The sequence below is a fragment of the Anser brachyrhynchus genome, assembly GCF_964034855.1.
Source record: "Anser brachyrhynchus genome assembly, chromosome: 2".
Taxonomy (NCBI): Eukaryota; Metazoa; Chordata; class Aves; order Anseriformes; family Anatidae; genus Anser; species Anser brachyrhynchus.
In genome coordinates, this window is record NC_137695.1 from 2,032,906 (window position 1) to 2,104,994 (window position 72,089).

The following is a 72,089-nucleotide window of genomic DNA, read 5'->3' on the forward strand; positions in this document are numbered from 1 at the left end:
AGGGCACAAAATACTAATGAACTGGATAAAGGCAATAGAGCTGTTGAGATTTATTTGTTGTAGGGTTGTGAGTGGAAACCCAAGCAGCTAATTTTCATGCCTGTGTGATTGAGAGGGTGGGATTACTACTGATTCTTAGAGGGAATCCCAGTGTCCTGGCAGACCCTGAAAGACCTTCCAGTCCCAAGGCAGGAACAATTACATCTATGCTCTTCCTGACAGCAGTTTGCTTAAACTCACCTTAAAGCTTTCCAGCAGGCAAAAGTTTTCCATAACACAGATTCCAGGATACAGCATTCATCCTGACACAGAGTTTCTCCCAACATTTAAGCAAAATGATTAACCGCCCTGCAGTTTAAGCTCCTAATTATCACAGACTTTGAGAACAGGGTAATTTTATATGCACTAAAGTATTTTTTCTCACGCTTGGAGTTAACAAGTTCTTGCCTTGTCTTCCCCTCTCCACCACCTCATTCTTCTTTAGCCTGAAAAACAGCAGTTCATTTACGCTGCCCTCATAGGTAGTATTATCCAGATCTGCAATGCAAGGCAGCATCTGGGGAAAGCCTCCCCTTCCTCTCCTCACACAAACAGCAAACTTACTTCTGTGTCTCTGCCTGTTTGTCTACACGATTTAATGGGTTTCCAATTGAGTGAGATGGGTGGGCTACATGGCATGGGGCCAACACCAATTCACAAGCGTGGCAGCTCACCCCTTACCAAATAGTATTCATCAAATGAGGATTTACACAACTATAAGCCTCTTCCTCTTCCTCCCTCCCTTTAAATCAACTTCTGAGCCAGTGTAGTAACGAGTCAGGGGGTCATGTGGTTCCTATTAACCTGGGATCTGAGCAACACCCATCACTTCATCTAACACCTTGTGAGTGGTGGCCAGGGATCTGATGTTTTGTGAAACCATGCTCCCCACAGCTGATGAACTGGAAGGGAAAATCTAGTAGACTCTGTTTTATGAGAATGGGGAGAACAATACTGTCATCAGACGGCACTTAATATTTCCCTCTAGGCAGTCCAGATGTAAGCGAGGGTGACGTGTTGCTTTGTTTCAGCCTGCATTGTACTGTTGTGAATATGACTGTTCTTGCTGCAACTGTCATTCAACATGACATGAGTGGGGAAAAAAAAAAGGAAAAAAAAAAAAAGGAAAAAAAAAGGAAAAAAAAAAACACCTCTATGAGACTTGGACAATTAATGTGGCAGGTGCTCTTTCTGACTAGTTTATCTTTCTTAAAACATTTTTATTTTTTCTGTAGTTTTCCTATGCTGAGTGGCTATGTACAGGGAAAGGTCCCAAGCAAACTGATACTGAGTTTGCAGACAGATTTTGAACGTATATTATAATGACTGTTATTAATACTTTTATATTGACTATATACATAATAAGATTGTTTGTGCAATATGCACAAATTCATGTACATATATATTCATAAATGCAAATGTTTCCTTGACAGATTCATTGAAATATATTTTTCACTTCCTTTTATGTGTGTATGTATTTACACGGTAACTTACACATGTTCATAGGCCTGTGTGTGGCAATACAAGCACACAAATGTATATATTTCAGCTCCAGATAAGTCAGTTTAACAATTCAGACAACAAGAAAATGTGCTTTGATATCAGAACCCCAGAACATTCTTACGGAACCACTTTGGGTTTTGGAAATACTTTTAAATGGTCAAGCATATCTCTGGCTTATTGACATCAACAAGAATGAATTGGAGGCATTCTTTCCAGGAACCATCTTCTTCTGTTACGTCCTTGTGGTGTGCTGTAAAACCAAGATGTGACTGGCTTGGGCTCCTGGGGATCACGTCTCTTATCCCATGAGCTGGAGCCCAAGTTCTGCTTGTGTGCTCCATCTCAGCATATGTAGGCTTTGATGTGCACTCAAACACTCCTTTGAGATCTTGACAGGGATACCCAACACGTCTTCAGCTGCTGTCAAGTGCTTTTCCCTGGCAATACATTCCTGTTTTCTAGGGCAAAAGGGATTGCCTTTCTATGTGCTGGGGGCAGGATTTGCCATGGGCAGCACTCATGGACCATTACTCATGAGTTGCTTCTGAAATAGAATGATATCTGCTGTGAGAATCAGACACAGAGAGGGACATATCTCACTGTCCCCTTGGGGTAGCTCAAGTTCAACTTCATATTGCACACACCATCTCCCCGTGACATTTTTTGGTCTTCTTCTGTACAATATAATCTGTCATGGTTTCAGCTGGGATAGAGTTTTGTTCTGTTTTGTTTTTCCTTTGTAGAGACTTATATGATGCTGTGTTTTGGATTTTTGATGAAAATAGCAGTGATAACACACTGATGTTTAGTTGTTGCAGAGAAGTGCTTACACAGAGTCAAGGACTTTTGTACTTCTTACACTGCCCTGCCAGCGGGGAGTGCATGGGAAGTTGGGTGGGGACGCAGCCAGGACAGCTGGTCAGGACTGACCAAAGGGATGTCCTGTACCATGTGGCATCATGCTCAGCAATAAAATTGGGGTAAAGAAGGAGGAAGGGGGGGACATCTGAAGTCATGGTGTTTGTCTGCCCAAGAAACTATTACACATCATGAGAAATGGAACACCTGCCTGCTGATGGGAAGTAATAAATTAATTCCTTGTTTTGCTTTGCTTGTATGCATGACTTTTGCTATAACTAGTAAGATGTCTGTATATTAACTGTCTTTATCTCTTTCATGCTTTTACTTTCCCATTTCTCTCCCCCATCCCACTTGGGGAGAGTAAGTGAGTAGCTGGGTGGTCCTTAGCAGCCTGCTGGGGTTAAAGCACAAGAGCATCTCTGGAGGAACTCTTGGAACTGAAAATGGGCAGGATCAGTCTGTCATCTATTTCCTCTCCTTTTATTTGTTGATATCAACAATTTCTACAAAGATCTGGGATGTTCTCTGTGGGGGTGGGCTTTTTTGTTTTAATTTTCAGATTTTGCCTGCTTCATAGATACGCTTCAGATAGGTTGTGTCTTAGGGGGAAGTTTTGGCAATTAAATACATCCTACACAAACAGTGTAATCCCACAAGCACCAAGTTCCCTTGGCATCTCTTTAAACAGAAAATTAAAGGATTAAGAAGAGCTAAGACCACAACACCAATTGTGTTTCTCATGTGTCTTCTAACAAACCAGTCATAGGATGATTGCAACATCCAATCCACCTACATTTGTCTTCCCACTACAAAGAAGTCTCATTTTGGTCTCTTGGGCAAAGTCAGATGGGTGGGCTTGGCAGATGCCTGGTAGGTCAGCACACTCAAGACACTTTGGAGAAGTGTATGAGGATTTTGGTGAAAGGGGAAAAGAGTCCTTTGGATGTACTGCCCATGTGGAAGGGTATTCATCATTAGACCTTCTCTGTGATCAGCAGAGAACAGCGTCAAAGGAAAAAAAAAAATCAGTCTGAACACTTCAGAGGCCAGTGATATGTACTGGCCTACCCAGTGAAAAATGCATATTAAATAGAACTGACTCTTGACACAGAGATTTCCAGATCCCAAAATCTGTGCCTTGGTTATCTCAGATGAGATTCAGTGAATGTTAGCAGAGAATCAGCTGGCCAACCATAGAGCTTGTTCAGTCTTTAGTCATTAGATATCTGCACAAATCTTATTCCAGCTTCTTTAGTCTGTATGTGGGAAATCTCTTGGTGAAATCAAAAAACTGGTGGAAAAAGAAAGAATAGTACAAGGAATTTTATTTATTTATTTTTTATTTATTTATTGATTTATTTATTATAATGAAAGTTCAAACAGATGTCAAGACCTATGCTTGCTGGACACCTTTTTAAAAAAATGTCTCAAGCTCCTTAAGAAACATGCCAGATGATTAACAAAGTTAAAAATAAGAGGTTAAGATGACAACTAAGGCAGAGAATGAAACGTAACTAGAAATACACCCAAGGGCAAGTCCTGGGTATGAATGCTTGGGTGTTTAGCATGGGATCATATTCCTTGTTCACGGGCTGAGATGTGTCTACATATCACACAGATCTGAAACTCCACGTGCTCTGCACATACTCGAGCACCAACTCGGCTGCCAGATTTCAGCTCTCCTTTCACACCTCCGTGGCTTCAGCAGGCAAGCAGTGCCTTCTGGAGGGTCCCCAGGGCTTTGAGAGCTCAGAGCAGTGCTTGCCCTTGAGTCCTTCAGCCCAGGACATTCCTGGCATTCCTCTGCCAGCCGTCACCGTGTGGCTATTGTTCCCAAGCTGTCGATTCAGATTGGGTTACGGCCCTTCGTGGGGTGGGTTGAATTTCACAACCAGGCCAGAAATTCCACTGCATAAAAACCGAAGCCGAGTATTTTGGGAAGTGGCATTAATGTTACATGTGTGACATCACAAAAAAGGACTCCATGTTCCCTTTTGATACCCCATCTACTTAGTAAAACAAACGGAAAAAGAGCATCAACACCAATGAAATTACCCACTGTAAAAATGCGAAAGATTTCATGAGTATGTCCCCATCACATAGATGCTGTGCCTTCTGCAGCAGCTGTATTCAGCTCCCAGGATTTATATTAAATCATGGAAACTCCTCAAGAAATATATTTCTTAGTTCTATCACAGATTCTCTGTTTTGCCCTGGTCAAATCATCCATCCTTACACACACACATACACACACAAAACAAAACAAAACAAAAACAAACAAGCAAACAAACAAAAAACACTCCTTGTCCCCCTTCTTGTGCATGTCTATTCTGAATTTTTATATTTTTATTTCTATATTTTATTTAATATTTCTATGCACTTCTGTTCTCCATGTCTGTAACTAACAGTCTGGGACTAGTTTATGCTAGGACTTCAAGACCTGAGACTAAAATGATAGGTCACAGGTCCCGTGACTGAAATGGTAATGAAAAATGATAAATTATTTTAATCAACACTGCTAAAATTTCCTTTTTTTTTTTTTTTTTTTTTTTTTGTTGTGGTCCAGAATTTAAGTTATTCTGGCAATGAAAAAGAAAAAGAGAAATGAGTGAGAGGGCTGATCACATGTCTTTAGGGTGCATTTTAAGTTGATAGTGCCCCTCTCCAAGCAGGATTTGGCCTATGGGAACTAGAAATGAGATAAACCAGGTATGTTTGTCTTTCATGTTGCACAGAAAGTTCCAACAGAGGCCTGGCTTTTTGAAATCTGTTTCTTGTGATGTGAGATTTCCATCTCCATCTCCTATCACATCAAGAAATAAGAAAAGCTCAGAGCTTCCCAAAGTTATGCTTATTGCTATCATTTTGTATGTCCAGGAAACTTCCCCAATGGACTCTGGGCTGGGGCACTGGCAATGAGTGGGGTAGAGAGAGTGCCCCAGAAAATCATGCATATCACTTCTGCAGTCACTCTGAGAGAACTGGAACAGAGCTTTTAGAGTCTCACACTCAGTCTGGAAGCCTTGCAAATCCCAGAGGTTTTGAACATACAGCAATACTGCAGCAGTTACTGCAACTTCACAGCCTGAACTATAATTTTATTTGGCTGGAGCTCATTTCTTATAACTGGATATCCTGATTAGCCTTTGAGGTTTCTTGTCTAGCAATTGGAGAGGGAAGATTCAAGGAGCTTTTGATTAGTGATAAAGACAAATTTTCAAGAGTACGTGGTGGCTTGCCCTTTTTCCATTGTAGTCTTTCTATTAGTTCCTGAAGAGGAACCTAATGGAAAATAATACTAATGAGTGTGTGTATTTAGGGGGAAGGAGGAAAAGGTCACTTGTAGATCCTGTGCAGAAGCCAACTTTGCTTTCATAACAACCTGCTGCCATTTTGTATTTTCCTTCAAACAAGGAAACACTCAATTTCAGGCCCTGACTAGATTTTTCAAGTTGAAAACCAGAGACTCAGTTACATGCAGTGGATAGCAGAGGCCAGATTCTGTTGATGTCCTCTTCTCAGATGTTGTTGTGAATTAATTATTATTATTATTATTTTTTCCTTCCATGTAACACTTGAATCTTTGGGGTCATTCTCCTAGTACAGAGCTAGATCTCTGTGAAATCATTTCAGCTTGCTAGAGGAGAATAGCTTCTACTTAATGGTCCCTGGGACTGTTTTCCAGCTAATGTCACAGAAAGCAGCACAGCCAGGGAGAAAGGAAGAAATCCACCTTTGTCCACCCCTTGCACTGCAGCTGTCTCTGGTAGTGGTTTAGTAACAACTTGAAACACTCAGCTTTGAAATTTACAGCAGCCACATTGCAGTACAAGTGGGGACAGTCAAAGGCAGTAAAAATAGTCGCAGTGCCATATGAGCTGCTGATCTCATCCTGTACCAAAAAAGAGAGAGCAAAAGATCAGAAAGGATGAGAGTAAAATGCCACAGCCCCACTGAAATCAGCTGCATGTATCTGATTTTCCTTATAATGGATTTTGTAAAGTTGAAAAAAAAAAATATAATGTTGAAATAGTTGTGGTGGAAGAGACTTCTGGATAAATTGATTTGCATCTACCTCTTCTGCCTTCAGCATCCACTCTAGGATTTTAGGGCAAGGTCTATTGTCTCCTAAGTAAACAGTGATAGCAGTATAGGTGGAAACCTGTTCTCAACCTGTCAGTCTCTGAGGCTAATCATTTTACTTTGTCCTTGAGAGGAACATCAGTAGACTTGCTTGTAGCCCATAATTATTCAAACAAGAACAGTTTTCAGAATATTTATGGGCTGTTTAGCCCCAGAGACAAGTGCAGAAAAATCTATGATGGATGGAGGCTGGGGGTAGGTATTTTTTCCCTTTAGAAATTAAGGAATGCATTATTTTTATACCTTTCCCAAAATAAAATTGAAAATTGCAATATCCCCCTAGGCAAGAAATGGGCTGTTAGAGTATGGAAATGTGGAATTTCTTCACTTTAAACATCTGAAAACTAAGGCTCCATTCTGAACTCATTAAACTTCCTTTGCCAATATGTATATAGAGAGACAATTCCAGAAGGACACTCACATTACGTGTTTTATAGACCAAAAGTTGGAAAGAATCATTGTCTGGGAGTACTTCTTCGTCTTGATGAAGAAAAGGCATAGCTCATTGCTCATTTAAAAGGTAGGAATTTCACTGATGCTGAAGTTAAATAACATCACTGTCCCACAATGTTTCTAATAAGAACTTAACGATCTTCTGAAGATAACTATAGCTTAAAGAAGTGGGCTATCATGAAGCCAGTAAAATGACTGTTTAATAGTCCTTTTAAATAACAATTAACACTTTTTTCCTTTCAACAAAGAGCTGAAGGATTCTGTTGATTTTTGCAGCCTTTTACTGGCTTTTCAGTAAGACTTTCAAAGTTTGCTGAAGGTGTAATGCACAAAGCTTTTTCTTTCTGCTCCATGTCTTGTGGTACTCAAATAGGATACACTATATACTGATTAACCATCAAATCTCACAACTCTTCAGGAGCAAGACCACATTCCTATTGAGTTTTGTGTTACTAGTGTTGCTTGGTATCTTCAGTGTTACATAGATATAGTTTTTATAGTTTTTCTTTTCATTTTCTTTCCTTTGTGTTTTTTTTTCTTTTTTTCCTCTTTTTTTTTTTTTTGTTTGTCTTTTTAATGATGAACAGCAAACATGTGTTCTCCCGATCCCAATAGTCAAAAAGTAAATGACGGCTACTGCCAGACAATCTACTATTCTGGTCCATATCCACAGCTGGTATAAATCAGCATAGTTCCCTTGAAGTCAGTGGAACTCACTGATTTATAGCAGCTGAAGAGTTGGTCCAAGGGCAGGCCTTTGCTTGTCTCTCAAGCTGATGTTCCTATAGGGACCAGCAGTAATATAGGTCAGATGATTCACCCTAGAATTATGAGAGCAACAGCAGAAATCACAGGGGAAAAAAAATAATTTAATCACTTTTATCTTCATTTCCATACTCTATCACCTTTACTCTCATCAGCTTCCCATCAGGTAAACATCTTCTCAATTAGCCCATCAGATCCTTCTCTCTCCACACAAACACAACGCATTCTGCTCTTCACTCCAGCATCTTCTTATCTTGCTTTAATCTCCCAGGTCTTAAAGCATAGGTGGAAAAACTGACCAGCTCTACAATTGACCAAAAATAGGAAGAGAAAAGGACACTTCTTGGAAATTCCCTGTCCATTTTTTTTTCTTTTAATTATTATTATTAACTATCTTTAAAATGTTATTGTTATTTGAAAATATCTGAATTTTTATTTATAACTTGTATATACTAAAGTACAGAGGTTGAGTAGCGTATGAGCAGATGTGGTTTAGAGTTTTCTTTCTTTGTCCAAGAACTGGCAACATATCTGTTGTGCTGGGGACTGAAGAAGCAGAAAAATAAATTGTTTTCTGGTCTCAAATATTCTAAAAACACTTTTCCTCTGTTCTCTGGGGATGCCACTCAAGCCGTGGCTGTCTTACAACTCTAAGGACAGCATTCCATATTGGGAAAAGTTGCACAACAGATTTTGGTTCGAGTGAGAACATCATTGACGTGCTCTCAACCTCTTACTTAAAGATGTCTGGAGGGCTTCCATTACTGGTTGTTTTTCAAGACAGAATTGAAGATTAAACCCAAAGATTTATTTTATTTTTATTTTTAGTGGGGGAAAATAACAACCGGGAGGGGGGAAGGAAGATTTAATTTTGTTGACAAGATAAATATCTGAAAGCCCTCTTTGGCCCTAAATAGTTCAGTTCAAACATTCCACAAGAATATTTTATGAAAATTGTTAACTTTTCTCAGGTTTTAGTTTTCCTCAGAAGGAGACAATTTGCACTGTCTGTACAATCTCCTCTGCTTCATTTGAGGGGGAGTGTGGCAAATTGCAGTAAATGTATTCAGACCTAAGGGACAGACGTATCAAGGACAAGTGAATCATAAGGTGATGTGGCAGCATTCCCAAATTTAAATGATTTGTATTTTGAACAGAATATTTCATTTTCACTTATATTCTTTTTTTTTTTTCTCTTGTTCTTAAATCTTTTTATTTATTTATTTATTTATTTATTTATTCTATGGGAAATTTTTTGATGAGCTCTGCTCTCTTTGAAGAAGATCCCAGCCCATTTCTCAGGAGAAACTTATCATATCTTGACAATCAAGACAATTTCAGAAAATTCACAGCTAGCCCAGCCTCTTATGTAGAACTCCATGGCAACTTTAAAACAGCTTTTTGGCACTGAGATTTGCCACTAACATCTGTTGTGAGCATGACTGAAAAATTGTAAAGCACATTCCACCCCTCTTCCCTTCAAAACCTATTAATAGGAAGAGGAATTTTTGGTCAATTTTTTTTTTTTCTTTTTTTTTCTTCCAGCTGCTGGGACTCTTGGGATCCCTCATGGAAGAGATAAATGGACTATTTAGGGCAGGATTAGTTGCAATGATCTGGCTGTTTACAGAAGGATTTACAGGGCATTGGAGTGTCTTTAATTTATGAAATTGATCCAAAACACCCACCCAGCAGTGGTTTGCCAGGCCTACAGGTACTTAAAACTCACAACACCTCCCTGCTTTGCCTTATCAATGTATATTTAAGAGCATCTGCATATGCAGAAATCACATAGATGAGGCTATCACCTTCCATTTACACTACACTGTGATGAAAAAACAAAGCAAAAAGATACCATGAGGTGTGAGAAATATGATTGGTTAGGGTATCTGGGTCATTGATAGGCTTACATGAATAAACAAAACAAAAGCTAGGATGGCAAGTACCACGGGTCTACAAGAAGAACAGACAGACAGGGTAATGAATGAAAATCTAAAATAATTAATTGGGAATTCTTTGCATTGCCAGAAACTTGCCCTCCAAAAGAAATCTCACAATTTACAAGAAGTGGCAAAAGATGCTCCAACAGTTTTGATTTTGACAGAAGTGCAAAATGCTTTTATTTATTTATTTATTTATTTTTTTCTGAGCAGTGTTGAGCCATCTATATCATGAATATAATTTATAATGATTATATGCAAAACATATTCAGGTAATCTTTTTATGACTGTATGACTACTGAATTTTACAACCTTTGTCTGAGAATCAGACTGTAGTGTTGTTTTCAGCCACTTTTCTGGGCCTTTTCTACTAATATTCCTAATATGTTTTTCATAGAGAACAGCTGAAGGGGAAAAAATCTGCAAAACAAACAAACAAGCAAAAAACAAGAAATGCCAAACAAACAAATAAAATCCAACCTAACAAACCACGGCTGATGTGTGGAATTCAGAAGAGAAAGTGAAATATGACCTTCCTTGTTAATATAGTTTCTTCTTATCTTGCAGAGGTGGAGGTGACAAGATCCCGAGCTGCTGTTGAACTGCTGCTGACATCTTAATTGCCTGATATTTTCCAGTGCCTTTTATTTTTTATTTATTTTTATTTTTGGTTCAGGAGTAAGACCTGGTGGCTTTTTCACATGTTGGATAAAACACACCTGTGAGCTTAAGCTGGTGCCTGCTCAGATGCTCTTCTGGTGCTTCTGGTGCTTCTGGTGCTTCTGGTGGTTGTGTGCTCTAGGGGCACACGCTAACTTGCATTGCAGTTCTGCTGCTTTGAATTAGCAGAACGCAGAATTTCCTGGGGTTGTGCTGCCTTCTGCAAGGACAATCAAGAAATCTGTAGGGGGGGAACAGGGTGAAGTTACTCCCTGGTGTTTCCTTGGATAGAAAGCTCTTACTCTCCTTCAGCCATGTTTGAAGTCACTGCAGAAATAAATGCAACAAAACCTTTTACAGAATCACAGAGTGGTTGAGGTTGGAACCTCTGCAGAACATCTAGTCCAACCTCCTTGCTCAAACCAGGTCCCCTAGAGGGCATTAATGTGTCCAGATGGCTCCTGGGAAGGAGACCCCACAACCTCTCTGGGCAACCTGTCCCCGTGCTCTGTCACCCTCCCAGTAAAGAAATGCCCCAGTGCCCCCTCATGTTTAGCTGTGCTTCAGTTTGTGCCCATTGCCTCTTGTTCTATCCCTGGTCACCACTTAAATGCAAGTAGCTGGCATCGTTTGAGATGCCTCAGTCTACACTGTCCACTCCAAGAGTGTGGGTGTCCTGTAGTTCAAAAAGTCACAGGGGATGGGATTAATTTGCCTACAGCCTTCATAGGGGTTTCTGCAGCCTTTTCTGATATCCTACTCTAACTGAGATGTGTATGGGACTGGCAGGTATACAGTTTGGTGAAAACCCCATGGGAGACAGATGTCCCTGCAATGGCAGCTGAAGGCTGGGTGGGATCAGCTGGTGCATCTCTGTTGCATCTCCAATGCAAACGAATCCCACCCTATGATCCAGGCACTGAATGTAGATTTCTACCTTAGGGAATCTGAAACACTCCCCTGGCTGCGCTGATTTTTAGGAGATCAATAGGTGATAAATTGCTGTCAGAAAATCCTTCCCCAGGTGACCATGCAAACACGTGGATTAGGACTGCTGGGGTCTGTCAGGGTGGGGCCGTGGCTATGGTGAAATGAAGAGAATTGGCAGGACTACAGTCTGGCAGAGGACACAGACAGAGCTCTGGACAGCTTATTGTGGAGAGACATCCCTTCTTTATTACCAGCTCTACAGAGGGGACCAGAATCGAATTCGCTGGAAGGTGACAGGCTGTGGGGGAAAATGTTCTCCAGGCTGTCTCTGAAACACTAGAACACCTCTCCAGTTTGCTCATGAGGGCCTTGTCAACAGTCATTGTGCCTGGAAGTGCGCTCTGTGGTGTTCAGACCCAAAGACCAGCCCTTCTTCGGCCTCCCCGGCATTCTCCAAATGTTCTTGGTGAACCTGTGGTGGAGACAACAGCTCCGTGGGGTGGCAACGTTCTGTGTAGGACTCATGTCACACTACAAAGCTGCTTGTGTGCTGCCAGTAATGGATGTGCCACGATTTGGGAGCTGCTGGGCAGGATAAAGCCCATGCACTCTTCCAGCAGAGCCACCAGAGGACCAAGGAATGCAGTGCTGGGACAGGAAGGTCTCAAAGGGGTCTGAGTGAGAGATTACCAGGATGACATAGCGACTTGGTAAAAGAGAGACAATTATGATTCAACTCATATTTACTTGAAAGACCAGCAGAGAGCCCCTTTTCAAATACATTGCATTTTGGAAGGCAGTTGTCTTGTTTGAGGGGGGAGAAAAAAAATCTGTGCAATGAATGTGAAATGAATTCTCTGAGAGTGATATTCTGATTTAGAAAAATGACATAAGCAAACACAAATCTGAAAACTGTTAACTCCAGCTGGCTCTGAAAGGGTTATTTAAGTAAGGCTGGGGTTAGGAAAGCTTTGAAGAGATATCCGTATCTTAGTTATTTTAATGGGAATTTGGCATTGAAGTCCCTAAAGTAGTTTGGAAAGTCTCAGCCATGAGGCTGTACTTACAGACACCCAGTGTTATTTATCCCAGACTGTGTGTGCATGTGTGTGTGCCTATCCCTGCTTGTTACATGCGTTTTGCTATAAGCAATACCGATTCTTTGCACCTTGCCTGGAAAAGACCATTGTGTGATCTGGGACATGAACTCTTCCCTGCAGCTGTTATGATGATGGTCGACTTCCCATACTGCTGCATCCTCATATCTAAATATATAAGCCAGGGCTTGCCTTTTGATGGACCATAGCACAACAAAGGCCAGGGGTGCCAACCAGCCTGAAAAAGAGTGATAATCTGCAGCAGGTGAGCTGAGAAGGCGTCAGCACAGCCCTGGGGAGGCCAAAACCCATCACTGGGAGCGGGACCGTAACCTAACCTCCCCCTTGCACACGCACACGCGTGCAAACGCACACCAAAAATACTTGAGCCAGTGCCATCCTCAGCCCTAAAATCCTCCAACTCTTTCCATATAAGTGCTAATTCATAACAATGCCCTATCGGAGGGCTCTAAAATAGCCGGGTAAATGTCTTGTCCTTTTATAGCAGCGGCCCTATTGTAAGCTCTGGCATGTGACAGGTCTGGGAGTGATACAATGTGTGACTGCAGGAGACTGGACAGAGATAAAGACCTGTGTGCACTGGTGATTTATCCTGCAGCAGCCACCCCTTTCCTGTCTGTCTCCTTCTCTCCCTTCCTAAAGCAGCCCGCCAGCAAGCCAGCATGCCCCCAAAGAAGCCTGAACCTAAGAAGGCCGAACCTAAGAAGGAAGAGCCTAAACCAGCACCTAAACCAGCAGAACCAGAACCCAAAAAAGAAGTTGAATTTAACCCAGCTTCTATCAAAGTATGTATCTTTTAACCTGGTAGGGGAGGAAGCAGCCAGGGCTGGTGGGGCTTGGGTTGTTGGTGGTTCTGGTCGTACATTCAGCGCTGTGAGACGACATTCTCCCAAAGTAGCTCTTGGGTTTGGGCAGAAAGAGGACAGTAAATGTGATTGCCACAGGTAGAGAAAGGGTTGAAGCAAATTCACCGAGGGCTCTGCTAAACAGAGAACCCAAAGCTGAATTGTGTTTGGTGTGAGGATGTCCAGACCTGTTTTTCCCTTCTAATACCCAAAGTAGCAAATTTCATTGCTTGCAACTTTTCACTGACCTTAATGGGGAACCTAATGTTCCTCTGCAGGGAATATTATGGGTAGGTGCCAAGAAAGCTTGACTGTACTCAGGGCTGGCCATTGATTAGCCACTGGCCAAGGCCACTTGGAGCGGGCTCAGAGCATTCATTGGATTCATTGCTGCCTTCCTGCAGCACATCACTTTGGTAGACATCCCCAGCCCGGGACTTCCTTGTTGGGTGTATGTGTGTGTTTTGGAAGTCAGAGAGAAACTCAGGCAAAAAAATACAGATTTCCCAAATGATTTGCTACTTGTAGGGCCTGTCCCAAGGATTCCCCCAAAGGACATGAACCTTCTGCTCCCTCTCCTTTACAGCAGTCTCTGCTGGAAAGAGCCACTGCTGATCTCAGCAGGGCTTCCCAAGCTCTTGCTAATGTAGTGGCAAGATTACGTTTGCAAGGGCATTTCTGAAACAGGTTTTTGACAGTATTTAGGCCACTACTGTAGTCCATGGAAATCAGCCTCTGGGCTGCCTGCCTAACATTACTTTGCCTTTTCAGTGACTTACCCCTTTGACAGGGAACTGCCAAAATGTAGGAAACTTCCCAGGTTTTGAAGTTGTGAAGTAGGTAATTCTGTTGAAATGAGGCTGGGTATCTGTTTCCCTTTCAGATGTTTTTAACCATGATAATTGTCTCTTCAGCAGGTAAGTCAGGGTCACTTTTTTGTGTAAAAAAAAGAGGTTTCCCTCAAAGAATGACAAAGAAAATATGTAACATGTTCCTGTGGAAATAACCATGAAATGGACTATCAAAAAGTGACATCTTGATTTATAACAATGAAATAAGCAAATAAAGATGTAAAAATAACTAGTTCTCCATTGCTCCTTCTGCAGTACACACATTCACAGGGAGTATCAGAAACCCCTGCATGTGTTTTTGGGAATGGCTTTTCCATACTGTTTGCACAGTAAATACCATGTGGCAGATAGACTCTGTGAGGCATGGGAATATTTCTTTGCAAAGCAAAAGAAATGCTTTAAGTTGGAGAAATTAGGGGGAGCTCTGCACCATCTCACAGGTTTCTTTCTCATGCCAGGTGATGACTGCATGTAAATGAGGATTGGTTTGTTGATTAGTTTAAAGCAGCCAGATTAATTCCTTTTTCCTACAAGAAATAGGGTAACAAACAAGGGAGTCCTGCTGATCATCTATGCTTATGGTAAGCCAGAAGAGATGAGACAAGACTAGGCAATGCCAAAGAAAGCAAAGCACAGAGCTCCACTGCCATGCATGGGACCAGCTCAGTGCTGAGGTGAGGGACAAATGTCTCTGGGACCCTGTACTGGGGTCACTCTGTCTCAACATACCTGCTCAGGACCCCACAACAGGTCTCATGGGTGGCTCGTGAATCAGGCTGTAGAAACCATTTGCTTCTTCCACATGGACATGACTCTTGCAGCTGGGGATTTCTAACAAAGGAAGCACTGGGGGGAATGGGGGAGTTGTTCTGCCTTCAATCATAAGAACCTTGTAAACCTTTCAGTTTAAATATTTATAAATATTTAAATAAAAATCAGAAAGAAGAAGTCTCACTACCAGGAATTCAGTTTTGGGCAAGTTTTTGAAGTCATGACATCAGCATCTGTGGGCTGTGAGCAGGACTTTCACTATGACCTTGGACAAGTTGTACATGGTGGTATGCAGATCTTTGTTACTGTCCCTGTACTTAACATTCCTGCACTGTAAAAGGAGGAGGGGGCAACTGCAATAACTTCTCTTAGAGGGCATTGACACCTTCAGCTGGGATACCATTACTTTATGGCAATATTCAGATAGGATACTATGACATTGTGGTATGAAGGGCAGCTAAGTCCGGTAAAGAGTGGAGCTGTAATAAATTAAAAAAAAAAAAAAAGATAATAAAAAAGATCACTCACAAAAAAATAGACATTCATCTTTGTAGTCACAACAATTTAAAAATCATCAAATACATTTTCATCCAAATAGGATTTGAAATCAATCCATGTCTGTGTTTTTTTTTTTTTTTTTAAACTACTCATTCTACACATTTATCCATCCAAATTATTATTTTTCCCTCCAGTACAATTTGAAACTATGGACTCTCCTAATGGTTTCTAAAGTACTAAAAAATATGTATTGAGTTTCTAAAAAATAAGTAAATTCAGTGCTCCCTTGATAATATCTCTTCATCTTTGTGGAGAGTATGCCATTACCTAGAATATACAAACTCAGACCAGGGAACACATTAGCAGATTCATGGTCTGGGGCTGGGGTACTTTTCTTTCCCAAAACTCATAGAAAGGGGAGATGATATTCTCTAGAAAAATTTTCTTGGGAATTTTTCAATTAAATGTTTTTTCATCAAAAATGCTTTCGTTAAAATTGAAGCTCTTTGCTCACAGGGGCTGGGTCTGGCAAATATACTACTTCCTGTTCCATAAACCTAGCTCTGGTGGAGCTCAGGCCATCTGGTGTAGATCAGAATACCTCCCTAGATCATTGTACAACATTTGAAAAAAAAATGATTTAATGAGATTTGAAATTCTCCAAACATCCCGGTTCTGCATTCCAGGGTGTAACTGGTTGTTTTTAATGCAGAAGACAATCTATAGCTAAAAAGCATCATGAAAACAAACTTACATCAAAACAAAATGTTAAAAGTGATCAAAACCTGTGTTTGATGGGAAGGTCTCGATCATCAATATTTTTTCTGAGACCTTATTATGCAATTTTATTTTGGGGGGTTTTAAACCTTTTTTCAATTTGATTTTAGAGAGTAAAAAGTCTCAAAACTATGATATTTCCATGGAAGGAGAAAATACTTCTCATTTAATTTTACACAACTTTTACAGTACACTGTCATGACAATGGTCCATCGGCTTGATTTTACACTCCAGAATCATATAAGATTCTCCTGTCTTTTCTTTTGCTGGTTCTTGGTCAAGATCAGGGTCTGTATTGGAATCTGAATTAACCTAGATGTGGGGTACCATTAAGTAAGTAGAATTATTCTAAAGTTTTATTGTAAAGATTTTAATTTAGTACTTGATTCGATACTTAATTTTTTTAAAGTAGATGGGATGTGATGGAATGTTGCTTGAAACTCACAAAAAATTGGTTTCGTTTGTTTGCTTATTTGTTTGTTTGTTTTCCATTTGTTTGTTTTTCTGTAAGAGTTTGGCTGAATTTGTGAGAATGCTTTTTTAAGAAAGTGTTTCACTAGAACAGCCCCCGAGCTTCACTTTGGAGAACAGATTGTCCCTGGGAGATTCTGTAGCAAGAGGATTGTTGTTTCCATATAGGTATCCTTCATTCCCAACTGAGTGCTGTCTAGGGGGGCACATGTTGCCAGAAATAAATTCTTCTCTCCTGAAAACAATTAGGCTGACACAAAACAGGAAAAATCTTTTAATGCAATGAACACAAAAAATTGGAAAGACCATTGCAAAGTAGGTCACTGACCCTAAATGTCATCTATAACCATCAGAGAAAAACTCTCTAAAGGGTTGTTTTTTGCCTTTATGCTCAGCACCTATCTCGGTATGGATTGAATCAGCTTTGGGAGATGCTGATCCATTAAGGAGGGAGATGAGACAGGTAGCTGGGTGCCAACATTTCAGCAACCAAAGTTAGCTGAGGTGACGTGTTCCCAAAGTCCTGGGCACAAAAAGGTCACACAGAGACAGCTGGCCTCTGTGAGGACCTGGAAGGAGCACAGCTTGCTATACAGAGTTAACATTAATAGCCACATTGTCCTGTGCCATTACTTGATATGCTTATTGCAGCAGCATGCAATTATATGGGTGCCTGGGGAAAAAACAGTCAGAGCTTATTTTTGTGGAGCACTGGTCTTGGAGCCTTGTGAAACCTGGTCTCCTCGAGAAGCCCTGCAGGCTTCCGAACATCTGTAGGAACAGTCAAAAAAAAAAAAAAGTTTCTTTTTCTGCAAGAAAAGATGTAAGGGCATCTGGGATGGGAGCAGCCACAAGGGAAATAAGCTGGCAAATAGCATTTCAACAACAAGTGCCCTTCTAGGTGGGATTGTCAGAGCAGTTTGTGTACATGGCTGAAGACTTCATTTTGGGCTGAAATGACTGCAATGATTATATTCCAGAATAAGTTTGAACACAGGAGAAATTTATGAGTTAACAGTGAACACATGTGTGAGAAGGGCTTAGAGATGGGGGAATTAAAAAAGCAAGAGTTACTTTGTGGTTAAAAAGGATTTTGTTTGTGGGGTAAATATGTTGTATTGATGTGCATGAGAAAGAAAACAAATGACTCTCTTTAAAACGTGGCTGTATTAAAGAAACTCACTTTATGGGAGTAATAATTATGGAATATCTGAATGTGAGTTCAAGTGACGGCAGTGCTGCATGTGACACCTTTGTGTTTGTGGAGAGGCAAGCCTGTGAGACTCAGGTTTTGTAGGCATGTTTTTGGGGCATTTGTGTGTGCAATCAGCATTTGTGGTACATGTGCCCTGGTTTTCTGAATTTTTGTAGTTTAAGAGTGGTTTTGAGTGTAGCTCTGGAGGAAGAAGGATATTTTATGTGTAAATAAGAGTCCCCAAATTCTGTATGAGGCTCAGCAGCAGGTAAACTCGTGGCTGACTAGTGGCAGGAGTGCAGGGTGCTTTGCAACACAGATCCTTGGAAAGCATGATACAACAGGGCTTGCAAAGGAAAGTGGTGTTTGTTTTTTTTTTCTTTCATTTTTTTCTTGCCAGAAAAAGCCATTTGTTGGGCCCAAGGTAAGACAGGCATGATTCAAATGTCAGCGTATTGATGAACCCCTTCCCTCTGGTGCAGAGAAAACAGGAGGAGAGGGAATTATGGGCATTTTTGAAGCCATTCATAAATTTGCCTCACCCTGGATTTACACCAGGAAAGAAGATTTATGTCAAGAGTGCATCAGATAGAAGGTGGCACAGAGTTGTCCCTGAGCCACCCATGCAGCACAGCAATCACTGTGGAGCCCATTTCTCATAGTCTCTGAGGAATTGATGCCCTGAGACATAATGAAGGCATCCAACTAATAAGGACCCGTCTGATTCAGAAGAAAGTCTGTCTGGATATCCCATGTAGCGTACCTGTACCATGTCCAGATTGTAAGGCGAAATAATGTTATGTTTTAGTAAGACATGGGGAAGATGCAGGTCTTGGTCACTTTGAAACCTTTCGGGATGTCTGAAGATCGCATTGGGAATTTGGCCAAGTTTTTCTGGAGAAAGAAGTGGGAACTCTTTCCACGGGCATGCCTGAGACTCCAAGATCAGGCATCGAGTCAGCTGTACATGGCCACCACATGGGCTCTACCTCCCAACACCCTCTCATCTTTCTCACTCTCCAACCTATTTTTCCCCTCAGTTTCATTCCTCACAGGTGTTACATATTCCCATTGTCATCACCACTGTTATTATTGGCCTGCAGTGCATCTCAGTAGAACTACTTTTAGAGAGCAATTTCCCTCCCGTGCTCGCATATTTGAAGGTTTCTGAAGTGGGCAGACACCTGCCAGGCTAAACTTAGCCCATGCTGGGCCTCTTTCTCTCCCAGTGGTTTCTTCTGAGCCTTTCAAGCACAGGGAAATTTGAGCAGTGAGCCTCGGGGAGGCCCCAGGCCAAAATGACTGAAAGTTCAGCAAAGACAAAAGACCCCATTGCAGACTCCTGGGAGTCAGTGGGAAGTTTTTACTTTTGATTTTTTTATGGGATTTTCCTCTGACTCACTGTTCTTGCTGTGGACCAGTGCTCTGGCAAGGTGTGAGAACTTTTGCAAGATTATTGTGATTTATTTTTAATTTAGTGTGCTGGAAATGCCTCTTAGGCATGTGCTCTAAAACTGCATTGATCTGGCAGATATCTTCAGATGCAGAGAGACAAACTCCTTTTTAGCATAACAATGGCACAAACTTCCCTAACTCTAGAATAATATTTCACATGCCTCTTATTTTAAATAGCAGATATTTTTCTTAGGATAGAATGAGTCTTTATTTGAAAATTGAAGAAGTCCAGCCTGACTTCTAGTGAGGGAACCTGGACTTTTAGCATAGATGAGATATCTCTCAGCTGGTTACAGTGAAGAAAAAAGAGCTCCAGCCTGAAGGCTTTGGCTGCATAAGTTTGAGTTACTATCTTAAACACAGGGGCTTAATAAACAATTCATGTAAGTGCAGAGAGTCACTGGAAAATGTGATTGAGTCGTTAAAAACTTTCCATGACTGACTAACAGGTACCCTCATTTCCCTCTTGTGCAAGAATGCTAAGGAACCAAAGTGCCCAGATATCTTTTTGATGGGCACAAGAATGAGAAAAGAATAAATGAGAGGAACTTCTACTCAAACCCCAGCTGGGCAGGGTGTTCTGCCCTGCTCAGCCTATACCAAATGGAAATATGAGAGTGAGTGAGGAAGGCCAAAGGTTCCCACATGATCTTTTAGCATTTAATGTCACTGAGTGTATCCAGTTGTATAGCTATCTACTTTAGTTATATAGTTAGCTAATTTATAGAGCTTAGGGCCATTTAATAATCTGATTTGACATCCTGTATACAGAGTTTGATCTGGATGAGCTCTGCTGAGCCCAAAGATTTTGGTTAGGGGAAAGCATTTTGAGTCCAATAAGAAAGAAAGAAAGTTAAAAAAGTGGATTCATCTGCTGTATTTCAGGGATCTACAAGTTAAATATACAAGACTGAGCTAGTTTCTTTAGTCTCCCACTAAAACTGCTAAAGAGAAACAGGCACTTTCAGAAGTCCATTCATTACACCCTAAAATGAGCATTTTAGGTAGATCAAATAAGGTGGTGGTAAAGAGAGCCTTGGGAGGGTAGGGACACTTGAGCCATGTTCGGGTGGCAGCTGAGGAGTCCTGCCATCTTGTCTTTGTGCTCTGCCTCACGAGAGCTGCAAACTTTTGGGCTTATCACTAGGCCACTGCCAGAACTGGGCTGGGCTTGGACACAAGCCAGTAAAATTGTGTGGCATATATAGAACCATATAGCTCAACAGATTTGGTTTTCTACTGGTTTGGGAACTTTTCCATGGTATAGACTTTGGCTGCTGAATGTTCACTGTTCTGCCTGAAGCTCTGCTCTAAAAGGAATGATGGACCAACTCCAAAATCCTGGCTCTGGGCTGCCCAGGAAAGAGAACGAGATCCTCAGGATCCTGAATTCTCTTTACCATGTCTGAAAGAAAATCCCACATCCTCCCAATCCATCATCCCCATGAAGCTGTGGGGAATCCAATTTCAGTACTGTTAGTTCTTCTTAGGAAAGATCTGAGCTGAGGACTTCAGCTCATGTTGGGCAGCAGTTCCTGCAGGTGGGAGCTGGAAGGGGATCATCCTCCTGGAGGGGGTTTCCTCTGCTCTGGGACAGCTGAGGTCCATGGTATGGGACTTTCCCTCTATAATTGGTACTTTCAGCCATTCTACCTTGCTCCTGCTGCATAGCAGGAGGCTCAGAAGTGTGCCATTGGTGACGCACGAGGAGCTGAAGCTCAGCCAGAGGTTGCTGTCAGGACTGTCAGCAGCCTTTGTTCCCTCTCCAGAACCTCCTCAGCTTTGAGGGTCTGTTAGATGGAGCTACTTCAAGCCTTTTCTCAAGAGTCGGTGGCTGAGACACCCTGCTGTGCACACAAAGTCAGGTGCTGTTCGTGCTTATAATGCCCCCGTAGCAATTTGTTTAAGCGCTCCTGGATGGACCCCAGCGTAGTTAAAATGCCATGCTGCCATAGCACACTTCTAAAGGCAGCTCTGCTCTTCTATTCTCTCCTTTATTTATCACAGTCTATGTCACTCTGGAAGCATGGGACATTCCCAGCCAGACTTGCCATTGTGGGGCAGCTTTTAATAACACAGAGAGCACCTTTCTCCCTCCTGTCCCTCCCTTTGGAGCAGCTGGCCCAGGCTGACATGAATTTGGCAGCTTGCTTTGCAGAAATGCAGCAGTGCCTGAAAGGCAAAGGGGGTATTTCAACATTAGGAAACAATTTGTGGACTTGACCTGATGAAATGTTGCATTGGATGGCGGGATGGGGGATGACTCAAGTCCCTGGGGCTGGGGGCATCCCCAAGGGGAAATGCAGGCTAGGGTGCAGAACCGTGCAATGACAGGTTTTGAAGGACTGTGATGGGAAAACAAGGGAAAGGGAATCAGATCAGGTGGAAGAAGAGAATGCGAGACCAGCAAGTGGAGAGGGAAGGTGATCTGGAGGAGAGAGCCTTGGTTCACCCTCCATCTTTCCTGCAGACCATGGCAGATCATGGCTCACCCATCCAATACCTGCTTGTGGCTTGGTTCCCCTGGAGAGAAACAGAGGATGATAATCACATTTTGTTTCTTTTGGTTGTTCAGCCTGTAAACAGGAGATGTTCCTCACCAGCTGCTAGCAAAATGCTGTCTCGAACTAGAAGGGTGAAGAAATAGACCTTGAGGAAGCATGCATTCGTACACAGCAAAAGGGTTTCTTTGTGGTGTATTCCACTCATTCTTAGGGCCAAAACCAAACAGCTCTGGAAATTGAAGTTGCTTTCCAGATGGATTTTCTGGGCCAGTGAAAGTCTGGCTATCTCTGTGTATCTCTCTTGTTCGCAGAGCTGGGTGATGTTTCTCGTAAAAATGTTTTTCGGGGAGATTTGGCAAGTGCAGTTTGGTGGCACTGGAGTGTTTTGCAAACACACAGATTTTTGCAAAGGGTTTTCAAAAGAATCTGAAAAGGATCAAGAAAATTACCAGTTTCAGCTTTTTTAGCTAATCCTCTGTTTAGATTCTTTTGATCTGAAGCAGCTACTAATTTTAGAGGGTTCTTTCTTTGTATATATATAAAAAAATACCCAGAAATGTTTAATGGTTGAAATTACTACAATTTGGGCAAAAGGGAACATTTTGACCAATCTGGAATATTTTTTTCTCCCTCATTTCCAACTAAAACTGTCATCAAGTAAAACACAAAACCAAAAGCTGTTTTCATTCTTAATGAAATAGAATTTTTCCCTGAAAAATTGGAAATTGCTCAGTGGCACCCTAAAATACATAGTAGTATGATTTAAAAAAAAAGTAAAAATAATGGTTCTGGGCAGTTTCCTCTTCCAAGTCTTTGTTGTACAGCTGCCAAACAATAATTTTTCTGCAATGTCTGTGGCAGAGGGATGTACAAATCCAAACCTGTAAACAGCTTGGCCTTATCTAAGGGATATTCAGATGAAAACCTGTCAAGTTTCATATACTCTTTTTAAAATTTGAAGTAAATCAGAGTTGCAGCATTACTGATTCTCCGGGCCTTAGCAGTAAAACGTGCAGCTTTCTGAGTCTGTATCTGGATCACTGAGAGCCAGGAGCACGATAGGATTTTCTGAACATGGCTTTCTTGTGTCTCATGAAAAGAAGATGATTTTTGTAGAGGGTGTTAACCACCACTGACTATAAGTAAGCTTTTCTGCAAATGTGGCTAGAGGTGTTTTTTTCACCTCCCTCCACGTTTCCCCTTGTGCCCCTGCATATTTCACATCTCCCTGTCTGTGCACCCCTCATGTCTGTGCACCCCTCATCTCCCTGAAGCATTTTCCAGCCTTTAGGCATGGAAATGCCCCTCAGAACTGCCAAGAGTACGTTTGAAAGGCTTTGTACTGCCCTCAGCAGGGTGGTTTAAATGCAGTTATTATTTTTCTGGTTCGTTTTGTCTTTTCAGTCATTATCTCAGACCAACTAGGACACGGGAGCTGTTTATTTCTGCTTTGCCACCAAATGTACTTTGCAGCTTCTCGAAAGGATGGGTTGGGAGAATAATAAATAAGCCCTGTTTGGACAGCTTCTGGGGTTTTCAAGTGTTTCTGCAGCAGGTCCTGACCTAGAAAGCCCTCGTGGCAATGCATCCTGCCACAGAAATTTATCTTCTGAGATCTCAGCCAGGGTGTTTGTCTGTTTCTCCAGCACGTGGCGTGGATAAGAGCTCTGTGGGCTTGTTTGCATGTCTATAGCTGTGCAGGTCTTGTGCTCTGGGTGTTTGCCCATGGTGGGAACAGGGTGAGAGCCACCCTACCCAGCAGCCTGGCCATCGTCCCTCCCGACGGTGCCTCCCAGCTTTGCCTTTTTCTCTCTGGTCCTTTTCCTCTCTCAAATCTGCCCCTGGATAGCAGGGAGTTATTAAAAGCACACTCTGGATACGGAGCAGCTCTGTAATAAGATCTGCATTTCTCACATAACTGCTAAACCTCAATCAATATGGTTTTAATCGCCATTTGTGTAACGTGCAATAACTATTAAATTTAAATTAAATGCACAGCTCAGAGCATGCAGAAGGCCCTGGCCAAAGTGCTAACTTTTCCCAAGTTGCTGGAAAGCTGGACTGTAGAGACAGATTATTTATTTCTCTCGTAAACCAGCTAAATCTTAACTTGGAGAAGGGAGAAAAATGTTAAGAGTAGCTGGGGTGGAGGCAGGGAGGAGAGTAGCTCTTAACAAAAACTTTGGTTTTCTCCTAACTTTTGTGAGAATGTTAGCATTCAGGCAGCAGTGCCCAGGTGGACTTTGCCCTGGTGTCTGTACTGATAGGATGGAAAACACCATTAGTGACAAAAAACCATCATTCCCTGAAAGACGTGGAGCCTCACAAGTCATGAGCTGGGCTGAGGACGTGACTAAGTGCCAGGTGATGAGTTGCTGCCTTCCCTCTTGGTCCTGTGCCTGTCCCTTCCCAGGGGCAGGCTGGTTACTGCACTCTGGTCCCAAAGTGTCGTGGAGTCCCTGCCACGCTGGCCAAGGGCAATGTGTCTCTAAAGATGCCTACAAAAAGAGCCTCAGCCAAACACCCCCAGTGTGGGTGGCTGAAATGCAGCTCCCCAGTTGAAGAGCCCTTAAAAATCACTGTGCGCGCCCCAGTGGTGCCCCTGGGAGCAGTTGCCTTGGATAAAGACCTATCCTTGCACCTCTATGCTCCAGCAGCTAACGGAGATAGTGATAATTACAGCTCTGAGATGGATTTTTGTGAAGGGCTTGGAGGAGTTAGGAGAGTGCAGGTGATGTAAATACCTAAAAGCTGATACAGAGCTCTTCCCAGCAGCAGTAGGACAAGGCAGAGTTTATCTACACTGATTTTCTGGCAGAGGCATGCACTGGGTGCCTGATCTGGACTAGCCTGAAGTGGGGAGCCCAGTTAGCACCAAGACCAGAAGCATGGGAAGTGCTGCTTCTCCATTCAAGTGGCTTCAGCTCAAGCCAGCGCCCACCTCGCTGCACAGGCACTGGCACTTTAGGTCCCAAAGCACCCCAGCCCCCTCCAAAAGCTGTAGTGGCTCTGAATGGCTTCAAACTATGGGGCTTTCTGATGTCAGATTAGTAGCAAGCTCCTCCACCTCCATCCTCTTTCCTCCCACAGCCCCTGGACTAGTTTGTTTGCTTAGACTTCGCTGTAAGGTTTCCAAGTAGCAAAAGGATTGGTTAAAGCTCAGGTATTATTAAAAACAGCAATAACAAAGCAATGTCAAAGCATATTTCCTAACAATATTTCATTTTATATATATATGTATAAAATTATCATATGCTGGCAGTAGAAAGAAGTGGAAAGAAATATGGGAAAGGAAATAGATGTAATATTAGTAGAGGGGCAATGCCAATATAATTGCCAGCATTTTTATTTTTTTTTTTTACTCTTAAGCAAATTTCCTTCTTGAGCTTAATTTCATATTACATTGTATGCATTCATCTCACATGGCATTGTTCCCTCCCCTGTCCTATCTGCAATCTGAATCCTAAAAAATAGCAGCCGGGGAGAAGAGGGACTCAACTAAATTTAAATTGAAAGCATCATGCACTGCTCAGGGTATGTGGTCAGCGCGCAGCCCAGCTCCCTTTGATGAGATAACTGCTTCCCAGAACCCCTGCCCTAGCCAGGGAACGGTGCGTTATTGCCACTAATAACAGGCTTTGAAAGGGTTTCGGTGGCTTTTGCTTGTGAATGCTGTTCCCATTATGGACTGATTCCTCGCAGGGGTCAATCTGCATAGCCCCCTCCAGCCACCCACGCCCCGTGCTGATTTATCCCAGATCAATACCTGGGTTCTACTTTTTGAAAAATCTATGTTGGCTTCTACTGAGAGCTTGGGCATTTTTATTTTTTTTTATTTTTTTATTTTATTTTATTTTATTTTATTTTATTTTATTTTATTTTATTTATTTTATTTTTCAGCACAGCTGAAAAAAAGTTTGCCAAGGGACATCCTTGCCTCTGGATTTATGGTGCTCCCTTATAAATGATCACCCCTCACTTCTGTTTTTTTCTGGTGGCTTGGGTGTTAATGTGTGTGCCTGGTTGTGAAAGTGAGTTGTGCTTACTTTATATGCATGCAGTGTGTATGTACATATATATATGCTATATGCATGTGTGAATAGGCATGTATACATGAAATAAATGTGTGTGTGCATATAGAAGCCTATGTATAGTCGTATGTACATATAAATTGATATGCACGTATATGCAAACATGTATGTAGAAGAGCAAATCTTTACATCCATTTATGTCCCTGTACAATTCATATTCTTTATCCAAATGCCCGGTGCACATGTAAGCACACACTATACCTAGGCAAGGTGCCTGCATGGCCAGTTTGGAGACCACTGCCCCCTCCCCAGCCCTCCAACAGGTGCAGGAGAGCCAAACCCTGGGGCCTGATCCATCCTGTGAAAGCTGTTTGCTCCGGCAAACTAATACATCCAAAGCCGAGAATAGAAACAGCAACAATCCATCAATTGTGTTTTCTGGGAAGCAGCAGAACATCCCAGCCACTGGGCAGACATGGGTGAAATATCTCCTGCAAGAAGCCTGTTCCTGTGAACAACCTTAGAAAAACAAACTGGTTTATGAGCCACCCAGCCTTAACAAAACAGAACCGGGGAGCAAGGAGATAAAAACAGGCTCAGAGAGAACCCAGCTGTGGTTAAGAGCAGCCTGACAATAACCACTGAATGCTTGAAAAAAAATAAATAATGAAGACAGAAAATGTTGGTAAGGAAATAACGTTTTACTGTTTGTGGCTGGTGCTGACTGGTAGGTAACAGTCATAGCCTGGCAGGGGGTAAAAGTGTTGTTTCTCTTTGATTTAATGATTGCAGAAAGAAACTGCCCCAAATGCCCCCCCAACCTGTCTGTAAATGAAATGTCATCGCATGCCATGCTGCTTGGTGACAGCACTTTATAAACACTGCCTCTTGCGCACGGGCTTGACTCTGCCTCCAACGTCATTGGGTGTGGGGACAATGGGCAGGAGGTGGCTGCAATGTGTCCCAAAGGGCACCTGGGTCCGAGGCTGGGGAACCTACACAGGTCTCGTGGGTCTCAAGTGAAACTCCGCTGCAAAGCCCCAAGAAAACAGCCATGGGTCAGAGCACTTGTTAATACGATCAGAACTTGGACCTTGACACTGCTGCAAGTGGACCAAAAAAAAAAAAAGAAAAGCAAAACAAAACTCTTGAAACATCAGCTCCAATTGTGGTTGTAGGAAACTTCAGACTTGGCCTCTTTCTGCGTAAGTTAATAAAACTCTAAATCAAGCAAAGGACCCCAGCAGACTGCAGTGAATTGAAAAGAAAACAACTTGTGGTGATGAGAGGGAGAAGGGAAGGGTTTCTCCCTCTTCCTTTTTTCAATCAGAATTTGAAATTTCGATAGAAGGTCAGGCTTCAAAATTTCCATCCTCTTGACCGGCCCCCAGCTGGGGCTCAGCTTTTCAGACTGGAGCTCCCTGGCGATGCTGGGGTCGGGCAGGAACATCCAGTACGGCTGCGGTTGCACCACGAGATCAGAGCACGCCATGATTTTTTTTTCATCTCACAATGAATAATGTCCTGTTTCAGAAAATAATTAAAAAAAAACAAAAACCAAAAAACAATTCCCCCCACCCCCAGCATGAAGCCAAGTGGATCCCACTGACAGATTAGTTTGCGCTCATGGATTTGCTAGGGGGAAGTTTGGGCCCGTTTGAAACCGGGGCTGAGTTACAGTGTGATTATTTTGGGAGCGGTATGCGCGCTGCGCCTGCCAGCTTCGAGAAACAAAAGCCGAACTCTCCCTGCTGCCAGTGTGTTATCGCAATGAGTGTCTGGCAGAGGTGGCTTAATCCTATTTTTTTCAGGACAGTTGCAGCGCAAGGAGTGCGATATTTTAAAGGGGTCCAGCTGCCGTTTGACTTTGCAGGAGATGCGAGTGCATGGGGATGGACTGCATTTGCTGGGGGCTGGTGCCATCCCATCCCCGGGGTGGTGATGGCTGCAGTGCCAATGGCAGGGGAGAAAATGACACCATGGGGACAGTGTTGGGGCTGAGCGATGTTGCTGTATGAGCTGGAGCATTAGTACAAGTGTGGTATGGTGGTGTCAAGCTATGTCGGGGAAACAGCTTAACATTTGCTACCCAAGACACTAAGGCTTTTCTACGTGTGCCACTGGGTTGCCAAACCCTGCCAGACAAGACCTTGGAGGAAGAAAAACCTGGTAGATGGCTGTGGTGGCCAATGCTGCTGGTGGAGGAATTTTGCCAAGGCATTTTGTGTCCGGGGGGACCTTGCTGAGTAAGAGGAAGGGTTTCAGCTTCCACCTCCAAGCCCGACTCCTGGGCTTCCAGGAGACTTTGCCTTGCAGGCGCCTTTCCGCTACATCTTGCCTGAGACTCATCAAGCTCCTTTCATTTAGGCCAACAGGACCTCTCCCATGGCCTCATCCACTACAAGCATGACTGGTGTGTCAATCAGCAACCCAGAAGGGTTACACAACCGTGTCATCCGAGAGGAAAACTGGTTCAGCAAAGGGTGGTTGTTTTCAGGCTTGGTGGGGGAATTAAAATATTAGAAGAAAACAGCTTGGATTTTCAGGAGGAGGTTTCAGTGACACAAGAAAAACCCACAAAAATTCTCGTTTGGCAACTCAAAATGGGTTTGTTCAGCCTGAAAAGATTGTTTTGGTAGGGCTTGGAGTAATCTGGTGTGGGGGACTGGGATTCTTTAAGTCAATTTTACATGAAATATGCCACTTCAATATAAAAATATTTGAATTAAAAAAGAAAAGGAAAAGAAAAACCTGCCAGTATTTACATGAGAAAAGCATTTGATTTGGAAATGAAAGCCAAAGAAAAAGGCTTTTATCTCAAAATAATAAGAGTAGTAATAATAATAATGCCTCTTTTTTTTTTTTCTCTCACTTTTTTTTTTCTTACTTAAGCTGTTTACCAAATTAAATACAGAAGTTTTTGACTCTTCCTGGACATTTTTCTAACCTATTATATCCACCAAATATGTTGTCTGTTGACTACTTTTACCTGCCCTCTTTGAGACCTTCCATCTCAAGGTGCTCTTACTGCAAGGAGTACAAATGCAGTGCTGACCCAGAATTAAGTGTGGAATGGGAGAGTCTACCTGTCTCCATGCCTGTTGGATTGGGAGATGGGCCTATTTCCTCATTGCCAAGGAGGTTTGAGGGTCTGAAGCCCCCAGGAATTGTTGCAATGATGTCCACAGGCTGCATCCTTGGGGCTTTTCCCCATCAGAGACCCAACCCAAGAGCTACTGTCTACTGCAAGCAGACAGCTCAGGGAAAGTCTGACCTCCCTTACATCCCAGGCTCCCCTCCAGGATTTAACAGAGGGTATTTTTTAGCTTTTATAATTTCTTATACAGTTGAGAACATCTGAACAAACATCTGCTGGTGAGGCTGGTGAAGGGGGGGGCTGCAGAGAAGGCAGGAGGCCAGCTGTCAGTAAATGGTTGGAGAATCCAAAACCGTGGAGCTACAGGGAGAACAGTCAGTCTACAAAATGTTTTATATTTCTGATGCTGCCGGTTGCCAGAAGCCGTCTCTGTTCTCCAGAGCGTCTGTGTCATTCTCTTGTCGAGGCTCTGGAATTTCCCCTTGTGCTCTGGAAAACTGTGGCAACACATTCCCCATCAAAAAAAAAAAAAACTATCAATTTATAGGCTGCTGCCAGATTTGGTAGAGAACAGTGACTGGAAAGTGCCCTGCTCATTAAACCCCAGAAGGTATTTACAAGAAACAAAGAAGTGAGGAGGCTATGATGTCCTGAGAGGGGACTGCCACCCAGAGCTCTGGCTCGGGCTGAGGACACAGGGCGTCAACACCAAAGGTAAGGTTGCTCTGAGTCACTGCATGCTTGGACAGGCTTCCTGCAAGGGACAAAGCTGAACCCGTGCCCTGCAGACGTATCAGGCTGTGGTTCCTCACTCAGCAGGGATTCAGAGCACCACACTCTGGCAGAGTAGATTTAGTGTGAGCCATAGAAGTTCAGAGTTGTGCTGTAAATCCTTCCTCATGGAGGAACCACGTGGGTTCCCCAAATCCACCTCTCAGCATGACTGCACCGCTGATCTCTTGTCTCTCCGTAATTCTTCACCTCCCACCACTTTTAGTGCCATGCACCTGCCTCAGCTTCCCTTCACCAACTCTGTCACAATGGGGGAGCGTCTCATGGAGTGACTCTGAGACCCAAGCAGTGCTTCCTAATCACAAACCAGACACTGCTCCTCACAGAAGGCTTCTATATCCACTTCCTGAGGGAATCAAAAGCCATGGCAGACTTCATCTACATTTATTTCAGACTAAAATAGGGACCTTGAATGCATAAAGTCTGCTGACGGTATAGTAGAAAAACTGGTGGTATAATGCTTTATTTTTTCAGCTCTTAGGAAACCCAGATAAAAGAAAGATTCGAGGTAACCATATTCTGTCAGATAAAAGTGTGTGAAGGAGACAAATGTGGTTTTGTACTTCCTTATGTGGCAGCATCCTCTGCATGACCTTGATTAAGACTTTCCCTCATTTACCTGATCTTGAAGTACATAATATATATTTTCATTGAAAGTCTTTACCTATTCAGCTACATATAAAGGTTAATTTCTGTCTTAACTTCATTCTCATTATCAGTGTAGTTAGATATTGTAAAATGCCAACTGTTCAGTTCTTGAACTCCAAAAAAATATATTTTCTGCCATTCAAAAACAAAACAAAAACAAACAAAGGAAAAAAAAAAACACCTTTATTTTCAGGTCAACCTGAAGCAATTTTTCTTCTGAAAACATTGGGGACCAGCCATAAAACTGAAAACAGAGAGTATTTGTAGAGTTTTATGTTTGGGTTTCTATCCTGCAAAACTTTCAGTGTTAACTCTCCCCCACAGAGACCAAGTGGATCTGGTACTGTCCAGGGTCACAGCTCATGTCCTGGTCAAGTGTCCATGCTGTGTGATGCCTTCTCACCCATCAGACCATAAGCTGAAAAGAAACAACTAGAAAAGTCCTTGGGAAGCCTGTGAACTAAATGTAGATGTACCAAAAGAGTTTCAGAAGCCAGAGATGATGAGAAATCAGGAGTGGCTACAAAGAAAAACAAGGGAATGAGACTTGACTGTGTGTCAAGGTTTGTCCACGGACAGTGGAGGAGTTTATGTACGTCGTAATTGCCCTATGCATAAGTGACGGGAGAGAGTACAATGGAGATGATGTGTATTAATAGGTTTAAAAGGTCTTAGTGGAAAAAAACCCACATACTTATGAAATACAAATGCAATCTCAACACAATGATACTGATCTTGATGGCCTTCTGGGCCTCTTTCCATCTGCTGCATTTCTGCTTCCTAAATCGGCCTTCCAAAAGCACAATAATAATAATAAAAATAAATAAATAAATAAATAAGACACTTTTCCTTCTCCAAAAGTAGCCCTGCCACACCTAAGTACAAACCTTTCTGTTTGTATTGGGATTCCTCAGACTGCCATGAAACAAGAAGAACATTGCCTTATTTTTCTGGAGGGGCTCTTTTCTTGCATTGTCTAAATACCTCTCCCCAGATAACCTCTTGGATGCTGGTTAGCAATGGTTTTATTAATAGGACTTCTTTCAAACTTAGCTATTACTGGCTTGTCGTCCACAGAGTTATGTGTTTGATTGAGATACTGTGGGTTCATAAAAAAGTCCCCGAGATAAGAAGCTGTGAATGACGTTCATGGCGCCGAGGGGTGCACTTATCCTTCCTGTTCTCTCTGGGACAAAAACAGCTTAATGTCATTGTTTAGGCAAAGGGGACAGGAGCATTAAGGCCATAGCTGATGCCACTGGTGACCAGGTAATGAAGCCAAGATTGCTAAAACGTCAGGGAAGCTGGCATACCAATTGGTATGAAAAGGATTTAATTCAGCTGCCCGGTGTCTGCATGGAACATGGAGCACAGTCCCCAAATCAGGGCAGGGGACAAGAGGAAAGAGGCCAGCAGTCAGCAGCTCCGTCTCTCCTAGGGATTTGTACCAAGTAACACCACCGTTATCCTTGGTGGCGTGGGTGCTTGGCATTCATTTAGAATGTCCTTGCCCTAAAACCACAGTGGCCAACAGAAAAAAAATGACAGAGGAAACCTAACTCTTCTGTAGTGTCAGCATTTTAAAAACAAGCAAACAAACAAGCAGTCAAACCCCCAAGCGCAGTCATCCTAGCTTACATCCAAGGAGCTGGAAAATGTGAAGCCTATCTGGGAAAGCGAAGTTACACTTAGCCTGTGAGTGTCTTTTGCAGCCTCCAGCTTTGGGTGAAGAGGGATATGCTGTTGTCTGAGCTGCTGTGAAACTGGGTATGTGCCTGGGGACATGGGTGGGTCTGGGCATCAGAGCTACTGGTGGGGGCTTTCACCCCATAGCAAGCCTGCTGCAATAGACCAGCAGAAGCAGGGCTGCCTCTGAGCAGGGATATGGGGCCACTGTCTGTGGCTGCAATGCACTGGGGGGTCCTTTGTCCACTGATTGCCTTAATGTGACCCCATTTTTACAGCCTGTCTTCTGGATCCCTCTTGTCTGGGGTCTCTGGGGCAGTGGTCTTGCATGGATAGCTATGCTTTTGCTCTTACTGCATGGAGATGGCTTTAGTCTTGTGTGCTCCACGCCATTCTGAGGGAGAGGAGAGGGAAAGCCAAACCATCTTCAATCTAAATATAGCCCGAGTTCATTCCATCCGTTCTCAATGATACCTTGTGGCTGGCTAAATGATGACTTGCCTTTCCCTTCAACTCCATGGTGGTATGTGCTGAGAGGGGAGAAAATAGCAGCAGCCACCACCCACACATCTCTGCAGCTTTCCTGAGAGGAAGCCATGCCTGGGTGGTAGGTCTGGTCAAACTCTTTGCCACTGCCCTGTCAGCTGTCACGCATGGTCCTCCAGCTCTGGGTGGTGTTTTGCTAGGGACTGTGATTAGAGGTGAGGCATGCTCAGCCTTTCAGCTCAACCTTTCCCTTTGATCCAGCCATGGGAATTTTCAGGCATCTTTTTTTTTTTTTTTTTTTTTTTTTCACTCTGGCAGTTTCTCCTGGCCTGCAGCCTGCCAAAGGCCCAGCTCATGCTTTCTGGGTGGGATTCACCAGATCAGGAAAGGACATCTCCATCTGTGCTCTTTTTGTCCTCATTATAGAACTGATTGATCCGCTCAGAGAAAATGACGGCATGATTTGTCTCCTCCCCAAGCACACACCTAAGCCAAGTCTGATCACGCCCTAGAAGTGCCCATTCCTCTCTGCTGGTATAAATGGAACGTAAGATGGCTGATACTTCTGTCTAACTACATCTAAGTGCAACTGAGATTAATTCTTCCCCAGGAACAATCCATCACAGTGATTTAAATATGAATTGCCATCAGCTCTGGCCTTGTTTTACCCACAAGGGCTATTGATGCCTAAATAAACTCAATATGCAATTAGATTCAGTCAAATTCTCAAAGATTTATATAATTAGACACAGTGATTGTAAGGCCGTCTGCTGACAACGCACATGTATAAATGTGTTCCCAAATGGACATTTATTTCTAATTAAAATGAGGCGTGTGGATTTGGGATAGGACCTCATCTAGGTGATTATAATCTTCATGAAAAAAATTGTTTGGATCCATCTGTGTGTTAGAAAAGGAAAGACCATCACTGTTCTTTTGGGGACTCCTTACTAGTGTTTCCTAAATGCTTCCTTTCAGACAGCCTCCTGGCTGCTTCTTAGGCAACTATGTTATTAATTGGATTTTGTTCAAGGTAAATTATGACTGAGAATTGCAAACAAAGTGATAATCTCCTGAATGAGCTAGTTCAGATAAGGACTGAAGAGGGCAGGCAGAAAAGCAGTGGTCTGGTTTTCAACAATTGCAGGATTAGTCGTGAGTCTTGTCTTCCAAGACCACCAGATGTTTTCTTGTTTTTCTTCTCTTGAACCAAAATATGCTCAGAAACACCGTGGTACGGAGAGATAGGCAGCGCTGGGAGGGAATATGTGTAGGTCCAAGGGATTAGAGCTGTTTCAGTGCTTAAATGAGTTACCTAAGTAAATGTCTTCTGCCATTTTCTGCCAAGACAGGTGAAACCAGTAAATCCCTCTGCACCAAATACCCTGTCTTCAAGAGTGGCCATCCCCAGATACTCCAGCAGCAGATGCAGGATACCCTGCAAGAGGGTCAGGGACCTTCTCAGCCACCAGTCGTAACAGAAAATCAGAGCTGCCTGGAAGGAGAGCCCTAACTGTGTTACTCACTGGGCAATGATATACATGGATAGAGTGAGTTTGGGGCTGTCTGCAGCTGCCCTGTAGACGCTCATTTTGTCCTATCCTATGAGTGCTAGAGCTCCTTGTGTGGCTCAGGGTATCTGGAGACAGAAAACCACCTGGGAGCTGTCCACAGAGACCCTGGTGGAAGAAAGAAATCATAGAATAATAGAATCATAGAGTATCCTGAGTTGGAATTGGTGTTGTCATGCCATGTCACGGATGTCCTGGCAGCAGGGTTAGGGAGCTACAGCAGTTCCACCCTTTAAGAGCGAGAAATCCCAACTAGGTGATGAAGGGTTGTGTCACATTGCATTTCACCTTGAGTGAAGAATGCAGTTTGCTTTTAAGAGTCTCACTATGATGTTGGCTGCTTTGCTGGCAAAGAATAAAATATGGTATTAAACAGTGAGAGGTGGACAGCTTCAAAAAGAAAAGTAGACCCAAAATATATTTACATGTGTATATTTCCATGCAAATTTGTGCATATCAGAATACGGTTTCTCTTCATTTATTTATTCACCATGAAGTCATTCTGTCAATCTTCCTGCTTTACAGGAATGTACCCATCAGCAGAGATGCCAATTATGTTGGTATTCCCCAAAAGACAGGTGTAGCTGACTCTTTGTAGGCAGAAAAAACTATTTACTGGGGTGAGTGGAGCTTTTCTTTTAGAGCATCAATCTCCCTAATTCTCTGACAAACGCATTTGGAAGGACGTAAAAACTGCACCAGTTATATAAATATATATAAATATATAATATAACAAATATAAATATATAATATAAATACTATATAAAAAAAGACCACACCCACAATCAAGGAATTGGGTAGAAAGGATGCATCCAAGGGCACCATCCTTCCCGTTAGGGTGCTAATGTCTGGATTTTCTTTTTTCTTTCCAACCATCCTATGCAATTTCTTGTAATTATATGTGGTAAACTGTGCCTTGTCACATCTGTCAGCAGAAGACTGGTTATAGCAATGGACTACTAATCCAACATGATTTGACTACGTGGGTTTGAATCCCACCATTGTTGTAGACCCTCGTGCTTTGTCTCAAAACAATCCTAATAGAAGCCTGTGAGCCAGACTGCAATATGGCATGAATTCTCATTGATGACTTATGCCTGCTCATTCAGAAACTTGAATGTCACATTCTGTCAGCATGCTTTCTTCTTTTGTATTTGAGCTCAGTAACACCTCATGGGCCTATTGGGGTGTTTCTAGAGTTCAGAGCTGCAGAAGGGCAGTGACATGTAAAAAGAGGGAGCAGAGCATCTCTAAAAGTTAGGGAACAGGAGGAAATATGTGATGGTGAGAATACAAGAGGCAGATGGCGGAATCAGAGAAAGACGCTGAGAGCTGTCCATATTAGAGCATGCTTTAAGAAAAGGTACAAGAACAAGGAAAAACTCCCCCCAAACCCTTTCCTAAACTCAAACTGTGACTTCCTGAACTAAGTATTTCTGTGCATTTGGTACTCCTTGAATGGCTTTCTCTTCCAAGAAGTGGTCCTGTGACCCTCTACACACATGTAGACCATGAGCACCTACAGTGTCCCATGACTAGATTTTCACAGTTAAACTGCAAGAGCAAAGAACCACTTCCCTCACTTTACTTTGAGCCTGACTTTGTCCAGTTTCTCTCGATACCCCTAGTTCTTCTACTGAGAAAGACGATGGATAGCATATCCCCATGTGAAGAGGTGAAACCCTTTTAGGTAAGTGGCCTGGGATTTACCGCAGTGCTGCTGTGATCATCTCTGGAGAGGGCATCAGTGGTAGGGGAGTAAGTAGGGATAGGGGAAAGAGGTTACAGAAGAAACACAGGAGAAGCAGAAGAATGGAAAAAAGGTATCTGCAGCTGTTTAGTGCTAAAGGTGGGGCTGATTCGTAAGGGAAAATGAAGGAGGAAAGAAGAAATATCTACAGGTTCTATAAAATTATTTTATTGGATTTATGCAAAAGTCCCTTTCAAGCATCCATACAGAGATATTAAGCAAGGGCTCTCCTTATTTGCTTCATTTTTCTGTTTTCATCTGGCTGTTATTTTTTGTCTCTTCCAGGTTGAATTCACCCCTGATCAGATCGAAGGTGAGAAAGATTTGCTTCTCTTCCATGCAGAGTAAATGCCATCATTGGGAGGTGCTGGCAAGCACTGGGTATATCCATGGGTGTGGGTATTGGAGATCCCTTGAGACAGCTGTGCTTTAACTCATGGTTCTGCTCCTGTTCTGTCCCTCCTCCAAATCCTCTATTACGTTGGTCAAAGGAAAAGGAGGAAAGTCATGCACCATGCAAATTAGGCACTTATTTCATTAAAGGAAACATCAGCTCCTCTGACAACAAGGCAAACACAAAAATGAAATAAACAATTCACCCCTCCAAACCTCAGTCCAAAGATATGCTTTTTAGTTAAGAAAACCCACCAATAAAATATAAGTACTTTCAAGAGAAAGTCTCCTGACCATGCTTTTGAGAACTTTTCCCTGTATTCAATCAGAATGTAATTTGTTACAGTTTTGTGACAGCTCTCCAGAAACCATCAAATAATGACAGTGATGATGGTTTTTCTTTCAAAGGAAAATATCAGCATTACTTTCTGAGCCCTTTGTCCCAGCCCAAGAAAATGATACTGAAACCTCATGCATGAAGTCCTGGGAACACTATTTGCTGCAGCTGTCCTCTTTTCCCTCAACTACCAGTCTGCTTCTTACTTAAAGAATAATTGATAGATGGAGTCAAACATCTGGCAGAGTTTTGCTTTGGTCTCTAAACCCTTGGAAGAGCTTGGTAGAGCCTATAAAAGATGGTATCAGAAAATGAATTAATTAGAACAGATGAAAAAAATCACAGACTATCCAGTCAGTTTGATTCAGAGAAAGGAGATATAGAAGGAAGCATTTTATGAACTGGAACCAAATGTCTTAATGCCTCAGAGGCTGAGGCTTTGCTACAAACTTCCAATATTATCTTCGAATTTTCAAGCCCCTCTTCACAACTTTAGTTAGTGTCTTCTAACGACGGGACAAAAATAACTCATGATTAGAGGCAACTGCTAGTTTTTGGGAAACTTCCCCTTTTCCAGTCCCAAAATCATGGGAGAATGACAGGAGAGGCCCAGTTCTGAGCCACAGACCTTTGAGTTATTCCAGCATCACAGAACAGCTGGATTGCTGATCAGGTAATGCCTTGGGGATTGGACAGGACCCTCCTAGTGTCTATGCTTTATTTCTCTTCCCCTGAGGAGAATAAGCTCTAGAGGCTCTACCAAAAAAATGGGAAAAGAATAGGACGAATCAGGAAAAAAAAAAAAAAAAGGTCATCAGCCCATTGGAATGGCTTGGAAAAGGCAAATCTGGAACAATTCCAGGGCTGCCATAAAAGGTAGCAAGTCTGGAGCAGATGTAGACAATCTCTAGAAACAGAGAAGTGCATTTTCTTTCTTATAGCAGCCTCTGCTGCCGTCTGATCTATCTGTACACACTGAGCAAAGCTGGGAATCTGGGATTTGTGAAATAGGATATCCTTGTAGCATCAAAGGGAAAGCCATGAGGCAGAAAGCAGATAACATCATCTGTGTGAGAAATGCAGGGAGATCTGCATGTCAGCCACAGCAGGATAACAGAAAGTTATATTGTGTACTAGCACCAGGGAATGACACTAAACACACCTACAGTTAACCCCACAGCTGTTTCATCAGTTCTGCCGTGAATCACTGAAAGAGCGCTTAATGGTCTGAATGTCACCTGGGGAATGAGCAGAAAAGCACTGCTTATCAGTCAGTTCCTCAATGCCTTTCCTCCCTGCCTCTTTTGGTTCATTTTTTGTTGTTGTTTTTTTTTTTTTTTTTTCCTCTCCTGACCTTTAGAAGATTCTTGGGTTCATAGAAGAAGAGACAGACAGATTGCTTGAAGATAGACAGATACTCACTCCTAGATAGAGTTCAGATGTTTCAGGTATGGCATTATATCTGTGGCATGGCCCACAGTTGCTCCCAGGTTGTCCCTAGCATGCACTGTCCTCTATACTAGTCTGCACCTTTGAAAACCTTGTCAGGAAGTGAGCTACCAGTTTAACAAAGTGGGCAATCATCATCCCAGTTCTTGAGACTGTTTTATTTTGTGTTAAAAACACAGGTCAGGAAACAAACACCACTTGCCATAATATATAGCTGTTATACTGGCTGCTGGCCAGACTTGAGAAGTGGGGCTCATGGGAGCTCTGGATTGTTGCCTTTTCAATTTGTTTTCTCCTTCCCATTCTCTCCTTTCTCAGACTTACAATATCTCCATCTCTTCCTTTCTTCTACACTCCAGTTGCACTGTTTTTGTACTGTGTTCATTTTCAGATCTGTATTGTACTTTTAGGTTTGTCAAGCTTTTTTCAGAAAGTCATCAGGAGGTCAAAGTCACCTGTCATACCTTTATGTTTGTTGTTGTTGTTGTTTTTGTATTTAATTAATTAATTAATTTATTTATTTATTTTTCTTTTTAATCCTCTACTGTATAATAACATTCTCTCTCTCTGTAGACCAGACGGGGACCTAGCCTAGTCACTGGGACTAGATAATTCCCTGTTAGTCAGCTGAAATTAGCTCAGTATGAAATCCACCCTATGTGTTAGATATTGCTGATTCCATGGTGGAGGAGAAAGAGATAGCAGTTTTTTTAAGGCCTTTTCAATCTGTACCTTCTAGGATATTATGAACCTGTTTCCTTTGCTAAGGAAAAGATGTTGCTGTGCCAGACTTACTTCGCTGCAAGGAGTCGGTGTTAGGGTAGCCCCCCAAATGTTGCTGTCAGAGGATGGAAGGATGGTCTTTGGGTGAAGCCATGTGTTACACATCCATCCTTACATGTCCTACTGCCTACCCTGCCACTGAAGTTCAGTGGTTCTGGCAATGTGTATTTATGAAACTGAATTCCTGGCCTCTTCTGAAAAGAGAAGAATATGAGCTATTCAACATGAGAAGACAGGTAGTAATTAGGCATATGAAAATATAAACTGCTCCTGCCAGTGGTTTAATGGCTAGCGAGAGGACAAAGGAGACCATAGCCGTCCTGGTTTCATTGCTTTGACGGAAACTTGCATTAAGCCAGCAAATGCAACAGCAAATAAAAAAATAAAAGCAAAAAGGCTTCTGCATGTTGACAAAATGGAGTTTCCAAGCCCACAGGCCAATGCTCTGGTCAGAGATGATTACGTCTGAATTTAAATTGAGAGAGAGAGACGTGAGCTGTCAGTGACTGTGATGAACTGCGAGCCGCTGGGAGGTGGAGCAAAGGGTGCTCAGGCAGCTGGGCTCTGGGAGCAGGTAGGTGGCAGGCAGATGAGTAGCTCCTGTTTTTCCCATCCACCTCGGCTGCTGAGACCCCCAGAGAAAGGAGGTTGCTGGGAGTGGGCTCTGGCCCCCTTCTCCTGCCAGCAAGGAGCCCATGAAAATCCACTATTGCCCTCTGCTGGAGTGAGGGCTGCTGGTGGGACCTGGGCTCCAGCTGGGGACGGGGGAGGCAAAGATCCACTGAGAGAGAGGCAGGGAGAGAAAGCAGGGGAAAGCAAAGAGCAGAAAGCAAAGAAAAGAAGGGGAGTGTTGATTAGTCCAAAATGAGAAAATTGGATCCCTCCTTGCAAGTATTGGATGACGAAGGAAATGAGTAGGATATGAATGGAATGATAAAAATGAAAAAGGAGGGAGGAAGGAGGGAGGGAGGGAGGAAAAACAGCAGCACTGGAAGAAAGGAGGAGAAAGGGAAATAAGAAGAAAAAGAAAGAACGGGGAGAAGGGAATAACCAGGAGGATAAGGAATTGAGAAGAGAAAGATGGAGAAAATCCAGCGTGCAGAATGAGTGGCTGAATAAATGAATGACTCAAGATCTAGGAAAGAAAGATAGCCTCATTGTGTTCGGAGAGTGGGAGGGAAAATTCAGAAGAATAACAGCAAGACAAGGTGCAGATTCCCAGCTTAAATCCAAAGGGATATTTGTGACCACTCATAGACCATGCACCATGCAGTGTGTTTGGTAAAGAACAGCAGCTTGCACCCTGAGCTGCTCCTGTCTGTAGCGTGTCTGCAGCTCCAGAAGGGAGAGGCAGACCTGGGCAACTCGAGTGTCCGAGGGTCTGTCCTGGCACCCTGCCTGCCCCCATTAATTAGTGGAAGAACAGGGACCCTCTCCCATGGGACTGCTCTTGTCAGGGTACTGCTGCTTTCAGGGGTAAAGGACTCACTCTTTGGGTAGAAGAAATGAAGATATGCCCACGAAGATGTAGTGGAGGAGGCCTGGTTGTCTTGCAAGGGGAAGGGCTCTGCTTGGGCACACAAAGGAAAGCAGGCAGATGTGAAATCACTGGAGTGAATGATTGCATCTCCACACATGAGATCTGGTCTGGCCTCAGTAGCTGACAGCATAACAAACCTGAATTTTCCAGACACAAGCGGATCTGGTGCTGGAAGAAAGAAAAATCAGCGGATTCTTTTAGATCTGTTCCTTGGCATTATTAAACATAAACGATCGATTGTAAGTTTTCAATATACATTCACCTTCCCGCAACAACATACTGTTGTGTGATTATTCCCCTAGTATATGATGGCATATCTTGTTACCTGCTAATGCAGGTGATCCTTCATCTGTGGGCCATCAGTGCTCTCCTAATGTGTAATGCTGAATACAATATCCAGTTAGCTAATGAGCGGAACTGCTATTGAATTCTGTGTCATCCTGAGTGCTCCTGCTGGACTGAAAAGATCTCAAGGCCAACCATCTCTGTGAGGTTTTCTGCACTTTCTGATGCTAGCTGAGACGGAAATACCATGAGAAAAGCATTTGACCTCTCTGATTCCATTCCCTGGTTGAACCGGAAAGAGCAGGGGAGGAGGAACACAAACATTGCCGATAAGAGCGACAGCAAAGCTCATCAAACTTGTTCCCAAACTGCAAAATAAAAAGGTTGTGCTGAGTTAATTAGGGGGAAGGTCTAGGCTTGCTTTGACTTTATCTGAGGGAGCATGGTGTGCATTTCTTTCTATCTTGTTTTCTTTCAGAATTTAAGGAAGCCTTCTCACTCTTTGACCGGACTCCCAAATCTGAGATGAAAATCACATACGCACAGTGCGGAGATGTCTTGAGAGCTTTGGGGCAGAATCCAACCCAGGCAGAGGTCATGAAAGTTCTTGGCAGACCCAAACCAGAAGGTTGGTGTCCTTCTTTGTCTTCATTTTGAAAAGCATCTCTCCAAGAATTAATGATGAAGCAGATGAGGTCTCCTTTTTTTAATGGAAAGATTAAATGTGAAACACTGAAGGGTACGGAACAGCCTCTGAAAATCTCTAGCAGAAAAGTAATCAAGGAAAAAAGAGATCTGTCTGTCAATATAATTGTCTGAAATTTAGGAGACTGAATTCATTTGATGGCCAATGTGTGTCAATATGTTTTACAATTACATGTTTTTACCTTTTAAAATTGCTTTGGTGACAGACATTCACTTGTGTTTACTAAAAACTCAGACATTTTGAAGACATCTAAAGGAACAAAAGGATAGACTGAAAGTAAGGACACAATCTGTTCTACAAAAGTATATGTTAGATGCACTGCAATGACTGCGATTATATCTCCCTTCAACATTCACCATGCACAGGAAATGTGTTCAGAGCAAAGGAAATCTCTCCTGGACCATATCCACATTCAGGCATTTTCTAGATGACTTGTCCATCCCTTCCTTTCACTGAGGTTAGTGGGAACTGACAAATAGGCCCATATTCAACAACTGGGATGTATCAGGATATGGCAATGGCACAGTGGCGGGTGGGAGAAGAAGTCAAAAGGGACTATAACATCCAAGGATGCTCTTGAAAGGCAAAGAATCAGGAAAATGGGACTCACAGCCCCGGTCCTGCCATGCCCCCCATTCACTCTGAAGCTCCTGTCCCAGTATGGTTTTAAACACCTCTGTTTTAGAGGGATGCAAAGCAAAGCTGATTTCATATCAGGACTGGGCTCCTCTTTTATTGTCTTCTGCTTAGGTTCATATTTTTATATTGCATCAAAAGCCTTGCTAACTGTACTTTCTGTCCTTGTCATTTGCGTGTGTCAGATATGAGGAGATATCAGTCTATTGGTCTGTTAAAAAAGTATTTTTTTCTTTGCCAGAACTCTTTTTTCCAGCTCTGACTATCCATTGCTCCATCTGTACTTAAAATATTCCTATATGCCTCTCTCCCCTTTAGCCAGAATTTATTATCATGGTTCTCCTACTCCTCCAAGCTACCCATGCTGCATGCCCCAGCTCTCCCAGAATCCACCAAAACTTTAATTTCCATCTGTGTCTTTGTAGACATGAACTCCAAGATGATTGACTTTGAAACCTTCCTGCCCATGCTCCAGCATATTGCCAAGACGAAAGACACGGGCACCTATGAGGACTTTGTGGAAGGTCTGCGTGTGTTCGACAAGGAGGGAAATGGAACAGTGATGGGGGCTGAACTCCGCCACGTTTTGGCTACTCTGGGTAAGGTGAACCTTATGCAAGTCCATCACCCAGGTCTTTCCCGTACAGCTTGTGGTGACTTTTCTGTTGCAAATGACTGGGCAAGACTTCAGTCATCACATTGTCCTCACATGTAAAGACAAAAATAAAAATCTTGTTAATTATGAAGCAAAAGATCACTGACCTACGACTCAAATATTTGCCTTTCTTTCTTTCCTCCCCTTCCTTTCTTTCTTCCTTCCTTGTTCTAATGCTTTATTTCTCCAATAAATATTATATTTGTATGACCATAAAATTATCCAAACAATGGAAAACCCATCTATTCCTACAATATTTGTCTCCATTTTTCTGCACATTTTTTTATCAGTCATGTGTTTAACAGAATTGTCTCTGAAATGGAAAAGCTTTGGTTTTAAAGGAGGAATCAGTATTTCACTGTCTTCTCAAATCTTGACTTCAGAAACACTGTTTTTCATGAATAGTGATGAAAACAGAATGAATAGCAGACAGAAAATTTAATGTAACTTAATGACAGGTTTCAGATTTGAATTAGAAGGCACTGAAATGTTGTCATCTGAATCCAGTAAGCATTTCTCAAGATCAGCCTTTTCTACTAGGGTTTGTCCACTATTTTTAAAAAAAGGATGACCTATTGTAAAAGAGATTTGACTTAAATAAAAGGATTCCAATGATCATTTTTGACCTGGGATATTGATTCAAAAAGCCTAATCTTTTATGCTCAGGGATTTCCGTTCCATGACACATGTTTCTCTGTTGACATATGTAATAATAACGCTATAAAAAGTAATGTTATTTTCATTTTCATCAGTGATACTTTTGAATCATTTTGGGAAACAAATTCAGTGATGACCAAAAAAAAAAAAAAAAGAAAAGAAAAAAAAAAACAAGAAATCCTCACCACCACCTACAACAACAACAACAACAACAACGACAAAAAGTCAGGACTGATATCCTACTTAAGCTTGCATTGGGCAATGTAACCATTCTTGGCAGTTTTGTTTGTTTCACTGTACTAAAAGAAATGATTTTGAAGTTGTCCTTCTGTTTCCAGTAATCCAGAATAACATGGCAATATCTGATTTTCCAACATTTTTAGGAAGTATTTCAATCTGAAGGACAGTTATATTTAGAGTGGTATTTTTTAGTATTGCTCAAATCCTAGGCACAACCAAGTATTCTGTAAATTTGCATGTTTTTCTGTTTGGTTTTCAATAAATCAGTTGAATTTTCAGAGGTTTTTTCATAGGTGCCTAATATTAAGACAATTAAATTAAATGGAATGGAGCACTCATTCAATTCGCAGATCCCAAAAATGATCTTGGAATATTTCTGAACCTCAAACTCATAGGCATACTAGAGAGTGACTTTACTGAGAATTTGTTTAGTGAGGACTTGGTTAAGGACTGACTAAAACCTTAAGGATTTGGCACTTAGAGAAAGCTTATTCTTAGAAGAAAGAGTATGTGAACAGGATATCATGTGGGTTTCCATATTTATTCTGTCTTTCTGGTTTTCAGATCAAATTTTCTCAGTTTGCAAGTTCAAAAGAAGCTTTCCTAGCAGTCAGCACCACAAATTAGCTGAAGAGAAATTCTCCCATATTTTTCTCTCACTCTTTTGTATTCTTTGGTTCTTTGAACTGTTCTTTAGAAATTCTTTAGAAGGGCTCAGAGGTAGTGAACAGTCATTTTGCTTTCCCCTCAGGTGAAAGGTTGACTGAAGAAGAAGTTGATAAATTAATGGCTGGTCAGGAAGATGCCAATGGTTGTATCAACTATGAAGGTAGGTATGACCAGTCTGGTCTGAACGGTGGTCATGTACTAGAAGGTTTTGTTGCAATTTTTCTGTGAAGACTTAAATCCAAGGAAAATCTTGCTCCCCATAATAAGTACGCATGCTTTTCCAGATTTTAGATTAATTGAGACTCTATAGTTCACCTGATATGTTGAATCTGTAGTAAGTTTATTTGCATTTTCCATAGCTGAATAGCCATGGACTTTTCAGGAAGCAGGGATACGTCTTCTTTTGATTTTTCTTTTTTATTTTTTTTCTTCCCTATTTTTAATACCTGCACCCAATATTTCCTTGTCATCTCAAAATAAGATACTCTTTTGAGAATTCCCTACACAAAATCGTTAAATTTTCTTTCAAAATCTCAGCCAAAAAAAAAAAAAAAAAAGTTATCCATGTATCCTCGTTGGTTCTCTGACCTAGGAATTCTACAAGACCTTCCAAAGACCTTTCAGTTTATTTCACTGCTTGTAGAAAACCTGAATGAATGGATTTGGTCATGAGTAAATGGACCATGTTTCTCTCATGCATCTTGCAAGTCTACTTGCTTCAGACTCTTCATTACAATACAATATTCTAGTAAAGATCATGAACACATGATCTTCATGTTACTGTACACTTTTGAGTCCTTCTTTGAAGGTTACCTAGTGACTGACTGCTGTATTGTCTGGTGATTTAACCGGTCTGTCATCTTCAAGGAGTCTGTTATATTTTTGCTCGGTGCTCTCCTTTGTTTTACAAATTCTAGTGATCTGATCTCAGGGAAACCTTTCTTATAAGTAGCCAATAAGTAGATATCTGTAGATTTAGCCAACCCAAATGACTTGTGAATTTATGGCGAATTCAGAGAAATTCATTGCAGAGCCAGATTATTTGGAAGGAAAAAATATGCTGCAGTAAGCGTTTCTCTTTCCTTTTGAATTTCAAAATCATGAGTACTGTTTTATGATGAATGCTTTTTTAAAATGGAAAAAAATTGAACCCAAAACCTTTTGTAAAAAAAAACAAAACACCACCACCAACAATAAAAAAACACAACCAAACATCAACAACAACCACAAAACGGTTCCAATTGGCTTTGAAATGACTTGTTTGTTCCTAAGCCTGAATTTACTTGCAGAGGTATAGTCACGATACTTAACTAGGTGACCTGCTGTGTGTTCTGAAGGTTCACTCCAGAGCTACTTTCAGTGCCCCCTGCCTTAGTATTAATGTGCTGAAACCTTGCAAGATGATGACCCACAGTTTCTCATGGTTGTATACTTTGGAAAGACAGTTCCATACTGCAGCCAGAGCTAAGGGATTAAGCAAGCTATGGGTTGAAAAATGTATGTGTTCTTTTTCACTGGCTACTTAGTGCTGACTACCCTGCACTGTAATATATATTATCTTAAGGATTTACAAATCATCTAACACCAAGGTATCTGGAGTGTTATTTACAAAGTGATGATGTCTTCATTACATCAGAGGAAGTAAGAAGAATGAATTTAAATAATGACTAGGCTGATATATGTCGGACCTTAATGGGCTTAATGAAGGGGAATTGATATATGATCCTGCTCTTTCTCTTGTTTCCAGCTTTTGTGAAACATATCATGGCTAACTGAATACCAGGTAAGTCTCTTCTGTACTGTTTTCATATTCTATTATTTTGGTTTGGGCATCTGAGATAGGCTTGGGGAACATGTAAATGAATAATCTGAGTGTGAATATTTTCAACATGCATTACAGGGAAGTAGACCAAGAATAAGTAGAAAAGTTTATTCATCCTATCAAGTGCACACCAAATCAGTAAACTTTCTGAAATTGTCTGGTGAATCTGGACAGCTTTATTTTAGAAGTCCAACATAATATATCCTAAAAGGATTTGATTTCCAAAGAAAAATGCTCATTCCTTGATGATTAACTGGAAACTTCAAAGAATTTACATTTTGATGTCCACTTACAAGGCTCTGGTCCTAGACTTTTCCTAAAAATGTAATGAGATAGAATTGAGCTGACTAGAGAAAGAGTGGTCAAAAATATAAAGACAAATAGATAAGCAGCAATGCATGCCTCTGTCTCTGAGCCTAAACTTGGAGGATAATTATTGGTCTTCCATAAATCTGGCTCCCTACCTCTCCTGGCAAATGGATTGGTTTTCCAGGAAAAGACATGAGCTTTGTCCAGCATATCTTCTGACTTTATTCAGTAGTGTTCTCCAAACCACAGTGCCATTAAGGGTATCTCAGTCTCGCCATTGCAAATGAGCTGAACTTCATTTCCAGTATTGTATGGTCACCGTTTAGTTTTGTATTCCTGGAAAAGGTGCCAGCTGTTTTGAACTGGCATTTGCCACTGTTTACCTCGGTTCAGCTCTTGGGGAAGGTATGACTTGAGAGTTAACCAACTCTATCTGTTCTGAAAAGTGTCTGATAAAGTGGGAAAGGCAGTGGCTTCTTTCAGATTCATTCTGGGTTATTTTTCTTCTTCTTTGGTTTATTTTTCTACTCAGTCTTGACCAGGCCTGGTTTTGTTTTGCTTTTGGAGCTGACATTATCCCATCCCACTGAGACCTGTCTGCTGTGTGGTGACTTTTGATTATGCTCACTGGCACCCTAGGGAGTGGGTTAAGTAAGAGTCAAATCCAGGACTTTGGGACATTTGATCCAAGATATAATTGACCAAAATATAAACTGTCTAAAAAGCTGACTGCTTTTTCATATTATGGTCCAGTTTCCTTTCTTAAAAACATTTATCTTCTCCGAACCTACACAGTTTTCCAGCACTAGATCCCAATTTTCAGTTCCAAAAATGAACAGCCATATACCCACAATACCCACAATACCCACAGCCATAGTGGGTATTCCCACAGTTAGCATTATCCTTGCTTGTTGTTTAGAGATATTTTCAATCCTTAATCCCTTCCTAAATCCATTGCCACGGGATATTCCCATTATGATGCCAAAAGTCTTTCTAATCACCTAAGGCAGAGTCAGCCACTGAAGAAGACAAGTGAGCAGTGGTATGCTGTAAAATTGGCAAGAGGCTGGGAGCTGCAGAACAGGGGCCAGCAAGAGTGTCTTGGCTTATGATGGGTTTGGAGAGGAAGCTGAGAGCTCCCTGATTCATCGAGAACTAACGTGCCACTGATTTGATAATCAGCCATGATGGGCATCTTTCAGGGGTGGCATCTTCCACTCCCTGTTGTGTTGTTGTTCGCATGTTTAGAGGAAGATAAATGCAGTCTTTACCCTTGAAATGGTGGTGGCCCTTTGCCATAGAGCATATAACAAACAAATCCCAAAACTCTGACTTTGAACTATGTGGGACTATGGTTCTCTGTTCAATAATATAGTGGCTTATGTTTCTAGGTCATTTTCACATACTAGTTGAAAGCTAGATCTGTACTCTAATATAAGAACTGAACTATGTCTTTCTGTTTCTTTATTTTCTGAACATAGTTATTGTGACTACACTGTACTGACTTTACTTATATACAACCAACAAAAATACCTTAGTTAACTTTAAACATGTAAGCTCAAGTAGCAGAGCAGTACAGCTGGAGAGACAGCCCAAACTGTGTTCGCAGGGGTTCAATTAGTGTCCCACCTGTAGGTTCATGGTGTTGTTTGAGATGTTCCAAGTGTCTGAGATACCCATGGCTTCACAGATATGATGCAGAGCCCATGACAGGTCTGCGTCTGCTGGAATAGCAACTGGAGGCCAGGCAGGGTACTCTGGAACATCTCAGGTGTTCCTAGGTGCCAAGGTGTTGGGACATGAATTTTGCTCTGTGGCTTGAACTCATGTGGCTGTAGGAGAAACCCTGGAATATGCCAGAATTTGTCTGGCTGACATAATCTTCCTTGGCTCCCATCAGCTTAAGATGCCTACAGAAAGGCTCAGTTTCCAGACCTAAAGGAGATCCAGTCAGATGGAGCATGCAGAGTGAGTCACCTCATTCAAAGAAGGGACATAGATGCTGAGTCCAGCTGCCAGTACAAAGAAGGAAAAATTTCCATGGAGCCTAATGCATATTTCCCATCTGCATAGGAATATTCTAAATAGAAGTAGGATTAACTGTCTAGTGGCTCAGGAAGTGGACTGTTGATTTATTTGTTTATTTATTTATATTTTTTTGTAAACCTAAGTCTTTACCCTAGCCTCACATCTGGCACGTTTCTATCACCTTTCTATATTACTGCTTACCATGTTTCATCTACCATTTGCATGTTGAGGTTAAGACTGCAGGGTTGGGGATGACTTTATAGATTTTTTGTCATGTTGTGTGATCTCTGATGTCAGCTGGCAAATTCATTCATAGGGCAGAGACTCTCAGCTGCAGGCCTCGCTGCCCATAAGCTGAGTACAGATATATTAAGATGACTGAGGCTGATTCATGTTGGTGTTGTTTGTTTCCGCTTTCTTCCTCTGATGCTTAAAAATAACTTTATTTTTAGGACAAGACAGGCGCTGAGAACCCCAGATGCTGGCCTTGGATTTCGATGTATTGGAATGTCTTCTCATTTTTCAGCCCAGATTCCCATTACAGAGCTACAAAATGTACCGTCCCTGAAGTTATTTGGATAAATGTTTTTTGTTTGTTTTGTCTTGTTTCTTCATGGGAAGAGGATGGCCTTTGTGGAGACTCAATACACTCAGGAAACTGAAGAAGCATGGAATCTGAACCATGAATACCTGGGCATTGTCTTTTATTTTTTTTTTCTGATATGGAATATAAACAACAATTTTTTAAGAGGGAGGGGAGAAAGGGGAGAGTGAACTTTTGTCACTAAGTCAATCAAAAAATGTATTTGTCACTTAGCTATACCCTTCTCTCCCTTTCTCTCTTCCTTCCAAAACAACTGGACCTTTCTTTTTGTGTTTATTGCATTTGTAAAAAAAAACATCTGTAAGAGAGTAAGGGACAAAAGAAACTAAAACAACTGTATAAATCTCATGTGTGCAAGGAATACTCTTGGCCTTTGGTGAAAAGTGGCAAAAATAGAATATCCATCAATCAGCAACAAATGCAAAATTCTTCGTATGTTTCTCAGCTTTGGAAGATGCCACCTTTAATATGTGAGATGTAAAGGGAAAACAAAACAAAACAAAGATGTATGAAATGTATGCTAAAATGGATCCCTTCTCTGTTCTCCACAAGGATATCTTCCCTTTTTAACAGTCTGGCCTATAAAACAAGTAAAATGTCTTTCCCAATACAAACTGGAAATTTTTCTGATATACATGTGTCGGTCCTGTAGCTTCTTGCATTAAAACATGGGATTCTTTGTCTCCTGGTTTCATTGTTGTTTCTGTGTCTGTGTGAGGGACGGGGAAATAGGAAAAAAATGTTTTTGAGAAAAACCTCAGTAGAGGCAAAGGAAAGCTGAGAGGCATGAAAAAAACACACAGAATAAGTTGGCTCATTTTCTGGGGGAAAATCATTTGAGAAGGAAAAAAAAAAAAAAAAGCAATCAACCATTATGTCCTTTGGTGGGAAAAAATAAAAGAATACTGAAGGTGGTACAGTTCATTAGGAAAAAACAAAAAATCCAAAATAACAACACTCCATTAAAGCAACATGTATTGTTAAAAGAGACATCTTGAAAATTTAGTGGAGGAAAGGTAGTCATTGGAACACTACTATAGGACCAGAGTACTAGTATGAGAGAACACAAAATTATCAAGCACATAATACACAAGCTGTTACAAAAACTACTGATAAATAATCATAATAGCAATTCAGCAGTTAGAGAATGAAATGTAGTATTAAGACTAATAATAAAAAGCTAAAGGGAGTTCAAAAAGCTAGTGGAGATGGACAAGTGGAAAACTGTTAATAAAGGAAAGAAACATGTTAACTGTACATGATGTTGCAAATAAGAGGCAAGAAGATATATCACCATGAATGACTGTTTTGGGAGAATCTACCTCAGAAGCATCAGTCCTGAACAGAGAAATGCATTGAACAGGCCACTGGTGAGATCACAACAGTAGTAACTAGGTCTGCTCTAGCGTGCAGTGGACAGACACCAGAGATAATCACTACCAGTGGGCCATCTCCTCGGGGCTCACTTTGTGGGCATCCACTTCCCTTCTCACTGTTGGCTCCCGTGTTTTCCAAAGGCCTATTTTGTCTTGGGGCAAACAGCATTTCAAAGGCATCTTGCCTTCCCTCTCTTCCCTGGCCTCAAGTTGCGCCGGGGGAGGTTCAGGTTGGAAATGAGGAGACATTTATTCTCAGAAAGAGCAGTCAGGCATTGGGACGGGTTGCCCAGGGAGGTGGTGGCGTCACCGTCCCTGGGGGTGTTCAAGGAAAGGTTGGACGTGGTGCTTAGGGACATGGTTTAGTGGTTGACAGTGGTGGTATGGGGATGGTTGAAGAACCCTTGGGCTCTAGCACTTGTAAGGCTGAGGAGCACCATCAGGGCTTAGTGTGGAAATACTCTGCTAGCAGATGCCCTCACAAAAGTATCAGCTCATTCTGACCACCTCCTCTCTGTCCTCCCTCCCTTGTTTCTCAGTCACCTAAACTCATCTTCAATCTGGGCTATTGCCACTAAATAGAGTCCTACATCACCTAGTTCAGGGATGGGCCAGTCAAAATTAGGACACCTTTGCCTGCCTCTCAGACTCCCATGAAGCAGTCACCTTGATGCATTATATCTAAATCTTGCAGTGTTTCTCCCTACATTCCCCAAATGACATCTGTTCACATCCACAGATGCAAGTGAGCTTTTCATCTGGGCATGGGGGTGACATTCATCCTTACATGTGCAGATACGCATAGAGTTATGTGTCAATCTCTTCTAGGCTTGCATTATATTCAAAGGTTATCTTAGTGGCACAGATGTTCTCTGTACTATAAGGATTACACATTGTTAGATATTATTACTGGCTTTGTTGTTGCTGATCACAGGTGAAACATACATATAGTCACATGAATCCAGCAGCTGGGACTTACATGAGGCTCACAGATGTTCCAGGAAAGCTTCAAGGGCTGGTAGTGCTGCAAGCGAGCGTTCAAGTCCTTTGATGGAGCAGAATGAGGGGCAAAGACCATCAGGCTAAGCACAACCACTCGGGTTAATGAGCACCACACAAGCACGCTGGGCAAGAGGACTGCCCAAGTGCAGCACCTGGGGCAAGCCGGGCTCACCAGCAACCTGGTGAAGGAGAACAGAGTGAAATAACAGCTGGTGTTTCACCCTGAGTGCATTGGCAGGGCTGTTTGTGGAAGGATATGCAGGTCAGCCCAAGGTGCATAAGCAAAGCTGTGTGTGGGAGAAGGCTGGAACAATGCCTGCTGACTGCTGTGTCCCAGGACATGCTATCACTGAATTTTGTTTTCACAAGCACAAGATTCACTCACAAGCAAACCGGAATAAATAAGCAATATCTCCCCCTTCCCTTCCATTCCTTCTCTCCCCTACCCCCAACCCCGAATTAAGAAAAAATAACCTCCTATCTAGAGAATGTTTCTTTTAAAAAAACGTGGCCAGGAGACATGCCAAGTTTCTAGAAGATCTTTTTATAGCACTAGCATCTGGCTCTTTGGGAGTCTCCGTAGGGAGTTTTGTTGGTGACTTTACATCTGCTGTGGTTAAGCTGCTAATGGACTGGCTGTCTGGGCTGCTGCCTGCTCCGCTGATTTCTTAGTACCATGCTTTGGTTATTTGAGGAGTTTGAGCCTATTGACTTCTTGCCAGAATTACATAGTACATTCCAGCAGCGACTTGCATTGCAACACCCAGTCATGCAGAAGGGGTTTCAGATGGAGCAAGGATATTGGCTGGCATTTCATTACTCTCTCCTTAAACCCACCCAAGCCTGGATTACAGTGGGGTGTGAAGCATGGATTTTTTTGATCAGGAAGCCAAAGGGAAAGCTAATACTAATATATATATATTTTTTTCAGTGATGTTCATAATCAAATAAACAAATGAAAAAATCATCAGTTTCATCTTGGGGATCAAATAAAAATACTCTTCCACCCCCCCCCCCCAGTGATGTATTCCATCTCAGTTTTTGACATATTCAACACTTTCTAAAAACTCTTTTTTAACTTCATCTAGTTGATTACTGATTTGCAGTGAAAAATCAAAATGCTCCATCTGTATCATTCTGAAATGAAACATTTTTACATTTTCAGTAGTTTGCTCTATGACCTTGATTTTTATTTCAGCCATACCTGTTGTGAAAATTACACATGATTTTAAGCATGGATTTCCTCCATAATGCAATTGCCCAAAGACTATGAAGTTTTTCTTGGAACTGTTTTGGGGGTTCATTTTTCACAGCTGACCCATTTGAATTGGTAACAGATTTACTCTTATGATGAGATTTATTGCCACTTAGAAATACTTTTTTTCCCTCCACTGAGAATAAAGTGACCCTAAACAGCTACTTGAGGAACAGGCTTTTTGAATTCATTTCAGTGGACTAAATAGGAGTGCGTCTTGTCATTTGCAATGCTCTAGAACATTCCTTCTGGCTCTAGCTGTTGCTTAGAAATATGCATATCTTCTGCGTGTTCTGAAATGTGATTATTATGGATGAGACTTATCTTATTCAACTTGTAAGCTTGACTGATTTGCTTAGAGAGATTGTTTCTCCGTAGACTTTGCGTATATACTACTTCACCCCCTCCACTCCACTAAGATAAAGCTAGGGTGATAGGTTTATTTGATTTATTTGATTGCAGTAGCAACATTCTTGGAGGGGTAATGATGTGAAGAGATCTGAAAATTCAAGCTTAGAGGTAGAATTAATATCCGACTATATGCCGCTGATCTAAAATGTATATATATGTGTATACATAGGGATGCAACTACACTTCACAATGTAGACCATGTGAGCTCTGAATTCACCAAATGCCTTGTGATATAGCATAGCTATTTTTCCCCAGTTTCATTTAACATGGAAAATTCTTTGGATTCCCTAAAGTTTCTTATGCAGCCTGTGTCCATCTAGCTTTCTTCTCACATTTATCTTGCAAAGTTGTTGAAATATGTCAAAAGCCCAACAGAACAGCAAAATGAATGTTTTCATTTATACATCCAAAAGTGCCTGTGTTTCTGTACTAGCTGTTCTGTGAATTCCTTCACTTTCCTGTAATAAAAGTGCCATGGGAGAGTTATGATGCATGCCAAAGATAAAAGACGGGAGAAATGAAGAAAGAAAAGTATGTATGTGTGTAGGTAGGCCTGTGCTGAACTGGAGCAACTGTGTATCATTTGATTTGGGACAGCGTTAGCATTTGGAGCAGGGCTTCTCTTCCCACCAGGTAGAATTGATGGGTATGTAGGTGCACGCACACAAACACCCAGATAACACAGACTCAGAGTATCTCAAGATGTGATTTGACATTTCTGGAATGAAGTTTCTAGTTTGATAATACTAGGCTTTGGGAAGCCTAGAAACAGATAAATAAGTAAAATAAAATCAAACATACCATAATCTCATAACCATGCCATACCATCTCATAACCATACCATAAAATCAAACATACCATAATCATGTAACACAAAGTTCCATTTCAGTGCAAACTCACTGTTTTTCTTCAAACTTCCTCAAAACTTCTGATGTTCACTTGGTTTAGGCAGACTTATAGGTGGGGGATCACAGAATCACCTTTCTCTTTCATTCTAACTTTTTGCTGGGTATCCAGAAATAAAATACAAGCAGTATCTTTCAGGAGATTCTGTAAAGCAGGTATAAGAGGAGAAATTCAGCACACACGCTATACCATGCCCACTGGACAGAGTGAGAGTATTGCAACTGTTCAGGCAGGTTTGGGCTGGAAGAAAATCCATGCAACTTTCTGCAGAAACTCAGTCCCTTCCAGCCTGCATGCAGTGCCATATAAAAACTGAGGCACTACTTGAAAATATTCTGGTAGCTGCAGCTCAAGAAGGCACCGCTTGTTTATGTGGCATCTCCCTTCACATTTCATGCAAACCTTCTGGCTGCACGAGGTCACACTTATGCTCAGACCAAATTCACAAAAAGTGATGCTTTTGCTGATTGTTTTGATTTTGAGGAGCTCATTATCAGATGATGCTCAGTCATGTCTTTCACCTACCAGACAGCCTGTATTTTAGAATATCACCTACCAAAGAAAATTTTTAGGAAAGAAGAAAAGCCATACAAAACAAAACCTCTATCCCAGTCAACTCAGCTGAAGAAAAAACTCCCCAGAAAGTGTTGAACCCGTGAGTAATTCTTCTCCACTGCCATCTGTAAATGCTGAGAGATGGTAAATAATGGGAACAAAGGTATTTGGAACATGCCAGTTTCAGGCAACAATAAACATCCACAGAGTAAGTCAATGCAAAACCTCTCTTTGAGAACCAAGCATTTCTCGAATGGAAATGCTCATGGTTTGCAGAAAACAATACAGTTATCTTTTGAATCGTCTCCGTCCGACTCATGTCTCTGTGCTGCCAGTGGGATTTATTTTTTCTCACAGTGTACCCAGTCCTGAAGTGTCATTGCTGATTTTAATTGTAGTAGGGTCGGTCCACAGTCTTCTCCCCAGAAAACACATAGGCAGATATTTTTAAAACACAGAAATAATTTTGGATCCTAAATTCCCCCAAGGAATTTACGGCACAGGTGTGTGGACTTCTCTTCTCTAGATTTGATCAGATGGTTTTCATTCTGACTACCTCAATCTGAAAGGACAGGTCCTTGAAAACATGACTTGTGTTCACCACTTTTTTATTTCCTTTTTTTCCCCCGAAGTAAATAAAATTTGGTTTCTTTTGTCCTTGCCTAGAACATCATTCCTTTGCTGAACTGAATGAGGACCAGTGGATGATCATGCTGAGCTGCTTTGGATCAGTGTTCGCTCTGACTCACACTTGTGCAGCACTGTAGCATGATGTGTGGAAATGGAGTAAGCAAGAGGACTTCCAACTAGGATATTTTGAAACCAAAATCCAGGTTTAGTCTGGACAGCTAATTTACTAATTCCAGAGCAGAGCTATCCAAAGAAAACCTCTGTCCGGATCCAGACCTTGAATAATTTTTTATAAAATCTCTCCAAGGTCCCAGATACATAAAATCTTCCATATTCCCATAAATGAAAATTCTGGGGGTTCCTATGCTGTTCTGCTGACTTTTTGGCATTGTAGACAGTACAAGCTTGTTTAATATGCTGGGGCTGGGGCTGGTGTGGTGTTTGGTGCAGGGAGAAGACTGGATCTTGGAAGTGTGTGTGCATGGCCCCAACTTTAAAGGTAAATTTTACACTAGTGATGTAGCTCTGCATAAGAGTGGATCTTGGGGTAAACTGAGTAGCCTTGGTACAACCCAATAGTATGGTGTTCTACCTGTGGCCTGTGAATTTCTGAATGGCCAGGCATTTCTGAAATGTAGGCAGTAATAATACCAGGTTAACAAAATGTCTGTATGCAAACACATCTGCATGCCCTCATCTTACTGAAGGAACCTTAGTGCTGGTCTATGGAGACCTCAGAAATTTCTTTCAGGTTGTGCCATTTGGGACACACATGCTAACACAGACACCATGGGAAGTGGGTTGGAGTGAAGGGATGTGACGGAGTGGAAACCCCTAGGCAGCGGACTGCAGAGATCTCTGCCTCCCATCAAGTCTTCTTAGAAGATTAATTTCTCTTCTTCAGTTCAGCAATGCCATCTTCCCAAAAAGCCCAGGAAGGACTTTTGCTATCCAACAAATGGAGTTTCATACACTTTGGGAAAAAAGAAAGTAGAGTGAGAAAAATGAATGCATATGGGAGGCAGCAAGTAAATACAAAATATTAATATGTTCCAATGCCACGTGCATGGTGAGCAAATCCCAGACTGAACAGAAGTACTATTAGTAGCTACTGCTCATTATTAATGGCTATTCATTTTAAAATTCTTAATAATCATGATTCTTGGCTCAGATTACAGCCATTGACTGGGACCACACTGCACTTGATTCCAGACCAAAAATGAACAAAAAGACAATTTCTTCACTGTGGAATTTACAGTCTAATTTCTTTCAAAACTATTGTTCTCATCAAAATGCATGTTTATGATGTTTACCCAGTGATTCATGGCACGATCACACAGAGAAGTGAGTAACTGACAAAAATATACCATTTTAAGCAACATTACGGTGTGCAGGAACTGTATGAAAAATGACTGAGGAAAATTCTTCAAGGTAAAGCCCAAATTTTCACGTCTTTCTGGGTCCAAATCGTTAATAAGTGGCAGCTTAAATTCCCACTTCTGATTTGGAGAACGTGGATGAATTCTAGTGTGAGAAACATTGTCAAACCCCCTCATAAATTGGTGTTTTGCTTTCTGGCATTTTGCACCTCTCCTGTGTTCACACTAGGAACACAGGACTCAGAGGACTCACATAGGACTCACATTGTCACGTCCCACACAGCAGCAAAGTGTGGGGGCTTTGGCTGTGCAAGCATTTTATCACCCCAAGAAACGTTGCACAAAAGGCTAGAAACTTCGTGGTCTTCAAACACATGCTCAAAGTCCTTGTTTAGAGGCATTTCATGCTTAAAGGTTTTCACACTTGGTGCAGGTGAAATACTGGAGAATTTTAGCCTCCTGAATGAGCATGACCATGGAGCTAAAGGGAACTGCTTCAAACCCAGAGATGATACAATAAACTGTTTATACTTCACTTTTCTCCCTTTATATATGCTTTTTAGTAGCATGAATAAGTGTGAGCATTGTCTGGTGCAGCTCTGCCAGCAGAAGCTGTGAGGATCATTATACAGGCAAAACTGCTTCTCATTTATTGGTATGGTCTGTGCACAGAGATGAAGATGCCTGCTCAAAGCCTGCCTCGACTGAGTGATGCAGTGTTTCAGACTTGAATGAAATCTAGATTAAGTATCAAGCTAGTGAATTTAGGACACATCAAGCTTTTTGGCCGTGTGCATGGAGGGGATGATGTGTCTGGCATCATGTCCGGGTGATTTTAGCTATTTTTCATAATGCAAATAACAGGTGCTTATTCATAGCGGTGCCAATGGAGATGGTGGTAAGTGCAGGGGCAAGCAGTGATGTGTGTGTAAGGATACCTCTGCAGCACTACAGCCTTCAGTGCTTCAGGCAACACCAGCATTAATAAATGCTGAGGCTAGTGTGACACCTACATTATAAACTCATGGCCCAGCTTCACCAGCTGAGGGGGAGTTTTGGGGGGAAGGGAATAAATTGGCTCAGGCCTGCAGAGCTTGGAAGGATGCTGTCGTAGGACACCTGAGACCACATTGGTTTTCCTCATCCTAAAGGGACAGGCTGTTTCTACTAAAGAGACCTTTTCTCCACAGCTAACAATACAGTGCTTATGATAAATGAGTTTAGGAGCCAGGGAGCACGTGTGATAAGGTGCTGACACACCACACATGAGCCAATTTCAAATTGCTGCTATTTAAAGCAGGGTGTGTGTGTGTGTGTGCATTGAAATGATGCTTTCCAAGGTCAAAGCTGGAGTCTAGGTAAAGTTTTAAGAAATAATGACTGCTAAACTACTGTCCAGACCCTGGGTTTTTGTAAACAAGCACTGAAAAAAAAATAATAAATTAGCAATCAGATGAATGAATAATATGAACATAACATAGAAATGCCAAATTCTGCTCCAATGCCCAGTTTGCCATAGAAACAAAGCTTTGAAATGTAAAAATGCAGAAGAGGACTGAAAATATGTGCCACAGGGGACTGCTTTATATTTCTAGTATAAGTCAAAAGCACTGTCTTAAGAAGTTGCAAGGTTAGACTTGGTTCAGGGCATATCGATTTGTGGGTGGCAAAGCATGTGTCCCAGGCTGTGTGGCAATTTCACGCTGCTCCCAGACAGCCCCTAAAATAGAGAAGCCATCTAGAAAGCTAAATAAAGTTCTCTCAGCTTTAGAAAACAGCCACAATTTACGGGGATGCACCAGAATAATTTGAGACGCATGGTTTTGTAGAGCAGCTTTGACTAGAATCACCCCAGGGGCATAATGAGCTGCTCCTGCTCATGAGTCCTGCAGGGAGAAGGTGCAGGATAAAATGTGGAATCCAAATTGGAGGATGCTTTGTTTCCAGAAATAATGTCACAAGGAACAGGAGATGGTATTTCTCCCATCCCAAAGTAGGGAAGAGGGGAGGGATGGTGTCAGGTATCCTGTCACCGTGTGGTAGACCTTCCCCACGTTAATTTACTGAGGACTTCACTAGCTGGCTTCATTTACTGCCTGCTACCCTGTGATGGCTGAATAAGGAATGAGTTCCCCTTTGGTCTGTTTTAGGACATCAGTTGTTAATTACAGCTTGCAGACTAGCATCAAAAAATTGCTCTTCAATAAAAATATCCTTCATTTTTCTAGAGAACTGCTTTTTAGCTGTTGTCAACATATGAGGTGAAGTAGAAACACCCATTATGGGGACACACCCATCTTGTGCTCACTGGGACTAGGTGCTCACATGTATATGGCCACATGTAGTTTTGCAACCAGTTCTGCACGTGTCTGCATCAGTGTGCCTGTGTCTGGGTCTGGCTCCCGTCTATGGGTGAAAATCTGTTTTGGAAGGGATGGGGATGTGACAGGTTTCACTGTTCTTTTTTGTCTATTTCTCGGTAGAGAGGTCTGTGTCTCCCTTTGCAGTTATACAGGCAGGACTGAGAGCCTGTTAATGAGGAGGACAAGCATGTTTACAGGGTACAAAACCATGTGTATGGCACATGTGCATGCACCTCGTTAGTCTGCTATCTTCCTTGTTGGTGAGAGGTGGTTTATAGGCTTATATGATAACATAGCCTATATGGCTTATAGGCTTATATGATAACATAAGCCTAACATAGACTTATGGTTCCCAAGGAACCTCCTGAGCAAGATGTGATTTCTGAAACGTAGCATGGCAGAACAGGTTATACAGGGCATTCAGCCCAGCCACGGTGGTCAGCAAAGCCTGAACTCCATATCGCATGGCTTATTTTCCTATTTCACACAGTTGGTTTGTGCCATCTGGGAGGCAGCTGGATCCCAGGGAAGTCTGCATGTTTAGGGTGGGAAAACTTCACAACAAACCAATGGAAATAACTTGTCTGTAATCTGTAAGGGCACATCAGCTCCAGAAACTGCTCTGGGGAAAAAGTGCTCTGCAGGCTTCCCAGGGAGGTGGGTTGGTAGGCCAGGGAGCATCAGAGTCTTTTTCTCCATTCTATTCTCTTTTGCTGACTATCGCAAGAACCTATTTCCCGGGTGGGAAGGAAGTGTGAACCTCAAGTCAGACACAGATACTCTATAAACTAACAAAACCTCAGAGAGACAGGAAGTGTCTAGAGACAGGACAGCATAGCCAAAGACAACAGATCCTAAAGACACCCAAAAATGCTTCACCACCCCCTCCCAGTGCTACTGTTAAACGTTTGCTGGCTCCATTTTGGCTGGGTTTGTTTCAGAGAGGTCAAGATGCTCATCTTGTCCCCAGCCTGCCTGGAGGTTGCATAAACAAAAGGCAGTTCATTGCTCTCCCTCCTTCCCTTCCTCAGAGCATGAGCTCTCAAAAACCTCTCCAGGGGATAAAGGAAAAGAGAGGAGAGGAGAGGAGAGGAGAGGAGAGGAGAGGAGAGGAGAGGAGAGGAGAGGAGAGGAGAGGAGAGGAGAGGAGAGGAGAGGAGAGGAGAGGAGAGGAGAGGAGAGGAGAGGAGAGGAGAGGAGAGGAGAGGAGAGGAGAGGAGAGGAGAGGGGAGGGGAGGGAGGGGAGGGGAGGGGAGGGGAGGGGAGGGGAGGGGAGGGAGGGGAGGGGAGGGGAGGGAGGGGAGGGGAGGGGAGGGAAGGGGAAGGGAAGGAAGGGAAGGGAAGGGAAGGAAGGGAAGGGAAGGGAAGGGAAGGGAAGGGAAGGGAAGGAAGGGAAGGGAAGGGAAGGGAAGGGAAGGGAAGGGAAGGGAAGGGAAGGGAAGGGAAGGGAAGGGAAGGGAAGGGAAGGGAAGGATGAAAGGAAAGGAAAGGAAGGAAAGGAAAGGAAAGGAAAGGAAAGGAAAGGAAAGGAAAGGAAAGGAAAGGAAAGGAAAGGAAAGGAAAGGAAAGGAAGGAAAGGAAAGGAAAGGAAAGGAAAGGAAAGGAAAGGAAAGGAAAGGAAAGGAAAGGAAAGGAAAGGAAAGGAAAGGAAAGGAAAGGAAAGGAAAGGAAAGGAAAGGAAAGGAAGAAGGAAAGGAAAGGAAAGGAAAGGAAAGGAAAGGAAAGGAAAGGAAAGGAAAGGAAAGGAAAGGAAAGGAAAGGAAAGGAAAGGAAAGGAAAGGAAAGGAAAGGAAAGGAAAGGAAAGGAAAGGAAAGGAAAGGAAAGGAAAGGAAAGGAAAGGAAAGGAAAGGAAAGGAAAGGAAAGGAAAGGAAAGGAAAGGAAAGGAAAGGAAAGGAAAGGAAAGGAAAGGAAAGGAAAGGAAAGGAAAGGAAAGGAAAGGAAAGGAAAGGAGGAAAATTGTGTGGGACAAGCACAATATTTGTAAGAGTGTTTATCTGGACTGTGATCAGTAATCAGATGCCATGAGTCCTTTACTACCCATGAAGCGTTCCAAAGGCTTCATCTAACTGATATACATAAAAATCCAAATATATGCATTTATTGCCTTAGTTCCAGTTACAAATTAGTAGCACTGAAACTGGTGATTTCTTACTGGTTTTCATGAAGGGCACATATTGACGGAGGTCTGAGGAAAAGCCAATTTATATTCCTGTGTTCCTTTGCCATGTTCTTCCCCACCTCTCTGAGCTCCAGTAGTTGCAGGTTGATTTAGGGGATTGATAATTTTTCAGTGATTTCTGATTATCTGCTGCAGTACAATGAAAGATACAGACAGGGATTGTAATAGGCACCTTGCAAACAATTGGCTGAACAACAGGGATGTAATGAGAAATTGCTGAAGTACCGCTCTGCCTGCTACACATGCGGCAATGAATCTCCCCTCACACAAATGTGGCAATTTCTGAGAATAATATCCTTTAATGCTCTGCAGATTTCCTTTGTCAGGTCTGATAGAGGATGGCAAAGCACAGAACAAATGTCCTTGGACAGAATCCTGTAGGACAGCTGTACGTAATAGCTGTCATGCAATATTTGCTATAGGATTTACGTGACTACGAGTCAACATCTCCACCTGCGCTAGGTACCTTGAATTCTTTTTATTGTTGTCATAGAGGTGCCCAATACAGTTAATAAACTGGAGCGGGAGTCTTCCTATCCTAAAGGTTGTGCTGAAGGTAGTTCAAATGAATTATTCCCTAAAATACCCATTCATCTCTGCTGACTATAAAGAGGGAGAAAAGAGCCTAACTCGGCTGTACTTTTGACACTGCAGACCTTACGGCTCCATTCACCATCTGCTGCTATTTAAGAGCTTAATGTGGGCATGTTTATCCCCCCAAAGCCAGGTGGGTTTGGCAGCTGGTGTAGATCTCCGCTGCAGAAAGCCATGGGTAGCAGCCAGAAGAAGCCATTTACAGCTAGCTCATGCTGACCTCTTAGGTTGCTTTCTGCCTAATTTTTGGTGGTTTTGCCCACTGGGCCACATCCCTGGTGGGACTTGGGATGATGTGGGCAGCATGGGGAATGAAACTCTATCCCACTGCCTCTGCACCACATTGTCACCTCTTCTCTCAAGCAAGGCAGAGCAACGTGGTTGTGTGTAAATTGCTGAACTGGTTTGCTGGATCTCTCATAACTGCTGAGACATTTCCACAGCCTTTGGCCACCCAGTGCTCACCTACTTGACCTCTGAAAAACCTCTGTGTCTGAGCATGCCATAATTTTCTCAGTCTTTTTTGGCTTCTCTCCAGGAATAACTCTCCTATTTTATTCTGATTTTTTTTTTTTTTAAACACTAACTGAAGCTTAACATTGTTTTAGACACACACACATATAGATCTGCACTAATATTAATATATATATTCTTTACGATCTGGAAAAAGGCAAATATGTCAATAGGAAGAAAGCCATTCAGAGATGTGAGAGACTGGGAGATGTACAAATCCTCCATTATTTCACTCTAAATGAAATAACCAACTCTTTCATAAAGGAGAGTTCAAACGTACTGTATTCTGCTCTGGGGGAGTTCACCTCTTTATTCATTGAACTTAGCTGCTTCCTACAGAAGGCGTTGAGTGGGAAATTGTGGAAGGGAAAGAGTGTGTCAGGCATGAATCTGAATGCATATTTGAGAGCCCATTCACAGTTGCACGGTGTTGGCATGTGAGTATATTTTTCTGCAAGTCTCCAGACTTTTCAGTTTGCCATAGGATTGCAGGATAGCATTATCTGTAGACAGTATCGTAACCTCTAGTGGAGGCTAGAACATTTATTGCAGCAGTGAATGGCCTCTCCTTCTTCCTAAATGTTTATTGATATGGGATACATGAGTGGGGTTTAGACAGCTAAAAACAATCTGCTTTAATCTGAATCATCTTATCCTGAGATACTGAGAAACAGTCCAGACAAATCATCTGAGAGGAGGCTGGAAGGTAGGGACTGGTAACAGAGAAAAATAAGTGAAGGAAAGCTTTGTAACTAGACATTTGTATCTCAGGCATCTAAAGTTAGGTCAAGTAAATCTTGAAAGGGTGGAAGACATGTATCAACTCAGTGAAAAGAAGCAGCTTTGTTTGCCTGTTGTTTCAGGTGAAAATGTAGACTACATCTACAATACCTATGCCAGTTTTGGGGCCCAGTTACAGCAAAGATATAGGCTGGAGAAAGCTCAGCAAGAGGGTCACCAAGATGGTCAGGGAAGTGAGGAGAGGCTCAGGGATCTACGTTTCTGTGGTCTGGAGAAGACAAGGCTTTGTGGGGACCTGCCAGCAGCCTGCCAGTACCTGTGAGGAGTTGACCAAGAGTACGGAATCCGGCTTTGCAGAATGATGAAGGTGGGAGGACAACAGATAACAAGCAGAAAGTGAAACTATGGTACTTCAGACTGGCTCCGAGGAGGAATATATATATATATATATATATAAACCATTAGTCAAACAGTAGAATGGGTTGCTCTAGGAAGGTTGTACAGTCTCCATCTTTTGTGTTTTTCAAAATCAAACTGGACAAAATAGCCTGGCCTGATCTCATAGCTGACCCTGTTTTGAGCTTGAGGTTTAGAGAGCTCCTGAGGTAAGACCTGTAACACAGTAGGGTCCTGAGCACACTCGGTCTTTGTGCTCTTACCACAGAAGACTTAAATGATATCTTCTGAGCTCTGATGAACCCCTTCAGTTGGCTTTCCCTCACTTGATCTTCCTTTGCTGTGGCTCCCTCCCGTTTGGAATGGATGGGGCACTCAAGACTCAGTATGGGTAGATCCTTCCAAAAGATGTCATTGCTGTCGTCTCAGCCTCTTCCATCAGCTCTGGCTTAAGGTGTGTGGTACTGACATATGTAGAGGAGTGCATTTGTGGGAGAAAATGTGTGTTTTTGATTTCACACCTGAAGGAGTAAGACAGTGAGGAGGATGAGGGGAAATGTCATATGGTTTTCTTGTGGCTTGTTCATTTGGGTTTTTCAGAAAATATTTTCCTTTACTTTGATGTCACAGTTGGTAGACCAGAAAAATAAAAATAAAAATAAAAAATAAATAAATAAAAAAGAAAGAAAAAGCCTCACAGTTATATATCTACCCTTAAACCACAAAATTCAAGCATGACAGTATATTGGGCCATTTCAATGCACACAGGAAAGCTATTGTTGAGCAACATTATTCCTTGGTTTTACTACTGCAATATAGGGGCATGTGTTAGAGTTTAGGAACTCCCTAAAGAGCAGCTGTTGGCCTGTAGCAATTTAATTGAGAATGTAGCTATGGCTAGCTGATTTTATTTCTAAATCTGTCTTTGGCTCTTTTCCCCATTATCTTTGATCTAGTAGGCCTGATCCAAGGGCCACCCCAGACCGAGCAAATCTGCCTTAGAGATTGATGAGGTTTGGATCAGTCCTGGTCAGCACAAAGGTTATAGCCAAACATGTACTTAGCTTTATACCCCATCCTTGCAGTTGGTGGGAACGAACCTAAAATAAGAACAGAACTTTCCATTCCCTGGGGGGAGAGCTGGTAGAGATTTTTCCAAGCATATGTGCATCAACTGGGATATGTACTGCTACAGTTGTGATGCCATAAAAGTCAGATGCCTAAATCAGGGCAGCAGAAGGAACCTAGATACCCCAATGTTACCTTGTGGTCAATGGAGATAGGTTTTTTCAAAGTGTGATTTAGAGAAAGGATCCAATTAATTGTTCTGTATTGCCTTCTCAAGGCATTTTTTCTCTGTTAATAATAGAGGGAGCTAAGGAAGATTAGGTTCCTAATGTAGATACTGAATTACAGTCAGATGCAAATCCAGATGCTGACCCACCTATGCATGTCTGCCCCAAGCGTCCTACCTTCCCTCACAATGAAAGATCTAAGGTCAGTTCAATTTCCTTAGTGCAGGTATGTGAAGCCATCTGAGATTCCCTAAGCCAAGTATCCTGCCTCCTGGGGGACCAATGACAAGGGACAAGGGAAAGTTTCAGGTAACCCAGTGTACCTGAAATGTCAGTAGGTGCCTCTTTGGGCAATTGATTTTAACCCCAGGTCTACATAGACCATAACTGGAAACAAGACACCCCATTTGTATGAACACACTGAGTATAGATATTTGAATCCAGATGATTGAATCTGCATGGTGGTGGCAATAGACCTCCTCAGCAAGTGAACATTTTAAAGTCCCAGTCACCTCCCAAAATATCAGCTGTTACCCTAAGACTAAGAAGGAATCCTATTTGGATATCTACTGGTGGTCAAAGCATGATTTACCTGGGAAGAAAATGAAGCAGCATGATCCTGAACCTTCCTGATGATTCTTCCTGATTCTAGGAAGAACTTCTTTACTGAAAGGGTTGTTAGGCATTGGAATGGGCTGCCCAGGGAGGTGGTTGAGTCGCCATCCCTGGAGGTCTTTAAAAGACGTTTAGATGTAGCCCTTAGTGATATGGTTTAGTGTAGGACTTGTTAGTGTTAGGGCTGAGGTTGGACTAGATGATCTTGGAGGTCTCTTCCAACCTAGACGATTCTGTGATTCTGTGATTCTGTGATTTCTTTGAAATGCAGGTTATTAGGCAGTTCATTAGCATACAGAGTGCTTGAAATGACCCTCAAATTAACATCCTGGTGCATGTAGAGCTCTGAGGAGACACTAATCTGCATACCAAAACATTGCAGTTATTTTATTTCAGGAGTATTCTCATGCTAATAGGTCTGAGTTTCGTAAAATCAGACAGGGCTTTTAAGTGTAAACCCAGGACTTCACTTCATTTTTACGGCAGTTTTCCTTAGGCTCTTATGTCTCAGCCTCTGTTGACTATAACTGAGACTTTACTGTCAAGCTGCATGGAATGTGCATGGAATATGTACATTTTGGTCTCAATTTTTTTTGTGTTCTCTATTGCACCGTGTCTCTTTGGTCCTCACATCTATTAAAATCACAGATGTTAAACGGGAAATAAATCATAACAGCATCTCTTTGCTCATAGAAAAAGTTTGGCTGGCTCGTCAATACCTTAACTAACCCTTATGCAAGCACCTCACCAAACTTGTGCAAGACCTGAGTTTCTTCAAGGCAGACAAATCAGCTCAGCTTTTCACCGCTGACTCCCTGCTATGGATTTTAATAAGGAAGAGGTCAGGAGAGGGAGGCAAGGCAGCAAATAAACCATTTAGAACAGCTCTTTTTATAGAAAATATAGCAAGCCAAAATTAGCAACAGAGGAAAGTTTTATACAGTGGCCCTTATTAAAACCTCTAAAAATGCCTTTGCAATTACTCTGACCACACTATTTCCCAGATATTCCTGAGGCTAAACATGTATTTGATCCTAATTACAGGGAATATCATGTGGAAGGTTAATCACTAACCCCAAAATTGTAGGGACCCACATGAACATCTCTGTAAGGAGATAATCAACATTTCTGTAGGATATATTAGTCAAGCTGTGATCTATAATCCCTATTGAGGCCACTCACCACAGTACCGAAGGTAAATTTAGACATCTGTCATAATATCTTAGATTTTAGATAGGGATTCATGGCTCTGTGTCAGGATGACTTTCCCTGACTCTGATCTCTGCACAACCAACAGAGGAAACCATGGCGAGGCATAAGGCACTTACAGAACCAGACTGAATGTGACCCTTTTTCTGAGTAGGAATGAAGATCTATTGCCAGTAACCTGAGTACAACTTTTTGTGCTTGGGATATACAATTCAGCCTCAAAACCTTGGCCAAACCACAACTGAGAGACTCCAGTGCTCTGCATTTGACACCTGACTTTACCAGAAAATTCATTGCTGATGCTGGATGTGGCATTTCCCTTGGCCTTTCCTCTCCATCTGCAAAACACAGGCTATAAAAACTTCTTCATCTACTCAGAAATGACTCATCTATCTAGTCACAGAAATCTAATTATATTTTAGATGACTAAAGTTATCCCACTTGGTCTCCAGTTACAAAATTAGATGATCATGTGTTTCCCCTTGGTCTTGTGTCACATCTTTCAGCCCTGTGTAGATATCTTGAGTATCAAAAGGTGCCTCAGATGTCACAAGACACTTAATTTTAGGTGCCCAGATTGTTCCATGGGTATCTGTTATTACACAGAAGTTCAATACACAAAGGGTCTTGAACTTAGTTTCGGTCTCTTGAGAGTCATCATAAAAGAAGCCCATCTTCTGTTATCTTAAACAGTTAAAAAAAGAAGAATCAAATCGGAAATAAGTAAGAGCAGGAACATACCAGTTTTCTGACATATAGCAAAGATATTATCATAAAAGTTTTCAGAATCCAGTGCTCTCTGAGCACACTGGGTGAAGGAAAAGAAGGTATTTGCTTTCTTACAGTAAAGAAAGTTTTAGTCTTCAATACTGACATACTGGGATGTACAGGAGAGTTGTGCCTTTCTCAAACTGCAGCTGGAGGTCCGTCAAGAGAGTGCAAGTCATTTTCAGCAGCAATTAATGCATTGTGTTTAGGGAATTGAATTAATCCTTCAGGCAGGAGTTCATCTTACAAATTCATATGCCCACGTATAGGGAGCAATATGTGGGACAGGTGTGGAAACTGGCATCATTGTCTGTGATGTCAGCTCAAGATGCTGTATCAATGTACAAAAGCTTCATATGAGATGCTCGGGAGGTTCCCATCTGGTGTATCTGTTCCAGGTGGGTGTCTGCCAGACCCTTTGCTATGTTCACCCCCCCATCCTCACCCCCCCCCCCCCCACATAGATGTCTTGGATACTGAAAGGCATCTTAGATAGAAATAATTACTTAGACTTCAACAACTGAATTACATCCCTATGAGCTTTGCAGATGGACCATGCTCTAACTTTCACTGAATCCATTGACCTTTTTTCCACTAACTGAGATGAGATCTTACACAACCTTTCCTCATACAGGCATTTACATGTTTTAATGCAAAACTTGAGTTCGATTGTGCAAGCTGAAACTACCCTGACTTCAGTCATTTGTTGTATGTGGTTACATTTCTCAGAAGTTTTGCAGTATCCTGCAAGATACACACTTCTAACCTGTACCTCCCTAACTCTGGGTAAATTTCCTTCTCTTAAGCAATTTCATAGCACTAATATAGACACTAGCATAGTGTCAGGCAACATTTTGTTTCAGAGCTAGGACAGTTTATGAGCATGCATGCCTTTTACCATGGGTCAGTGACATGGGATAAGTTAATTAAGTGCAACCTGATTAAAAACATGAGCACTTGCAGTCATATGAATGTGCTCAGGAATCTTTCTCAGTGCATCGCTTTGTTTCCCCTACTGCAAAATTAAAGCCTGCACTACCATGTCACCCAAATTCAACACGGTGTCTTGGCACTTGTTTTTGAGCATGTGATGAAGCAAACCCCATGTACCCACTCAAAGCTGGGTGAGTTTTATGTTCTCTTCCAGCATTTTATTTACACGTTTTACTTCTTCACTTTTGTGGTGGCAAATGACTCCGAAAGCGCTTTTCAAGCAAGCAATTAATTAAAAGAGACTACTTCCAAAGGCGTAACTTGACAGACTTGAATTTACAGCTAAAGAGCAAAAAAAAGTGTTTTTAGTTGTTTGTTTCTTTTGTATTTTTTTTTTTAATATACACAAATTACATGGGGATCCACTAACAGCTGAATTCAAAACTGTTTCATCCTTAACAGGGGCCATTAAAAATAATGTCCAAAAACAAAGGACATTATCCATTTATGAAAGTTAATGGAGCAGAATGTTCACTTTAGTTCTGAGTTTTCCTCATGTCTGGTCCCGGAATTCTTGTTTGTAGAGTTTCATGTTTTAACACAGAACAGGTGCTGGATGGAGAAATTGAAGAACAAATTGACCAGACAGGCAGCTTGTCAAAAACCAAAATAGGCCACCAAGGCAGGAGGTGGAAGAGAGCAGGTTGCAAACTGCATATCATCTAGGGGAAGATTAATGCTCTTGTTCATGTGTGATTGAGAGACTGTGTATTTATGATTTCCTGAGCAGAGTCTGAGGTTTATAACCTACTGGTTTTAGACTGTTTTTGGACATGACAATCACTCACCAGAATTAATGTGTTTTTCTTTCTTACAAACAACTTCAAAAATAAAAATACTCTTCCTTTAAAAGGGAATATTTCAGCATTTCTATATTCAAATCCTTCTTTATTTCTTCTTCTGATCTCAAGCAAAAATGTAGTCTTTCTTCCCCATTTGTTTTTCTTTTCTCCATTTTTTTTATCCTCTGAATGCTTCCAGTGACAACAAAAGAAACAAGTGACAGCAAAACCTGGGAAAAGAGAAACTGAAATACAAAATATGTTTTCAAAACATTAAGAAATGTTATTATTTTCAATTAAAAGTTTTGTAAGTTCCTTTAAAAAGCAGAAGATGTGCTGTGCTAGGAAAATCACTGCATTAAAAATTTTCAACCAACAAAACAAACAAAACAGTCTTGGAAGACTGTAACTTTCAACTGCCTTTGTCAGTGCTTCACTTGGAGTCAAAAATACAGGCGCAACATTAATGGAGAATTGAATATTTTTCCACCATTTGCAATGTAATTGCATATAATTTGGAGAAGGTGGAGGCTGAGATGCATATCCTGCCATGAGTTTCCAAGCCTCAGTATCCCAAGCCAACTTAATAGAAGTTTAAGCACACATTTCAGATACCAAATCCATGGATAACCCATGTGGAGCAGATGACACAGGTCCTGATGTACTCCTTTTTTTGATTTAATTGTAATCTCAAGGAAGAAGGTTATAGCTTCAAGTATAAGCATTTATGCTCTTAAATCTGACATAATGATTTAATAATTTTTTGTTTTACAGCAGTCATCACATAGATATATCCTGACTTCATTGCCTTATGCTTTCTTTATCCTTCTTAACCTTCTTAAACACATCTGGAGAACAAGATCTGGAGTTAGAATGCACTTTGTACTTTATAGTGTAGGTGTAGCCTAACAGTGAGACATTTAAGCCTGAGCTCAGCTTCTAGTGCCCCTGTGCAGCTGATGGAGAAAAGCACCTTAGTGTACCTTATCTTATCTGCCTCTCTCAGGATGATATGGCTTACTCTCTGAAGTTCCCATTTCTCTCCTTATTCTGTGAAAGAAAACCTGTGAGACTGCGAGATCACCTGAAAGTTTTAGGTTCTTGCTGTTGAATATTGTTGATTTTCACTCTCTCTCTCTTTTTTTTTTTTTTTTTTTTTTTTTTTAAATTAGCAGCAACTGCAAGTTCCTGAAAATCATTTTCTTCGTGCTGGGTACAAAGAATCACAGAATCATAGAATGTCTTTAGTTGGGAGAGACCTTAAAGATCACCCAGTTGCTCCAGTCCCCTGCCATAGACATGGATGCCATTCACTAGATCAGGTTGCCCTGGGCATCGTCCAACCTGGCCTTGAACACCTCTAGGATGGGGCATCCACAGCTTCTCCGGGCAACCTGTTCCAGTGCCTCACCACCCTCTGTGTGAAGATTTTTTTCCTCCTAACTCTTAATCTAAATCTCTCCTCTTTTACTTTTATACTATTTCCCTTTGTCCTGTCATTATCTGCCCAAGAAAAAAAAGAATTGTTTTCCATCTTTTTTATAAAACCCCTTTAAGTATTGAAAAGCTGCAATGATGTCACCCTGGAGCCTTCTCTTTTTCAAGCTAAACATACCTTTTAATTTATTGGTCCCAGCTAAAATCTAATCTAGGGACAAAAATCTAAGCTAGGGACAATCTAGGCCAGGCGCATGTCCTGGGACCCTATATGCATTTTCAAGGCATCACTACAAATATTTTCCTTCCTCAACTGGAAAACCAACAGAGAAAATGAAGATTTTTTTCTAGGGACTGAAGCTGGGACTGGAGATCCTAACGTGTACATAGAGCTTGAAATGGGGCACATAAAAGATTGGTGAGCCCTATAAACACCTTGATGTGAAACATAGCTCCTTCAAAATGCATGCTCAGCTTGTTCCTAAGTTCTGGAAATACCCACATCCTTTAGTCACATTCTTCCAAAGATGTGCCTGAGTGTTTTGAGCTGTGAAGTCTACAGCTGTACCAGATGTGATTTTACAGAACTGCTCCAAACACTTGCTCATACTTCATCAGGTGCCGTATAACACAGTTCACATAGGTCCTTTCCTTATCTACATTTCATCTGAATGCAGTTGGGTTGGATTAGGTACAGAAATTTAGGAGATATTTTCCAACTGTAAATCTGATACAAAAGGAGTTGGTTTTTTTTTTCCACCAGCCTAAAATTTTGTGTTTCAATACTTTTGAGGACTCAAATCAGCACTGTCCCTGTGTTTCTGCTGATCTACCGTAGCTGGAAGCTCAGCAAGCCAGCTCCACTCATCCTCATTTAGAGCACTTCAATCTCCCTGTACAAGAAACAGACCCAACAACATATAGAGGTTTCAGAGGTTCTTAAATCATTAAGAACAAGAGGGAATTCAATAAGTTCTTGCTCTGTAAGATATGGGGCTCTGTGTTTTGTTTTTGCAGGTCTTTTTGTACCAAAGTCACCGTAATTTCAGTGAGGTTGTTCTTCAGCCAAAGCTGATTAAAACCAACAGGATAATTCTGTGGGTTGGGACCTTACAAAATGGCAGATGAACTGACTGTTATGTAATGGCAAAAAATCATTGTATTATACCTACTGTAATAGGAATCACAGCTTACAGTACAAAAGCTTTTCAAATGGTTTCAGTCACATAAGAACATCCTAATGGAATAAATTATTTAAATAAGTATTTATATAATTTATAAATAATTATTTATATAATTTATATAATTATTTAAATGTTGTGTGACTAAAAATTTTAAAGTCTTACTGATCAAATAGTACAAAGATGTGAAGAAAACCTAAATTCTGCAAGCTGTTTTTCACTTCAGTCCTCTGCAGAAGTTGTATACGTACTTATATCTATGAAAAATACCCAGATGGAATCAAGAAAAAAGAAATATTCTCCAGGACTCCTGCTTGTCTGATAGTTGTACTGTAGCTGGATACTACCTAGATTGTTCCTGTGGAGCTAGATTTTGTTTTTGCTGAAGTCAGCCTGTCTATATAGAAACTTAACAGAGACAAGTCATGGATGTGGGCAGTGTCCCACAGCTGCCCACACTACTACATTGTTAACATAGCTCCTGGCATTGCTTTGACCTGTGTCCAAGAGCAAATGCTCAGACAATGCTTGAGCACAGCTCGGGATAGCACAAA

The 72,089-nt window shown here is 41.8% G+C and overlaps 1 protein-coding gene across 2 annotated transcripts; it reads left to right on the plus strand.

The window, feature by feature from the left end:
• The first annotated feature begins 12,825 nt into the window (after positions 1-12,825).
• Positions 12,826-49,641, plus strand: MYL3 (myosin light chain 3). 2 transcript variants are annotated; one of them, XM_080583386.1, is made up of 7 exons: positions 12,826-13,197; positions 36,126-36,153; positions 41,106-41,255; positions 42,395-42,568; positions 44,273-44,350; positions 45,938-45,973; positions 48,802-49,641. In XM_080583386.1, exons 1-6 carry the CDS (start codon positions 13,075-13,077, stop codon positions 45,964-45,966), a joined length of 582 nt encoding a protein of 193 aa, XP_080439512.1. In that variant the 5' UTR covers positions 12,826-13,074; the 3' UTR covers positions 45,967-45,973; positions 48,802-49,641. The 2 variants fall into 2 exon arrangements, with proteins under 2 accessions (XP_080439512.1, XP_080439511.1); XM_080583385.1 differs by lacking the exon at positions 45,938-45,973 and having other exon boundaries at positions 44,273-44,377.
• Positions 49,642-72,089: the final 22,448 nt, after the last annotated feature.

Coding starts and splice junctions, on each gene's coding strand:
- MYL3 (XM_080583385.1), top strand. CDS start 13,075: ATGCCCCCAAAGAAGCCTGAACCTAAGAAGGCCGAACCTAAGAAGGAA. Junction 13,198..36,125: donor TTAACCCAGCTTCTATCAAA/GTATGTATCTTT, acceptor TGTCTCTTCCAG/GTTGAATTCACCCCTGATCA. Junction 36,154..41,105: donor CACCCCTGATCAGATCGAAG/GTGAGAAAGATT, acceptor GTTTTCTTTCAG/AATTTAAGGAAGCCTTCTCA.